Raw genomic sequence first — 65,125 nt, 5'->3', positions numbered from 1 at the left:
GTGGTGGCCTCGTCACTCCGCCACCGTAGAGACGGCTGTCTAATAAACGGGTCGTCTGTGGTGGCCTCGTCACTCTGCCACCGTAGAGACGGCTGTCTAATAAACGGGTCGTCTGTGGTGGCCTCGTCAATCTGCCGCCGTAGAGACGGCTGTCTAATAAACGGGTCGTCTGTGGTGGCCTCGTCACTCCGCCGCCGTAGAGACGGCTGTCTAATAAACGGGTCGTCTGTGGTGGCCTCGTCACTCCGCCACCGTAGAGACGTCTGTCTAATAAACGGGTCGTCTGTGGTGGCCTCGTCACTCCGCCACCGTAGAGACGGCTGTCTAATAAACGGGTCGTCTGTGGTGGCCTCGTCACTCCGCCACCGTAGAGACGGCAGTCTAATAAACGGGTCGTCTGTGGTGGCCTCGTCACTCCGCCACCGTAGAGACGGCTGTCTAATAAACGGGTCGTCTGTGGTGGCCTCGTCACTCCGCCACCGTAGAGACGGCAGTCTAATAAACGGGTCGTCTGTGGTGGCCTCGTCACTCCGCCACCGTAGAGACGGCTGTCTAATAAACGGGTCGTCTGTGGTGGCCTCGTCAATCTGCCGCCGTAGAGAGGGCTGTCTAATGAACGGGTCGTCCGTGGTGGCCTCGTCACTCCGCCGCCGTAGAGACGGCTGTCTAATGAACGGGTCGTCTGTGGTGGCCTCGTCACTCCGCCACCGTAGAGACGGCTGTCTAATAAACGGGTCGTCTGTGGTGGCCTCGTCACTCCGCCACCGTAGAGACGGCTGTCTAATGAACGGGTCGTCTGTGGTGGCCTCGTCACTCCGCCACCGTAGAGACGGCAGTCTAATAAACGGGTCGTCTGTGGTGGCCTCGTCACTCCGCCACCGTAGAGACGTCTGTCTAATAAACGGGTCGTCCGTGGTGGCCTCGTCAATCTGCCGCCGTAGAGACGGCTGTCTAATAAACGGGTCGTCTGTGGTGGCCTCGTCACTCCGCCACCGTAGAGACGGGAGTCTAATGAACGGGTCGTCTGTGGTTGCCTCGTCACTCCGCCACCGTAGAGATGGCAGTCTAATAAACGGGTCGTCTGTGGTGGCCTCGTCACTCCGCCACCGTAGAGACGTCTGTCTAATAAACGGGTCGTCCGTGGTGGCCTCGTCAATCTGCCGCCGTAGAGACGGCTGTCTAATAAACGGGTCGTCTGTGGTGGCCTCGTCACTCCGCCACCGTAGAGACGGGAGTCTAATGAACGGGTCGTCTGTGGTGGTTTGTTTCAATCAGGTGGATTTTTGTCAAGTTAGTGATGTAATAATTTCTACACAATATTTCCTTTTTGTAGAAGATTCAACAGGGAATTCTAGACCGGACTGGAAACTCACCGCTCTGCCTATTCCGGTCTGATCGCAGTCTATATTATAATACAACACCTCTTAACTCTCGCTTGTCTCTCCTCCTCCTCCGCCCTCATTCAGAGTTACCTGAAAGAGATTCTGCGTGACATCGGCATCTACAACGTGAAGGGAACTCACAAGAACACGTGGGAGCTGAAGCCAGAGTACCGACACTACCAGGGAGGAGAGGAGGAGAAGGAGACTGACGACTAGCCTGGTCTGGAGCCCCACCACTAGGAGACTGACGACTAGGGTGGTCTGGAGCCCCACCACTAGCCTGGTCGGGAGCCCCACCACTAGGAGACTGACGACTAGCCTGGTCTGGAGCCCCACCACTAGGAGACTGACGACTAGCCTGGTCTGGAACCCCACCACTAGGAGACTGACGACTAGCCTGGTCTGGAGCCCCACCACTAGGAGACTGACGACTAGCCTGGTCTGGAGCCCCACCACTAGGAGACTGACGACTAGCCTGGTCTGGGAGCCCCACCACTAGGAGACTGACGACTAGCCTGGTCTGGGAGCCCCACCACTAGGAGACTGACGACTAGCCTGGTCTGGGAGCCCCACCACTAGGAGACTGACGACTAGCCTGGTCTGGAGCCCCACCACTAGGAGACTGACGACTAGCCTGGTCTGGAGCCCCACCACTAGGAGACTGACGACTAGCCTGGTCTGGGAGCCCCACCACTAGGAGACTGACGACTAGCCTGGTCTGGGAGCCCCACCACTAGGAGACTGACGACTAGCCTGGTCTGGGAGCCCCACCACTAGGAGACTGACGACTAGCCTGGTCTGGGAGCCCCACCACTAGGAGACTGACGACTAGCCTGGTCTGGAGCCCCACCACTAGGAGACTGACGACTAGCCTGGTCTGGGAGCCCCACCACTAGGAGACTGACGACTAGCCTGGTCTGGAGCCCCACCACTAGGAGACTGACGACTAGCCTGGTCTGGGACCTCCCTAGAAAGCTCACCAGTAGATTGGAGTGTCGTTTAGTTTTTTTTATAGACTTCAAAAATGTTTTTTATAATGATGCAGAGAAGTTGTCAAGCTACTGATGTGTTTAGTTGGCCAGTTAGTACCGGATCACTGGCCCTATACTACATGTCGGTGAAGTCCCAAGTGGCACCCTATTCCCTATATAGTGCACTACTTTACACCAGGACCCTGGTCAAATTTAGTGCACTACTTTAAACCAGGACCCTGGTCAAATTTAGTGCACTACTTTAAACCAAGACCCTGGTCAAATTTAGTGCACTACTTTAAACCAAGACCCTGGTCAAATTTAGTGCACTATTTAGAGAATAGGGTGCCACTTTTTGAAGGATTCCTACTATTCTGAGCAGTGAGGTGCTTTAGGTTCATCTCACCTGGGATTCCTACTATGAGTCGGTTTGACTGACGTCTATTCCTGTGTTTGTGATCTGACCGTTACTTTCAATCAGGGATCGTTCAGCCTACAGACACACGGCTTGTAACACGGCAACCACGGGTCAATAGCTACAAGTTGTTTTTAAAATGGGATTTAATGACTGTTGGAATAAACTTTTTTTGTAAAAATGTACGTCTGCTTTCTTTTAGAAATGAGGTGTTACCCTCGTTCGAGCACACCCCTACTAAAACTCTTAGGTTACCCCAGTCAGATCACACCCCTACTAACACCTAGGTTACCCCAGTCAGATAACACCCCTACTAAAACACCTAGGTTACCCCAGTCAGATCACACCCCTACTAACACCTAGGTTACCCCAGTCAGATCACACCGCTACTAAAACACCTAGGTTACCCCAGTCAGATCACACCGCTACTAAAACTCCTAGGTTACCCCAGTCAGATCACACCCCTACTAAAACTCCTAGGTTACCCCAGTCAGATAACACCCCTACTAAAACACCTAGGTTACCCCAGTCAGATCACACCCCTACTAAAACTCCTAGGTTACCCCAGTCAGATCACACCCCTACTAAAACTCCTAGGTTACCCCAGTCAGAACACACCCCTACTAAAACTCCTAGGTTACCCCAGTCAGATAACACCCCTACTAAAACTCCTAGGTTACCCCAGTCAGATAACACCCCTACTAAAACACCTAGGTTACCCCAGTCAGATAACACCCCTACTAAAACACCTAGGTTACCCCAGTCAGATAACACCCCTACTAAAACACCTAGGTTACCCCAGTCAGATCACACCGCTACTAAAACACCTAGGTTACCCCAGTCAGATCACACCCCTACTAAAACACCTAGGTTACCCCAGTCAGATAACACCCCTACTAAAACACCTAGGTTACCCCAGTCAGATCACACCGCTACTAAAACACCTAGGTTACCCCAGTCAGATCACACCGCTACTAAAACTCCTAGGTTACCCCAGTCAGATCACACCGCTACTAAAACACCTAGGTTACCCCAGTCAGAACACACCCCTACTAAAACTCTTAGGTTACCCCAGTCAGATCACACCCCTACTAAAACTCCTAGGTTACCCCAGTCAGAACACACCTACTAAAACACCTAGGTTACCCCAGTCAGATAACACCCCTACTAAAACTCTTAGGTTACCCTAGTCAGATAACACCCCTACTAAAACTCTTAGGTTACCCTAGTCAGATAACACCCCTACTAAAACACCTAGGTTACCCCAGTCAGATCACACCGCTACTAAAACACCTAGGTTACCCCAGTCAGATAACACCCCTACTAAAACTCTTAGGTTACCCTAGTCAGATAACACCCCTACTAAAACACTTAGGTTACCCCAGTCAGAACACACCTACTAAAACACCTAGGTTACCCCAGTCAGATAACACACCTACTAAAACACCTAGGTTACCCCAGTCAGAACACACCCCTACTAAAACACCTAGGTTACCCCAGTCAGATCACACCGCTACTAAAACACCTAGGTTACCCCAGTCAGATAACACCCCTACTAAAACACCTAGGTTACCCCAGTCAGATAACACCCCTACTAAAACACCTAGGTTACCCCAGTCAGATAACACCCCTACTAAAACACCTAGGTTACCCCAGTCAGATCACACCGCTACTAAAACTGAGGTTACCCCAGTCAGATCACACCCCTACTAAAACTGAGGTTACCCCAGTCAGATAACACCGCTACTAAAACTCCTAGGTTACCCCAGTCAGATCACACCGCTACTAAAACACTTAGGTTACCCCAGTCAGATAACACCCCTACTAAAACACCTAGGTTACCCTAGTCAGAACACACCTACTAAAACACCTAGGTTACCCCAGTCAGATCACACCCCTACTAAAACTCCTAGGTTACCCCAGTCAGATCACACCGCTACTAAAACTCCTAGGTTACCCCAGTCAGATCACACCGCTACTAAAACACCTAGGTTACCCCAGTCAGATCACACCCCTACTAAAACTCCTAGGTTACCCCAGTCAGATCACACCGCTACTAAAACACCTAGGTTACCCCAGTCAGATCACACCCCTACTAAAACTCCTAGGTTACCCCAGTCAGATCACACCTACTAAAACACCTAGGTTACCCCAGTCAGAACACACCTACTAAAACACCTAGGTTACCCCAGTCAGAACACACCTACTAAAACTCCTAGGTTACCCCAGTCAGATAACACCCCTACTAAAACACCTAGGTTACCCCAGTCAGAACACACCCCTACTAAAACACCTAGGTTACCCCAGTCAGAACACACCCCTACTAAAACTCCTAGGTTACCCCAGTCAGATCACACCCCTACTAAAACACCTAGGTTACCCCAGTCAGATCACACCCCTACTAACACCTAGGTTACCCCAGTCAGATCACACCGCTACTAAAACACCTAGGTTACCCCAGTCAGATCACACCGCTACTAAAACACCTAGGTTACCCCAGTCAGAACACACCTACTAAAACTCCTAGGTTACCCCAGTCAGATAACACCCCTACTAAAACACCTAGGTTACCCCAGTCAGATAACACCCCTACTAAAACACCTAGGTTACCCCAGTCAGATCACACCCCTACTAAAACACCTAGGTTACCCCAGTCAGATCACACCCCTACTAAAACTCCTAGGTTACCCCAGTCAGATAACACCCCTACTAAAACTCTTAGGTTACCCCAGTCAGATCACACCCCTACTAACACCTAGGTTACCCCAGTCAGATCACACCCCTACTAAAACTCCTAGGTTACCCCAGTCAGATCACACCGCTACTAAAACACCTAGGTTACCCCAGTCAGATCACACCCCTACTAAAACTCCTAGGTTACCCCAGTCAGATCACACCGCTACTAAAACTCCTAGGTTACCCCAGTCACAACACACCCCTACTAAAACACTTAGGTTACACCTAGGTTACCCTAGTCAGATGACAAATCCATGTGCAGTAGGATACCTGTGGAATGACTTGGTGTGGGCAGTAGGATACCTGTGGAATGACTTGGTGTGCAGTAGGATACCTGTGGAATGACTTGGTGTGCAGTAGGATACCTGTGGAATGACTTGGTGTGGGCAGTAGGATACCTGTGGAATGACTTGGGGTGTGCAGTAGGATACCTGTGGAATGACTTTGTGTGCAGTAGGATACCTGTGGAATGACTTGGTGTGCAGTAGGATACCTGTGGAATGACTTGGTGTGCAGTAGGATACCTGTGGAATGACTTGGGGTGTGCAGTAGGATACCTGTGGAATGACTTGGGGTGTGCAGTAGGATACCTGTGGAATGACTTGGGGTGTGCAGTAGGATACCTGTGGAATGACTTGGGGTGTGCAGTAGGATACCTGTGGAATGACTTGGGGTGTGCAGTAGGATACCTGTGGAATGACTTGGGGTGTGCAGTAGGATACCTGTGGAATGACTTGGGGTGTGCAGTAGGATACCTGTGGAATGACTTGGGGTGTGCAGTAGGATACCTGTGGAATGACTTGGGGTGTGCAGTAGGATACCTGTGGAATGACTTGGGGTGTGCAGTAGGATACCTGTGGAATGACTTGGGGTGTGCAGTAGGATACCTGTGGAATGACTTGGGGTGTGCAGTAGGATACCTGTGGAATGACTTGGGGTGTGCAGTAGGATACCTGTGGAATGACTTGGGGTGTGCAGTAGGATACCTGTGGAATGACTTGGGGTGTGCAGTAGGATACCTGTGGAATGACTTGGTGTGCAGTAGGATACCTGTGGAATGACTTGGTGTGCAGTAGGATACCTGTGGAATGACCTGGTGTGCAGTAGGATACCTGTGGAATGACTTGGGGTGTGCAGTAGGATACCTGTGGAATGACTTGGGGTGTGCAGTAGGATACCTGTGGAATGACTTGGGGTGTGCAGTAGGATACCTGTGGAATGACTTGCTGTGTGTGCAGTAGGATACCTGTGGAATGACTTGCTGTGTGTGCAGTAGGATACCTGTGGAATGACTTGCTGTGTGTGCAGTAGGATACCTGTGGAATGACTTGGTGTGCAGTAGGATACCTGTGGAATGACTTGGTGTGCAGTAGGATACCTGTGGAATGACTTGGTGTGCAGTAGGATACCTGTGGAATGACTTGGTGTGCAGTAGGATACCTGTGGAATGACTTGGTGTGCAGTAGGATACCTGTGGAATGACTTGGTGTGCAGTAGGATACCTGTGGAATGACTTGCTGTGTGTGCAGTAGGATACCTGTGGAATGACTTGGTGTGTGTGCAGTAGGATACCTGTGGAATGACTTGCTGTGTGTGCAGTAGGATACCTGTGGAATGACTTGCTGTGTGTGCAGTAGGATACCTGTGGAATGACTTGCTGTGTGTGCAGTAGGATACCTGTGAAATGACTTGGTGTGTGCAGTAGGATACCTGTGGAATGACTTGCTGTGTGTGCAGTAGGATACCTGTGGAATGACTTGGGGTGTGTGCAGTAGGATACCTGTGGAATGACTTGCTGTGTGTGCAGTAGGATACCTGTGGAATGACTTGGGGTGTGTGCAGTAGGATACCTGTGGAATGACTTGCTGTGTGCAGTAGGATACCTGTGGAATGACTTGCTGTGTGTGCAGTAGGATACCTGTGGAATGACTTGGGGTGTGTGCAGTAGGATACCTGTGGAATGACTTGCTGTGTGTGCAGTAGGATACCTGTGGAATGACTTGGGGTGTGGGCAGTAGGATACCTGTGGAATGACTTGGTGTGTGCAGTAGGATACCTGTGGAATGACTTGGGCAGTAGGATACCTGTGGAATGACTTGGTGTGCAGTAGGATACCTGTGGAATGACTTGGTGTGCAGTAGGATACCTGTGGAATGACTTGGTGTGCAGTAGGATACCTGTGGAATGACTTGGTGTGCAGTAGGATACCTGTGGAATGACTTGGGGTGTGCAGTAGGATACCTGTGGAATGACTTGGGGTGTGCAGTAGGATACCTGTGGAATGACTTGGGGTGTGCAGTAGGATACCTGTGGAATGACTTGGGGTGTGCAGTAGGATACCTGTGGAATGACTTGGGGTGTGCAGTAGGATACCTGTGGAATGACTTGGGGTGTGCAGTAGGATACCTGTGGAATGACTTGGGGTGTGCAGTAGGATACCTGTGGAATGACTTGGGGTGTGCAGTAGGATACCTGTGGAATGACTTGGGGTGTGCAGTAGGATACCTGTGGAATGACTTGGGGTGTGCAGTAGGATACCTGTGGAATGACTTGGGGTGTGCAGTAGGATACCTGTGGAATGACTTGGGGTGTGCAGTAGGATACCTGTGGAATGACTTGGTGTGCAGTAGGATACCTGTGGAATGACTTGGTGTGCAGTAGGATACCTGTGGAATGACTTGGTGTGCAGTAGAATACCTGTGGAATGACTTGGTGTGCAGTAGGATACCTGTGGAATGACTTGGGGTGTGCAGTAGGATACCTGTGGAATGACTTGGGGTGTGCAGTAGGATACCTGTGGAATGACTTGGGGTGTGCAGTAGGATACCTGTGGAATGACTTGCTGTGTGTGCAGTAGGATACCTGTGGAATGACTTGCTGTGTGTGCAGTAGGATACCTGTGGAATGACTTGCTGTGTGTGCAGTAGGATACCTGTGGAATGACTTGCTGTGTGTGCAGTAGGATACCTGTGGAATGACTTGCTGTGTGTGCAGTAGGATACCTGTGGAATGACTTGCTGTGTGTGCAGTAGGATACCTGTGGAATGACTTGCTGTGTGTGCAGTAGGATACCTGTGGAATGACTTGGTGTGCAGTAGGATACCTGTGGAATGACTTGGTGTGCAGTAGGATACCTGTGGAATGACTTGGTGTGCAGTAGGATACCTGTGGAATGACTTGGTGTGCAGTAGGATACCTGTGGAATGACTTGGTGTGCAGTAGGATACCTGTGGAATGACTTGGTGTGCAGTAGGATACCTGTGGAATGACTTGGTGTGCAGTAGGATACCTGTGGAATGACTTGCTGTGTGTGCAGTAGGATACCTGTGGAATGACTTGGTGTGTGTGCAGTAGGATACCTGTGGAATGACTTGCTGTGTGTGCAGTAGGATACCTGTGGAATGACTTGCTGTGTGTGCAGTAGGATACCTGTGGAATGACTTGCTGTGTGTGCAGTAGGATACCTGTGAAATGACTTGGTGTGTGCAGTAGGATACCTGTGGAATGACTTGCTGTGTGTGCAGTAGGATACCTGTGGAATGACTTGGGGTGTGTGCAGTAGGATACCTGTGGAATGACTTGCTGTGTGTGCAGTAGGATACCTGTGGAATGACTTGGGGTGTGTGCAGTAGGATACCTGTGGAATGACTTGCTGTGTGCAGTAGGATACCTGTGGAATGACTTGCTGTGTGTGCAGTAGGATACCTGTGGAATGACTTGGGGTGTGTGCAGTAGGATACCTGTGGAATGACTTGCTGTGTGTGCAGTAGGATACCTGTGGAATGACTTGGGGTGTGGGCAGTAGGATACCTGTGGAATGACTTGGTGTGTGCAGTAGGATACCTGTGGAATGACTTGGGCAGTAGGATACCTGTGGAATGACTTGGGGTGTGGGCAGTAGGATACCTGTGGAATGACTTGGTGTGCAGTAGGATACCTGTGGAATGACTTGGTGTGCAGTAGGATACCTGTGGAATGACTTGGTGTGCAGTAGGATACCTGTGGAATGACTTGGTGTGCAGTAGGATACCTGTGGAATGACTTGGGGTGTGCAGTAGGATACCTGTGGAATGACTTGGGGTGTGCAGTAGGATACCTGTGGAATGACTTGCTGTGTGTGCAGTAGGATACCTGTGGAATGACTTGGGGTGTGTAGTAGGATACCTGTGGAATGACTTGGTGTGTGCAGTAGGATACCTGTGGAATGACTTGGGGTGTGCAGTAGGATACCTGTGGAATGACTTGGTGTGTGCAGTAGGATACCTGTGGAATGACTTGGTGTGTGCAGTAGGATACCTGTGGAATGACTTGGTGTGTGCAGTAGGATACCTGTGGAATGACTTGGTGTGTGCAGTAGGATACCTGTGGAATGACTTGGGGTGTGCAGTAGGATACCTGTGGAATGACTTGGTGTGTGCAGTAGGATAACTGAACGGTTCCTGATAGAAAATCCACCAATAGAACACAGGTCATCTGTATGAAGTGTCTCAGTAGGAGCGCTGACCCAGGAACAGATCCCACCTATCCGTGGAAATCTGAAACTGATCCGAGACCAGCCGTCCTACTGAGACGTTGGTAAATACAGCCCCCGGATGGGATTCCTTCATGTCAGATGTTTTAAAAACTATAGATTTATGTCTGGTTGAACCCTGCCCAGAGGGAATGGCCGTGTTTGAGAGCATCAAAACTGATGTATCCTGGGTAAATCGGGACTGACCGATGTACAAATAATATCGAGCAGTTATATACACACGATGCAAGGTGATCAGTCAGTTGACTCACCTTTAAAGTCAGCCGCCATGCCGAACGAACCCAATGTTAATCAACACAGTATGGACCCAACGGACCCCATCAGAACAGGGTTTCCTGACCCGCTGCTCAGGGACCAGAGCCCATCAGAACAGGGTTTCCTGACCCGCTGCTCAGGGACCAGACCCCATCAGAACAGGGTTTCCTGACCCGCTGCTCAGGGACCAGACCCCATCAGAACAGGGTTTCCTGACCCGCTGCTCAGGGACCAGACCCCATCAGAACAGGGTTTCCTGACCCGCTGCTCAGGGACCAGACCCCATCAGAACAGGGTTTCCTGACCCGCTGCTCAGGGACCAGACCCCATCAGAACAGGGTTTCCTGACCCGCTGCTCAGGGACCAGACCCCATCAGAACAGGGTTTCCTGACCCGCTGCTCAGGGACCAGACCCCATCAGAACAGGGTTTCCTGACCCGCTGCTCAGGGACCAAAACCCAACGTTAATCTGGGGAGGTACTGTATCAAGAGTGAACGTAGACGGCACAGAGGACGGATGTATTTCGGCCAATAGGCCCATTTATTTCACAACATAGTGTCAATGAGTCCTTTACAATGGTGTGTGAGAGAGCAAGGTGGGAGCTTAATGTCGCCGGACATCTGATGGGAAGTCGCCACACGCACACAGCAGCCAAGCCGGTTCAATCCATCCATCCATGGTGGTGAGAGGGAGGGGGGGGGGGGGGGGGTCCCGACCCGACGACCGGCCGTTTAGAAACAGAGGCCCGGCGTCTCCCTCGGAGGCCAGATGCGGGGGACGAAGAGAAGGTGGTGGTTGGTTAAAACTTGATTACAGAAAGACACGTCTGTCCCAGGTGTTGGGGCGGGATACTGGCAGGGTCAGTCTGTCCATGATCAGGGCGGAGGTCGCTACGGTAACAAGCAGGCGGGGTCGGGGTCAGTCTGTCCATGATCAGGGCGGTTGTAGCTATGGTAACAAGCAGACACGCTCCCTCCCGATCCAGGCACTTCTGTTAGACGTCCAGATGGTTTACTACAGAGGAGACAGAAGGAGAGACTATTACCCACGTGGAGATGGATAGAGGACACAGGAGAGACTATTACCCACGTGGAGATGGATAGAGGAGACCATTACCCACGTGGAGATGGATAGAGGAGACCATTACCCACGTGGAGATGGATAGAGGAGACCATTACCCACGTGGAGATGGATAGAGGAGACCATTACCCACGTGGAGATGAATAGAGGAGACCATTACCCACGTGGAGATGGATAGAGGAGACCATTACCCACGTGGAGATGAATAGAGGAGACCATTACCCACGTGGAGATGGATAGAGGAGACCATTACCCACGTGGAGATGGATAGAGGAGACCATTACCCACGTGGAGATGGATAGAGGAGACCATTACCCACGTGGAGATGGATAGAGGAGACCATTACCCACGTGGAGATGAATAGAGGAGACCATTACCCACGTGGAGATGGATAGAGGAGACCATTACCCACGTGGAGATGGATAGAGGAGACCATTACCCACGTGGAGATGGATAGAGGAGACCATTACCCACGTGGAGATGGATAGAGGAGACCATTACCCACGTGGAGATGGATAGAGGAGACCATTACCCACGTGGAGATGGATAGAGGAGACCATTACCCACGTGGAGATGAATAGAGGAGACCATTACCCACGTGGAGATGGATAGAGGAGACCATTACCCACGTGGAGATGGATAGAGGAGACCATTACCCACGTGGAGATGAATAGAGGAGACCATTACCCACGTGGAGATGAATAGAGGAGACCATTACCCACGTGGAGATGAATAGAGGAGACCATTACCCACGTGGAGATGAATAGAGGAGACCATTACCCACGTGGAGATGGATAGAGGAGACCATTACCCACGTGGAGATGGATAGAGGAGACCATTACCCACGTGGAGATGGATAGAGGAGACCATTACCCACGTGGAGATGGATAGAGGAGACCATTACCCACGTGGAGATGAATAGAGGAGACCATTACCCACGTGGAGATGGATAGAGGAGACCATTACCCACGTGGAGATGGATAGAGGAGACCATTACCCACGTGGAGATGGATAGAGGAGACCATTACCCACGTGGAGATGGATAGAGGAGACCATTACCCACGTGGAGATGGATAGAGGAGACCATTACCCACGTGGAGATGGATAGAGGAGACCATTACCCACGTGGAGATGAATAGAGGAGACCATTACCCACGTGGAGATGAATAGAGGAGACCATTACCCACGTGGAGATGGATAGAGGAGACCATTACCCACGTGGAGATGGATAGAGGAGACAGGAGAGACTATTACCCACGTGGAGATGGATAGAGGAGACCATTACCCATGTGGAGATGGATAGGAGAGACTATTAGGTGTGTCTGATTGGTCCCGAGTCAAAAGTAGTCAACTAGAAAGTGAATAGGGGCCATTTGGGACAAAACCCCTAATCAACGTGCGGCTCCTGCCTCTGTCGGGGCCGGTACCGCCTCTGTCGGGGCCAAACACCTTTGTGTGTTCCTCTTCTCTATCCGTACAGCCACTCAGTCAGGCAGTCGGGGAAAGTCAAGGGAAGATTTCATTTAGCATCCAATTGCAAACCCAGAAGTCACGGTGGAGAACTTCAGGTCTATCAGATGAATGCGTGGGCTTAGTAGTCAGAGAGTGGTGTGACTGGTATCTTAAATAGCACCCTATTCCCTATATAGTGCACTACTTTAGACCAGGGCCCTATAGAACCCTATTCCCTACATAGTGCAGTACTTTAGACCAGAGCCCATAGTTACATGTTCTATGGCTGTTTCTAGTGCTGATGGGACCATGTTCCTCTAAAGTGGTTGTAGCTGAGACCCGTGATCCCCTCCCTTAAAGCTAAGGGTAAAGGCACCATTCAACCACCCGTGACCCCTCCCTTAAAGCTAAGGGTAAAGGCACCATTCAACCACCCGTGACCCCTCCCTTAAAGCTAAGGGTAAAGGCACCATTCAACCACCCGTGATCCCCCTCCCTTAAAGCTACGGGTAAAGGCACCATTCAACCACCCGTGACCCCCCCTCCCTTAAAGCTGAGGGTAAAGGCACCATTCAACCACCCGTGATCCCCCTCCCTTAAAGCTACGGGTAAAGGAACCATTCAACCACCCGTGATCCCCTCCCTTAAAGCTACGGGTAAAGGCACCATTCAACCACCCGTGATCCCCTCCCTTAAAGCTACGGGTAAAGGCACCATTCAACCACCCTTGATCCCCTCCCTTAAAGCTGAGGGTAAAGGCACCATTCAACCACCCGTGATCCCCTCCCTTAAAGCTGAGGGTAAAGGCATCATTCAACCACCCGTGATCCCCTCCCTTAAAGCTACGGGTACAGGCATCATTCAACCACCCGTGATCCCCTCCCTTAAAGCTACGGGTACAGGCATCATTCAACCACCCGTGATCCCCTCCCTTAAAGCTACGGGTAAAGGCACCATTCAACCACCCGTGATCCCCTCCCTTAAAGCTGAGGGTAAAGGCATCATTCAACCACCCGTGACCCCCCCTCCCTTAAAGCTACGGGTAAAGGCACCATTCAACCACCCGTGATCCCCTCCCTTAAAGCTGAGGGTAAAGGCACCATTCAACCACCCGTGATCCCCTCCCTTAAAGCTACGGGTAAAGGCATCATTCAACCACCCGTGATCCCCTCCCTTAAAGCTACGGGTAAAGGCATCATTCAACCACCCGTGATCCCCTCCCTTAAAGCTACGGGTAAAGGCACCATTCAACCACCCGTGACCCCCTCCCTTAAAGCTGAGGGTAAAGGCACCATTCAACCACCCGTGATCCCCCTCCCTTAACGCTGAGGGTACAGGCACCATTCAACCACCCGTGATCCCCCTCCCTTAACGCTGAGGGTACAGGCACCATTCAACCACCCGTGATCCCCTCCCTTAAAGCTACGGGTACAGGCACCATTCAACCACCCGTGACCCCCTCCCTTAAAGCTACGGGTACAGGCACCATTCAACCACCCGTGACCCCCCTCCCTTAACGCTGAGGGTAAAGGCACCATTCAACCACCCGTGATCCTCTGTGTTCCTGACGCAGTAATAGTGGATGTACATGCCACACCCTGTGCATTCTTCCCCTCTGACTGACGTGGCTGTGCCCGTGGGTGTTGGCGTTTCATTGTCACGAGGCATTTTAAACTCCCAACCCCACTCACTAGGCAGGCAGAGCCAGAGTGTTTTAATGGGGGATATGTAACGTCACAGAGAGTTCAGATAGAAATGGGTTGCGGGGGACTTATCTGGCGTGTAGAACCCAGGGATTTGTCTGTTCTAGTCATTCTATTTCTATCTGCAACGATCAGAATGTTTTTGAATCACTTTGTCCCAAATGGCACACCAGTGGTCTAAAGTAGTGCACTATATAGGGAATAGGGTTCTATAGGGCTCTGGTCTAAAGTAGTGCACTATATAGGGAATAGGGTTCTATAGGGCTCTGGTCTAAAGTAGTGCACTATGTAGGGAATAGGGTTCTATAGGGCTCTGGTCTAAAGTAGTGCACTACATATGGAATAGGGTGCTACTTATGTCATTTCAGTGGTAACTACACCCCCTATAGAGAACTACAGTATATCGTCATGGTAACTACATCCCCTATAGAGAACCAGACAGTCCTCCATCGTCATGGTAACTACATCCCCTATAGAGAACCAGACAGTCCTCCATCGTCATGGTAACTACATCCCCTATAGAGAACCAGACAGTCCTCCATCGTCATGGTAACTACATCCCCTATAGAGAACCAGACAGTCCTCCATCGTCATGGTGGTAACTACATCCCCTATAGAGAACCAGACAGTCCTCCATCGTCATGGTAACTACATCCCCTATAGAGAACCAGACAGTCCTCCATCGTCATGGTGGTAACTACATCCCCTATAGAGAACCAGACAGTCCTCCATCGTCATGGTAACTACATCCCCTATAGAGAACCAGACAGTCCTCCATCGTCATGGTAACTACATCCCCTATAGAGAACCAGACAGTCCTCCATCGTCATGGTGGTAACTACATCCCCTATAGAGAACCAGACAGTCCTCCATCGTCATGGTAACTACATCCCCTATAGAGAACCAGACAGTCCTCCATCGTCATGGTAACTACATCCCCTATAGAGAACCAGACAGTCCCCCATCGTCATGGTGGTAACTACATCCCCTATAGAGAACCAGACAGTCCTCCATCGTCATGGTAACTACATCCCCTATAGAGAACCAGACAGTCCCCCATCGTCATGGTGGTAACTACATCCCCTATAGAGAACCAGACAGTCCTCCATCGTCATGGTAACTACATCCCCTATAGAGAACCAGACAGTCCTCCATCGTCATGGTGGTAACTACATCCCCTATAGAGAACTAGACAGCCCTCCATCGTCATGGTAACTACATCCCCTATAGAGAACCAGACAGTCCTCCATCGTCATGGTAACTACATCCCCTATAGAGAACCAGACAGCCCTCCATCGTCATGGTAACTACATCCCCTATAGAGAACCAGACAGTCCTCCATCGTCATGGTGGTAACTACATCCCCTATAGAGAACCAGACAGTCCTCCATCGTCATGGTAACTACATCCCCTATAGAGAACCAGACAGTCCCCCATCGTCATGGTGGTAACTACATCCCCTATAGAGAACCAGACAGCCCTCCATCGTCATGGTAACTACATCCCCTATAGAGAACCAGACAGTCCCCCATCGTCATGGTGGTAACTACATCCCCTATAGAGAACCAGACAGTCCTCCATCGTCATGGTAACTACATCCCCTATAGAGAACCAGACAGTCCCCCATCGTCATGGTGGTAACTACATCCCCTATAGAGAACCACAGTCCTCCATCGTCATGGTAACTACATCCCCTATAGAGAACCAGACAGTCCCCCATCGTCATGGTGGTAACTACATCCCCTATAGAGAACCAGACAGTCCTCCATCGTCATGGTAACTACATCCCCTATAGAGAACCAGACAGTCCTCCATCGTCATGGTAACTACATCCCCTATAGAGAACCAGACAGTCCTCCATCGTCATGGTAACTACATCCCCTATAGAGAACCAGACAGTCCTCCATCGTCATGGTAACTACATCCCCTATAGAGAACCAGACAGTCCTCCATCGTCATGGTAACTACATCCCCTATAGAGAACCAGACAGTCCTCCATCGTCATGGTGGTAACTACATCCCCTAGAGAACTAGACAGTCCTCCATCGTCATGGTAACTTACGTATTTCTCGATCTCGATGCCGTCTTTGAAGAAAACGAAGAACGGTGTGACTCCGTCCTCGCGGTAGTCTAGCAGGCCGATGGCGCCGTCACAGTTCATGGACTCACCGGTGAAAAACTGGAAGGAGAAGCGCGGGGCAACGTGTTTCAAGACGACATACAAGGGAGACACTGTTCATTCATAGGTTCACACAAATGAGGAAGACGAGCGGCCTTCTTTTGGAACAAACCACACACACACACAAACACACACCGTCCTTCTATTCCAAAAGTCAAAGTGTAAGCCGGTGACTTGACAACGTACTCAGGTTAAAATTACAGATGTTAGTTTCATAGGTCACAGCCTCTAAAGGTGTCCTAAGATTGTCATCACTGTACGTTCCAGCGGCCATTTTAACTCGCCCTCATTCATCCAATATAAAAACGGGAGTGTGTTCATAACATACACGTCCCAAATGCCCCCCCCCCCCATTTCCCCTTTATAGTGCACTAAATATGGACCTTGGACAGGGGAAAAGGGATACATTTGGGACTCGGCCATGCGATCAGGGGGGAGGTTTCTCTCACCTGGTATTTATCGAGGTTACCCAGGATCATCTTAACAGCTGCTGGAGCTCCAGCCACGAAGGCCTGGACCCTCTTAGAATTCTGCTCCTCCAGCTTTGCCTTGACTCTGGGGGGGGGGGGGGGACAGACATGTTACATTCACAACATTCCCCAACGGGCTTCCTGATACTCCCAGGAAACAGAACCCTGCTTGTGCACTTGTTCATTTCATTACCCATATTTTATCTGGGTCAAGTTGACTGAGAACACATTCTCATTGACAGCAACGACCCGGGGAACGGTTACAGGAGAGACTGGAAATGAACCATATAGACCCCCTGTGGTTTAACACCCATTTAGACTGGACTGATCCATATCGACCCCCGTGGGTTTAACAGGTATTTACACCCATTTAGACTGGACTGATCCATATCGACTCCCCGTGATTTAACAGGTATTTACACCCATTTAGACTGGACTGATCCATATCAACTCCCCGCGATTTAACAGGTATTTACACCCATTTAGACTGGACTGATCCATATCGACTCCCCGTGATTTAACAGGTATTTACACCCATTTAGACTGGACTGATCCATATCGACTCCCCGTGATTTAACAGGTATTTACACCCATTTAGACTGGACTGATCCATATCAACTCCCCGTGGTTTAACAGGTATTTACACCCATTTAGACTGGACTGATCCATATCGACCCCCTGTGGGTTTAACAGGTATTTACACCCATTTGAGACCCATAATGGAACACCTTCCCTATTCAATCCGAGATGTCCTAGCAGGCCGTGTAGAAAGTGCAAGAGACATTTAATGCCACTAGTATCACAGTTACCAAAACCCCCCTGGGTGTCACCAGAGAGAAGTTGCCCAGGTAGTCAATGTGCATTTTATTGGCCTGACAGTTGAGTCTTATTTACGGTTTGAATATCACTCTCGCCCTGTTACTGACGTTGGGCCAGTAACTGAAAGGTTGCCGGATCGAATCCCAGAGTTGACATGGTAAATTAAAGTGTCTTTCTGCCCCTGAACAAGGTAGTTAACCCGATAGGCCGTCGTTGTAAATAAGAAGTGTAAAAACAGATTATATGACCAAGGACACTTACGCCTTCATATAGCCCTTGATGTAGCTCTGGTAGGCCTTCTTGTTGTAGGCTGAGGTCTCCTGCAGTTTGCTGTTGAGCACAATGTCAACTCCGCTGACTGTGGCTGCTTCACTGCCCTCATCTCCGCCCTCTGCAGAGGCGTTGGCACCGATCAAAGCACCGTCGACGTCCTCCGATCTTGAAGTGAGCTGGAAGGGGGGGGGGAGATTCTGGTTAGGCTAGCAGGCTAACGTTACAACGGTATCAACACGTCATCATAGTTACCTAGCAGGTCCGTTTAACAAGCCGAAATTGCCAAACGTGTTTCATAACCCTCCTGTATTTTTTTTAAGTTAGTGAAATAAATGGAATAGCTAGCCAAGATGCTAACAGCTAAGGAAGATAACTGTATTGAAACGGTAAAGTAACTTAGTGGACGTTAGTTTAACGTACCTTTCCCTGTACCTCGTACAGCATACCGTCGCAGATCTCCGTGATTTTGTAAACCTCGGTGAATAGCTCATCTCCTGAAATACATCATTATTAGCCAACGCATACCCAAACTTGGAGTTGAAACGGTAGATAACTATTGTGTGAGTTAGTAGGCTAACTAAAAAAATCAGCTGTTTACAATAGAAACAGGGCAGTTAGTATAGCTTGTTACCTAGCTAGCCAGTTAATGCTAGCTAGTTAGCCAAATGCCGGTAGGCCTCGCTAACTAGCAGGGAAATGCTAACTCTTCGGTAAACCTAAACAGTCTACCGGTTTACTCCGTTATACAGTACATATAAAATATAAATTGGATAGATCACGGTACAGAATACCACGGGGACTACGACGAAGTTTAAAAAGTAATTTCCACCACATCGTTGGCACAAAAGGCCATAGAACTTCCGGTAGGCCCCAATAAACACACTACAAATGCAGACCAACAACAAAAAAAGTGATATTTATGAAAAAATAATAAATAAGTACTGATAATAAAAACGTTAGTTTACCGGTGATGATATCCTTGTAGATTATCATTTTTGTTGGATTGTAGATGTGACGTTCAAGGGAAGATGGTTTTGGATCCCTACCCGTCTCAGGACTCGTATGGAAAAGGACAGAAAACAGCGGTTCCCCAACTTAGATAGCAGCGGTACTAGTGACGTCACGCCGAACGGTCTGCAAATATGGGTCACAGTCGCCCCCTTGAGGACATGTTGCGCGGTGCCGCTTCTCCGGGTGCGTTCCAGCCTGCACTTCTTATTTAGTCTCAGGTTTTAAGCAGTCGAGGAGTCGGGCGGGTTGACGTTGTGTTGGCCACCCCTTTTTTATATATTTTATATATTATATATTTATTATATATATATATATATATATATATATATATATATATATATATATAAATTTCACCTTTATTTAACCACGTAGGCCAGTTGAGAACAAGTTCTAATTTACAACTGCGACCTGGTCAAGATAAAAACAACAACAGAGAGTTACACATGGAATAAACAAACATAACACAATATAAAAATCTACCCTGCAGTACTCTCCCAGTCAAGTTTTGTTGTGCTGCCGGGAAGCGTCGCCACCCCATTTTTTTTTCCAATTTGAGAAAGTTTTACCAGCTCAGTGCTATTTCTGAAATTTGTATTCGGATACATTTTAAATTAATTATATTTAAGGCCAGGCACCACAGGATAATAGGGATTTTTTTCTTTACTCTCATCAGACTGAAACTTTACCAGTTGAAAGTATACATAAATACAAGATATTTAAACATTAAAATATGCAAATTAGGCAAACAGTCCTTAAATGTGCGCGAATTTGCATATTATGAGAATCTGTTTTTCATCACATTGCTTCAAGGCAGAATTTTTTTGTTTTGTTTTATTGTGATAAGACACTCAATGGTCAGACTTCTACAGATCAGTTTATCAAAATATTGTAATTTCATGGAATTATTTAAAAACACTATTCACATGTATGACGGATGCATATTTTGCATATATTTAACACATAAAACGACACTTAAAATCAAAACGAAACAAGATATATAAAAAAAAAGCCTCTGTAAAAGTCTGACTATAAGACCTAAGAACCTTTGTGTGGAGAAATGGGAATGTACGTACTTTGAAGACTGAGAAAAAATGAATTGGCGCACCGGGAACATGTCATTTTGAGAAAATGGCCGATAAAAATAGTGCAATTAAAATATGCTTTCCATTAATATGACCATTTATGTCACATTAATTATGTACCTCGATCGGTGGATCAGGCACATTTTTTCTTTCATTCACTGATTTTCTTCGCATCGCTTATTTTTATTCACATACTGTCGTTATATTCTTCGAGGTTTTCTCATTTTGTCTCTCTTTACTTAGATTCTTCGCGGGGAAAATGATCAACAAGGAAGTGCAGTGCGCGGGACATGAGGCATTTTAACCAATCAGGTTCCCGGAAAGAGCCTTTAAATGCCAGTAACCAATCGGATGTCAGAAAATGACTAATATTTCAGCACGAAGTACGACGTCTACAAAAGGATATAGCCATATATGGACGAGCTAACAATGTGGTCCGGAAAACGAGCGTTTTGAATGATTGATGATTCAACATGGAGAGTTTTAAAAATAGCTGATGAAGTTCTACATGAAACATGAAATCAAGAACGACATTTACGGAAGATGTAGTTAGTTGACGGAGTTGGAATAAAATGATACAAAATAAACTATTTATATACATTATTGCCGATATATTTGTACATTTTATGAAAGTATGGAAGTTATAGTTGCAAAATATCCCAAAGTCTGAAAATTGACAGATGGAAGCAAAATCACATTTTTTTTGCCTGTGGTGCCTGGCCTTAATAACCACTAAAATTCCATGAAAAATGACAAATAGAATGACAAATAGAATGACAAATAGAATGACAAATAGAAAACCTATGTATATCAGCCTAGAGGTACTCTTAGAAAATAAGGTGCCATCTAGAACCTCAGTTGTACCCCATAGTAGAACCCTTTGAAGAACCCTATTTGACTCCAGGTAGAATAGAACCCTTTTGGTTCCAGGTAGAACCCCTTTTGATTCCACGTAGAACCCTTTCCACAGAGGGTTCTACATGGAATCCAAAAGGGTTCTACCTGGAACCAAAACGTGTTCTACCCGGAGCCAAAAATGTTTGTCCTATGGGGAGTGTCGGTAAACGGTGGTTTCTTCCCAGTGTTCTCTCTGGCCGTGGCGAGAATGATGAAGAACTGTCGGCTACGTTCGTGTTGCGCTGCGGACGCCTGTCAGAGGCTTGACCACTTGGGCCAATCAGAACGTTGGAAAAATTAAAATAATCACCAGCAGTTCCCATCCAGCATTATAAACAACATGTCATTAACCACAAGCTTTAAAAGGCACGTCCGCAGCGGAACAGACCAGAGTGGCCATTGCAAAGCCCAAGGAGCCTGACCCTCTCTGGAAGTTGCTGTAGGGATATGTAGCCTCTACTGGCTATTGGTTGAGACGCAGTGTCCAGTCTAGCTTGATATGTTAGGGTGGACAAGTGGACAATGTGACTTGTCCCAAGTTAAAGGTTATAATGCATTCAGGTTATAGTTTATTGAGATAAATGAATACACCAACACCAAAAGATTGATTTTTATGGCAGTTTTACAATGAATTTCCTGCTATTCTACTTCAGTCATGACTTATATTCACTACTTGGTCTATTGATTTGATAGCAGGTTAAATCTATGCAAATAAATTCTATGAATTGATAGTTCACCTCTGTATTTTGTCACTCCCTGATCTGTTTCACCTGTCTTGTGTTTGTCTCCACCGCGCCCACCAGGTGTCTCCCATTTTTCTCCGTTATCTCCTGTGTATTTATACCTGTGTTTTCTGTTTGTCTGTTTCCTGTTTGTCTTGTCAGGTCATACCAGTGTGTTTCCTGTTTGTCTTGTCAGGTCTTACCAGTGTGTTTCCTGTTTGTCTTGTCAGGTCATACCAGTGTGTTTCCTGTTTGTCTTGTCAGGTCATGCCAGTGTTTCCTGTTTGTCTTGTCAGGTCATACCAGTGTTTCCTGTTTGTCTTGTCAGGTCATACATATACTTGTGTTTGTCTCCACCGCGCCCACCAGGTGTCGCCCATCTTCTCCATTACATCCTGTGTGTTTAAACCTATGATAGAGTTATCAGAAGGTCAGGGGTTACAGCTGTATAAACCTATGATAGAGTTATCAGAAGGTCAGGGGTTACACCTGCATAAACCTATGATAGAGTTATCAGAAGGTCAGGGGTTACAGCTGTATAAACCTATGATAGAGTTATCAGAAGGTCAGGGGTTACACCTGCATAAACCTATGATAGAGTTATCAGAAGGTCAGGGGTTACAGCTGTATAAACCTGTGATAGCGTTATCAGAAGGTCAGGGGTTACAGCTGTATAAACCTATGATAGAGTTATCAGAAGGTCAGGGGTTACAGCTGTATAAACCTGTGATAGCGTTATCAGAAGGTCAGAGGTTACAGCTGTATAAACCTACGATAGACTTGTAGGAATAGTATTTTTTGTTATTGACTATTTCTAAAGATTTTATTAAATATTTGATTTCAAGTAAAAAATATATTGCATTTAGGGGACAGATTTCAAACACTGTAAAATTTACCCGAGAGAATGAAGACATGAACCACTAATTCAATAGTTATGTTTTCATTTAAATAATAACATATTACATCTTTCATTGTAAATTCATGGGTCTTATTAATGAAATTAAAAATGTAATTACTTTTTTTCTCTCAAAATGATGTCAGTCACAATCATAAAAAAAAAACGTGTACAATAGTTTCCACTTTATCACAAAAAAATAAATATGTCCTTTAAGTTCATACATTTAGACAAGTTATTACAAGGGTATATATTGCGCAAGATTTTTAAAGAGAATACATTTTACTTTATTTTATATACAAAATTTGTGAGGAAGCAACCGAGCGTTCTTTCATTCGATTTCAGTAATATGTGCGTTCCAGAAGTTTCCCTGTAGGAGAGAAAAAGTTCCCTTATTAAGAAGGTGTAATTACATTTCTTATCCAGCAGGAGGCGACCTTCTAACATAAAGTGTGCATCGATCTTGAAAATGGTCTCCAAAACACGAATGAGATTTCATTAATTGAGTAACGCCAGAAGGTATTGCGATCTTTTATAATGTATTGGGAAGTTATATGTAAAGCAGACCGCTGCACCGTTCAGGAGCACTGAAAAAATCTACCGCAAATATAATATTTCTATCAAACCACTTAGGGAAGAATAAGAAATAGTTTTTAACAATAATATCTTTGTTTTTTCCACAGAAGTGTTTTGTATGGGGGATAAGTTATGGACATAACATCGTTTCCAGGCTAAAAGGTTTGTTAGTGAAATTTGGCCGCCTCTCCTTCCAGTTCTCTGCTGCCAATGACTGGAACGAACGACAAAAATCTCTGAAACTGGAAACACTTATCTCCCTCACTAGCTTTAAGCACCAGCTGTCAGAGCAACTCACAGATTACTGCACCTGTACATAGCCCATCTATAATTTAGCCCAAACAACTACCTCTTTCCCTACTGTATTTATTTATTTATTTTGCTCCTTTGCACCCCATTATTTCTGTCTCTACTTTGCACATTCTTCCACTGCAAATCAACCATTCCAGTGTTTTACTTGCTATATTGTATTTACTTGTATTTACTAGTTAACAACTGGTTAACTAGTTGAACTAGTAACCTAGGTAGTGAATAACAGGTTAACTAGTTGAACTAGTAAGCTAGGTAGTGAATAACAGGTTAACTAGTTGAACTAGTAAGATAGGTAGTGAATAACTGGTTAACTAGTTGAACTAGTAAGGTAGGTAGTGCATAACTGGTTAAGTAGTTGAACTAGTAACCTGGGTAGTGAATAACTGGTTAACTAGTTTAACTAGTAAGCTAGGTAGTGAATGACTGGTTAACTAGTTAAACTAGTAAACTAGGTAGTGAATAACTGGTTAACTAGTTGAACTAGTAAGCTAGGTAGTGAATAACTGGTTAACTAGTTGAACTAGTAAGCTAGGTAGTGAATAACTGGTTAACTAGTTGAACTAGTAAGATAGGTAGTGTGGATTAGAAACAGGTATAACATAGAGCTCCAGTCAGTTTTAGAACGGGTAACTAGAAACAGGTTTTACATAGAGCTCCAGTCAGTTTTAGAACGGGTAACTAGAAACAGGTTTAACATAGAGCTCCAGTCAGTTTTAGAACGGGTAACTAGAAACAGGTTTAACATAGAGCTCCAGTCAGTTTTAGAACGGGTAACTAGAAACAGGTTTAACATAGAGCTCCAGTCAGTTTTAGAACGGGTAACTAGAAACAGGTTTTACATAGAGCTCCAGTCAGTTTTAGAACGGGTAACTAGAAACAGGTTTAACATAGAGCTCCAGTCAGTTTTAGAACGGGTAACTAGAAACAGGCTGGTGCTAAATAAATAAAAACCTATAATCATAATTTTTGGGACAAATCCCTCGCTCAACGCTAAACCTCGTTTAGATCTAGTATTGAATAATGTGGCTTTTGAGCAAGTTGAGGAGACTAAACTGCTGGGTGTAAAAAAATAAAATAATATGAATGTATGTACTTGTAAGTCGCTCTGGATAAGAGCGTCTGCTAAATGACTTGAATGTAAATGTAAATGTAACCCTAGATAGCAAGCTGTCATGGCCAAAACATATAGACTCAATGGTTGATAAGATGGGAAGAGGTCTGTCCATGTTAGGCCGTTGCTCTGCCTTCTTGACGTCTCAGTCGACCAGACAGGTCCTACAGGCCATAGTTTTGTCACTCCTGGACTACAGGCCCAGCTGTGTGGTTATGTGCGGCAAAGAAGGACATCGGTAAATGGCAGTTGGTCCAGAAACAAAGCAGCACGTATCACACTTAGATGTACATGGAGGGTAAGTGTCAGTAACCTCACACTCAACGTCAACAAAACAAAGGAGATGATTGTGGACTTCAGGAAACAGCAGAGGGAGCACCCCCCTATCCACATCGACGGGACAGTAGTGGAGAAGGTGGAAAGTTTTAAGTTCCTCGGTGTACACATCACGGACAAACTGAATTGGTCCACCCACACAGACAGCGTTGTGAAGAAGGCGCAGCAGCGCCTCTTCAACCTCAGGAGGCTGAAGAAATTCGGCTTGTCACCAAAAGCACTCACAAACTTCTACAGATGCACAATCGAGAGCATCCTGTCGGGCTGTATCACCGCCTGGTACGGCAACTGCTCCGCCCACAACCGTAAGGCTCTCCAGAGGGTAGTGAGGTCTGCACAACGCCTCACCGGGGGCAAACTACCTGCCCTCCATGACACCTACACCACCCGATGTCACAGGAAGGCCATAAAGATCATCAAGGACAACAACCACCCGAGCCACTGCCTGTTCACCCCGCTATCATCCAGAAGGCGAGGTCAGTACAGGTGCATCAATGCAGGGACCGAGAGACTGAAAAACAGCTTCTATCTCAAGGCCATCAGACTGTTAAACAGTCACCATTAACATTGAGTGGCCGCTGCCAACATACTGACTCAACTCCAGCCACTTTAATAATGGGAATTGATGGAAATTATGTAAAAATGTACCACTAGCCACTTTAAACAATGCCACTTAATATAATGTTTACATACCCTACATTACTCATCTCATATGTATATGTATATACTGTACTCTATATCATCTACTGCATCTTGCCATCTTTATGTAATACATGTATCACTAGCCACTTTAAACTATGCCACTTCATGTTTACATACCCTACAGTACTCATCTCATAGGTATATACCGTACTCTATACCATCTACTGCATCTTGCCTATGCCGTTCTGTACCATCACTCATTCATATATCTTTATGTACATATTCTTTATCCCTTTACACTTGTGTGTGTATAAGGTAGTAGTTGTGGAATTGTTAGGTTAGATTACTTGTTGGTTATTACTGCATTGTCGGAACTAGAAGCACAAGCATTTCGCTACACTCGCATTAACATCTGCTAACCATGTGTATGTGACAAATAAAATTTGATTTGATTTGATCAGTAACAGACATGTCTGTCTCTCCTGGCTCAAAGTAGAGGAGAGATGGACTGCATCACTATGGGTCTTTGTGTGTGAGGTGTTGATGTGTTGAAGGTATCGAACTGTCTGTTCAAGCAGTTGGCACGCAGTTAGGACACTCATCGGTACAACACAAGACATGCAACCAGAGATCTCTTCACAGTCCCCAGGTCCAGAACAGAGGCTGGGAAACACACTGTATTAAATAGAGCCATGACTACATGGACCTCTCTGCCACTCCAGGTAACTCAAGCAAGCAATACAACCAGTTAAAAAAACACATAAAATAACACCTTACTGCACAAAGGTGACTGTGTAGAGACACCGCCATTTTATATATCTTGTATTGTAATTTGCACTGTACTATGTATTAGACCTATATATCGTGTGTATGTACTGATATGGAGGCTATGTGTGACATTTTAAATGTATGTATTTGACTAATAATGTTATGTACTATGTATTATGTCATGTTTCATGTGGACCCCAGGAAGAGTAGCTGATGCTTTCGCAGCGGCTATTTGTGATCCTAATAAATACCAACTACGCCAAGTTACAAATGTGACTTGTCCGTTCTTATTCTCGCGATATCCGTCAACGAGAATACACGGGAGTAAATATTCTCCATTTATTTGCAATGAGGGAAGGCCTGCATTGCCTGAACATTCAAACTAGTTGAGGGAATAGTTTAACAGTGAACAAATTGTCTTACCCCTTTGTATTGCAAGAATTTAAAAAGCAAGAAACACACTCAAGACAATCTAGCTAGCTACAACAAGTCGTTGGGCCTTTTGTGTTGAATAGTCATGCAGGTTTGAGAGAGAAGGCGGTAACTAACAGCTAACGTTAGCTTGTTGACTTCTTGTCTTTGGACTTACAGTATCTTGTCATTAAGAGACATTCCCGAGGGAGAATTAACCCTGGCTACTGAGTGGAACAGAAGTTGACCGGTGTCTGAAAATGATCATTGAAAACCTAGATTCCTTGAAAACGTGGCTTTTCAAAACCCTCGAACCCATGTAAGTAGCTAACTTAGATGGCTAACCGTTTAGCAACATTAGCTTGCCAGCATCAGATGCAACAACATGACTGAAGACAAGGCTAGCATCGTTTGGATGCTAACTGACTAGCTCGTTAATGTTTCTATCGTGTGACTAGATATTTCAAAACAAATTAGCAGTTTATAGTTGATAAATTGTGTGAAATCTTGTCATCGATTGGTCTTCTTAGTATGGTAAGGATATATTCTAGCTAATTTGTTGTTGTATAGCAAGAGTTGGCATGGCTAACTGTGTGTTTGTGTTGACACTGTCCCTGTTATAGTTGTGATGCGGATCCTTCTGCCCTCGCTAAATACGTCGTTGCCTTGGTGAAGAAAGACAAAAGTGAGACGGAACTCAAAGCCCTATGTATCGACCAGTTGGACGTATTTCTACAGAAAGGTAACGTTACTTATTTAAAACACATTTTTATAGTTGTGACAATAAGTGGTGGTGACGTTGCCGTCATCTGCCTCTTAAGTCAAGAAAAGCAGAGGTACTTTTTTTCACAGACTGTGACTGGGGATGCATCCTATTCTCTTTTTATAGTGCATTACATTGGTTAAAAGTAGTGCACTAAATTGGTCATAGTGTTCCATTTGGAACTATACACACAGTGACTGATACTCATTGGTTACCTAATATGCAATGTGTCGGTGTCAGCCCCACTATTCATGCCCCCTTGTCCTCCTCCCCTTCATCAACCACCCCTCGTTCCCTGTCCTGTCTTCTCCCCAGAGACGCAGACCTTTGTCGATAGACTGTTTGAAGCTGTCAACACCAAAAGCTACTACCTACCTCAGCAGCAGGACCATCAGCCAGGCCCCGCGGCCAAAGCGGCGGTACACCTGACCAGGACGGACAAAGACGACCAGAGGAAAGATGAGGTGACTGGCCCGAGTCATGTTTAAAGGCACTGACACTTAAAGGGCATGTTTACTTTAACAGTGATCCTACAGGAAACAGCTGTGGTAGAGTTTAGTGCCTCCACACAACTGGCATGGAAGGTTACACACCACAGTCTGACAGTAGACATCTATTGTCCAATCGTATTCTTTGTAAACAGCAAGTGGGATATTTGTAAACAGGATGAGATCAATGCAGTTTATCTACTGCTACTTTCAGGATCTTAGAGTTCAAACTTGTGTTTTCCAGCCAAGTCGTGAGGAGGACTGGGGCAAGAAGTTCTCCAGGAGAGTGAACTACAGCCCCCCGTCCAGCTCCCGCTACAGCAGAGACAGCAGGTCAGTGTGAACTACAGCAGAGACAGCAGGTCAGTGTGAACTACAGCAGAGACGGCAGGTCAGTGTGAACTACAGCAGAGACAGCAGGTCAGTGTGAACTACAGCAGGTCAGTGTGAACTACAGCAGGTCAGTGTGAACTACAGCAGAGACGGCAGGTCAGTGTGAACTACAGCGGAGACAGCAGGTCAGTGTGAACTACAGCGGAGACGGCAGGTCAGTGTGAACTACAGCAGAGACAGCAGGTCAGTGTGAACTACAGCAGAGACGGCAGGTCAGTGTGAACTACAGCAGAGACAGCAGGTCAGTGTGAACTACAGCAGGTCAGTGTGAACTACGGCAGGTCAGTGTGAACTACAGCAGGTCAGTGTGAACTACAGCAGGTCAGTGTGAACTACAGCAGAGACAGCAGGTCAGTGTGAACTACAGCAGGTCAGTGTGAACTACGGCAGGTCAGTGTGAACTACAGCAGAGACGGCAGGTCAGTGTGAACTACAGCAGAGACGGCAGGTCAGTGTGAACTACAGCAGAGACAGCAGGTCAGTGTGAACTACAGCAGAGACAGCAGGTCAGTGTGAACTACAGCCCCCCATTGACAACAGGTGAGGGACATAGTTCCCTTTTAAATTGCTCTACTGGACCTGGTCAATAGTAGTACACTATCTATATTATATAGGGTGCTATATGAGACGGATCCTTAAATGTTCCTGTCTACCGGTCTCTGTCCTCCACTACTGTTCACTGGGATGTTGGCTAAGTGACTTCTCTCTCTCCACCCTTCTCTCTCTCTCTCCACCCTTCTCTCTCTCTCTCCACCCTTCTCTCTCTCTCTCCACCCTTCTCTCTCTCTCTCTCTCCACCCTTCTCTCTCTCTCTCCACCCTTCTCTCTCTCTCTCCACCCTTCTCTCTCTCTCTCCACCCTTCTCTCTCTCTCTCCACCCTTCTCTCTCTCTCTCCACCCTTCTCTCTCTTCCCCTTCTCTGTCATTTGTCAGACGAGGGGATGGCCGTAAAAGGGAGGACCGTACCAGGAAGCGAAACGATTACGACCGCATCCCCCCGAGACGGGACTCGTACCGGGACCGTTACAACCGGAGGAGGGGTCGTAGCGGTAGCTACAGCCGCAGTAGGAGCAGGAGCAAGGACCGGGCCAGGGACCGGGAGAGAGACCGAGACCGCGGTAGCAGGAGTCACAGCAGGAGCAAGGACCGGGCCAGGGACCGGGAGAGAGACAGAGACCGCGGTAGCAGGAGTCACAGCAGGAGCCACTCCAAGAGCAGAGGTGAGAGGGAGACAGAACAACGCTGGTTGTGTGCAGGTTTTTGTTCCTGCCCAGCACACCTGATTCAAATAATCAAGGTTTACACATAAGACTATAATTTGTTGATTTATATTGTAAGTCAGTATGTCCGGCTGTTAGACTAGTTTTGGGGTGGAACAAAAGCATGCACATCCAACAGCTCTACACCTGCTCTAGATATCATGACTGTTTCCTGTTTCCTGCCACTAATCCTTCTGATCACAGAGCGGGATGCTGGGAAGTCAAAGTATGAGCCCGACCGAGGAGACCGGGGGACGGAGGTTGGAGCTGGCGAAGGCCTCCTGCCGATCCCCACGGCAACCACCACGTTCCCCGTGCCGACCCTCAGCAGCACCATCACGGTGATCGCCCCTCAGGGTAACCACAGCAACAGCATCACCTCGGTGACGGACAGCTGGTCGGACTTCCACCCGGATCAGTCACTGGACCGGCCTCTTCCGCCACCGCCCTTCAACCGGGGTCCGCCCCCTCAGCAAAGGAAACGTTGCCGTGACTACGACGGTAAGCAGGAAGGAAGTTGACGTGCCTGAGATGTTAGTTTTTTAAAAGTTTTTACAGCGAGACGTGTCTTTTAGTGTCCCGGGATCAGTATGACTGACAGATGTGCAGGACGAGGAGGATGTTTGGAGGGATGTTTTGTATTCTTTCTGTCTGTCTGTTCCTGGAAAAGGCCTTCTGTATCTAACTGTCTATTTGTGCTTCTTCACAATGGGTTGTTGTGCATGTGTGGAGATATAACAGCTGGTGTCTAACAGATGGTATCTAACTGTCCTTTAGCTGTGTTACTATATATTATTGTTGTCTTCCAGAGAAGGACTTCTGTATGTATGGAGATATAACAGATTGGTATCTAACTATCCTCTATCTGTTTAATGTACAGTACCAGTCAAAAGTTTTGACACACCTGCTCGTTCAAGGGTTTTTCTTAAATTTTTACTATTTTCTACATTGTAGAATAGTAGTGAAGACATCAAAACTATGAAATAACACATTATAGAATCATGTAGTAACCAAAAAAAGTGTTTAACAAACCAAACCTATATATTTGACATTTTTCAAAGTAGCCACCCTTTGCCTTGATGACAGCTTTGCACACTCTTGGCATTCTCTCAACCAGCTTCGTCTGGAATGGTTTTCCAACAGTCTTGAAGGAGTTCCCACATATGCTGAGCACTTGTTGGTTGCTTTTCATTCACTCTGCGGTCCAACTCATCCCAAACCATCTAAAATTGGGTTGAGGTCGTGTGATTGTGGAGGCCAGGTCATCTGATGCAGCACTCCATCACTCTCCTTCTTGGTCAAATAGCCCTTACACAGCCTGGAGGTGTGTTGGGTCATTGTCCTGTTGAAAAACAAACGATAGTCCCACTAAGCGCAAACCAGATGGGAGTGGTTTAGTAGTAGTTTCTTTGCAGCAATTCGACCATGAAGGCCTGATTCACACAGTCTCCCTCTGAACAGTTGATGTTGAGATGTGTCTGTTACTTGAACTCTGTGAAGCATTTATTTGGGCTCCAATTTCTGAGGCTGGTAACTCTAATGAACTTATCCTTTGCAGCAGAGGTAACTCTGGGACTTCCTTTCCTGTGGCTGGTAACTCTAATGAACTTATCCTCTGCAGCAGAGGGAACTCTGTGTCTTCCATTCCTGTGACGGTCCTCATGAGAGCCAGTTTCATCATAGTGCTTGATGGTTTTTGCGACGGCACTTGAAGAAACTTTAAAAGTTCTTGAAATTTTCCTGATTGACTGACCTTCATGTCTTAAAGTATTGATGGACTGTCGTTTCTCTTTGCTTATTTGAGCTGTTCTTGCCATAATATGGACTTGGTCTTTCACCAAATAAGGCAATGTTCTGTATACCACCCCTACCTTGTCACAACACACCTGATTGGCTCAAATGCATTAAGAAGGAAAGAAATTCCACAAATGTACTTTAGACAAGGCACACCTGTTAACCTTTTCTCAATAGGGGGGGCGCTGTTTTCACTTTGTAAAAAATCGTTCCCAAATTAAACTGCCTCGTACTCAATTCTTGCTCGTACAATATGCATATTATTATTACTATTGGATAGAAAACACTCTCTAGTTTCTAAAACCGTTTGAATTATATCTGTGAGTAAAACAACTCATTTTGCAGCAAACTTCCTGTCAGGAAGTGAGAAATCTGAAATCGGGGGCTCTGTTCCAGGGTCAGCCTATTAATTTGCATGGAATCTATGGGTCTACATGCACTGCATACGCCTTCCACTAGATGTCAGTAGGCAGTGAGAGTTGGAATGGGGTGTATAGCTCTATCTGAGGCCGAACAAGACCTCTTGGAACGGTGGGTCTAGTCTTTTCACCGTTCAGCTTGGCGCGAGAGGGACCTCAGGATTGCGTTCTGAAAAGCTTTCGTTTTAGACGTTAGATATATCCGGCTCTGATTTTATTTGATATATGTGTTAAAAACATCATAAACTAGTTATATTAAACCGACTTATATCAGTTTATTGCGATTTTCTTTTATGCGTTATGGTGAGTTGGACACTTCTGTGCCGCATGGCCCGCCGTTAGCTAAAACGACAGATGAAGACGACATTCTACAACCGAACAACGATTATTTTGGACAAAGGACACCTTGTACAAGATTCTGATGGAAGCTCATCAAATAGTAGGAACCATTTATGATGTTATTTCGTATTTCTGTCAAATGTTTAGACGTATATTCCGCCCCGATTTTGGGCGCTGTCTCGCTATAACGTAAGCTGTATGTCGTACTGAAGTTATTTTTAAAAATCTAACACAGCGGTTGCATTAAGAACTAGTGTATCTTTCATTTGCTGTCCAACCTGTATTTTTAGTAAAGTTTATGATTAGTTATTTGATTAGATGATGTGTGTCAGAAATATATCCGGATAATTTTGTGCATTTTGGCTACGTATTCACATTGTTCAACCACGATTTGTGCCGCTAAATATGCACATTTTCGAACAAACCATATATGTATTGTGTAATATGATGTTATAGGACTGTCATCTGATGAAGTTTGAGAAGGTTAGTGAAAAAATTTATATTTTGCTGGTTTATTCGCTATCGCTAACGTTGCCTTGAATGAATGCGGTTGTGTGGTAGGCTATTGTAGTAAGCTAATATAACGCTATATTTTGTTTTCGCTGTAAAACACTTAAAAAAATCTGAAATATTGGCTGGATTCACAAGATGTTTGTCTTTCATTTGCTGTACGCTGTGTATTTTTCATAAATGTTTTATGATGAGTATTTAGGAATTTCACGTTGGTCTCTGTAGTTATTCTAGCTGCTTTGGTTAGATTTGTGATGGTGGCTGCAATGTAAAACTATGATTTATACCTGAAATATGAAAATTTTTCTAACAAAACATATGCTATACAATAAATATATTATCAGACTGTCATCTGATGAAGTTGTTTCTTGGTTAGTGACTATTTATATCTTTATTTGGTCGAATTTGTGATAGCTACCTATGCAGTAAAAAAATGGTGGGAAAAAAAAGTTGTGTCTTTTGCTATGGTGGTTAGCTAATAAAATACATATTGTGTTTTCCCTGTAAAACATTTAAAAAATCGGAAATGATGGCTGGATTCACAAGATGTGTATCTTTCATCTGGTGTCTTGGACTTGTGAATTCATGATATTTAGATGCTAGTATTTACTTGTGGCGCTATGCTAGGCTATGCTAGTCAGCTTTTTTACTGATGAGGGTGCTCCCGGATCCGGGATGAGTACCAAGTAGATTAATTGAAATGCATTCCAGGTGACTACCTCATGAAGCTGGTTGAGAGAATGCCAAGTGTGCAAAGCTGTCGTCAAGGCAAAGGGTGGCTACTGTGAAGAATATAAAATCTAAAATATATTTAGATTTGTTTAACACTATTGTTGGTTACTACATGATTCCATATGTGTTATTTCATAGTTTTAAAGTCTTCACTATTATTCTACAATGTAGAAAATAGTAAAAAATAAAGAAAAACCTTTGAGTTGGTGTGTCCAAACATTTGACTGGTCCTGTATATTATTGATGTGTTCCAGAGAAGGGCTTCTGTATGCGCGGAGACATCTGCCCGTTCGACCACGGCATCGATCCAGTGGTGGTGGAGGACGTTAATCTACCAAACATGTTCCAAGCCCCTCCCCCTATCCCGGGGGTCGCCCAGCCCCCGCCCGGCCTACCGCCCCCCCCAGGACCTCCCCCTCTCATGACCCCACCGCCCGTCAACCTCCGTCCCCCCGTGCCCATGCCATCCAGCCTGCCACCCAGCCTGCCACCAGGTAGGAATTCAGTAGATCCATCTTGTCATAACGAGTCCGTGACTAAAGACACGTTTGTTGGCATTCCAAATGGAACCCTCTTCCCTATAGGGTGAGCTCCTATTGACCATAGCCAATAGGGTGTTAGTTGGCATTCCAAATGGAACCCTCTTCCCTATAGGGTGAGCTCCTATTGACCATAGCCAATAGGGTGTTAGTTGGCATTCCAAATGGAACCCTCTTCCCTATAGGGTGAGCTCCTATTGACCATAGCCAATAGGGTGTTAGTTGGCATTCCAAATGGAACCCTCTTCCCTATAGGGTGAGCTGCTATTGACCATAGCCAATAGGGTGTTAGTTGGCATTCCAAATGGAACCCTCTTCCCTATAGGGTGAGCTCCTATTGACCATAGCCAATAGGGTGTTAGTTGGCATTCCAAATGGAACCCTCTTCCCTATAGGGTGAGCTCCTATTGACCATAGCCAATAGGGTGTTAGTTGGCATTCCAAATGGAACCCTCTTCCCTATAGGGTGAGCTCCTATTGACCATAGCCAATAGGGTGTTAGTTGGCATTCCAAATGGAACCCTCTTCCCTATAGGGTGAGCTCCTATTGACCATAGCCAATAGGGTGTTAGTTGGCATTCCAAATGGAACCCTCTTCCCTATAGGGTGAGCTGCTATTGACCATAGCCAATAGGGTGTTAGTTGGCATTCCAAATGGAACCCTCTTCCCTATAGGGTGAGCTGCTATTGACCATAGCCAATAGGGTGTTAGTTGGCATTCCAAATGGAACCCTCTTCCCTATAGGGTGAGCTCCTATTGACCATAGCCAATAGGGTGTTAGTTGGCATTCCAAATGGAACCCTCTTCCCTATAGGGTGAGCTGCTATTGACCATAGCCAATAGGGTGTTAGCATTCCTTTTTTAAAGATCTCCCTAGAGACTATAATTCACTGGAGTGTGTTGATGTCGTTCTAGAATGTTGTGATAATGGCAGCCATCTTGGTCAGGAACCATTCTGGTGTTTTATTTAATTCTGTGTCCCCCCCCCCCCCCCCAGGTCCCTCTCTCCAGGCATCAGGGATGGACGCTCCTCCTAACTCCATCACCAGCTCTGTTCCCACTGTTGTAACCACAGGGACACGACCCTTCACCCCCCAGCCTCCACCTCCTCTCTTCTCACCAGGTAGGGATGAGACGGAGCTGTGTGTGTGTGTGTGTGTGTGTGTGTGTGTGTGTGTGTGTGTGTGTGTGTGTGTGTTGACAACCAGAGGGGTTGTCTCTAAGTATCAAATCCTAGGTGCAATCTCCTGCCGTTGTGCCCTTGAGCAAAAGCATTTAGTCCTCTTAAAACTTCTTATGGCTGCAGTCCCGATATCGGGACCGATATGACAACAGCCAGACATTCACGTGTCTTATATCATTTTAAAGGTAATCTTGTTGTTAATCCCACCAAAGTGTCCGATTACAAATAGGCTTTTCAGCGAAAGCACCACAAACGATTATGTTAGGTCACCACAAAACCACAGAAAAATTCAGCCATTTTTCCAGCCAAAGTGGAGTCACAAAAAGCACAAATAGAGATAAAATTAATCACTAACCTTTGATGATCTTCATCAGATGACACTCATAGGACTTCATGTTACACAATACATATATGTCTTGTTCGATAAAGTTCATATTTATATCCAAAAACCTCAGTTTACGTTGGCGCCATGTTCAGAAAGGCCTCCAAAATATCCGGAGAAATTGCAGAGAGCCACGTCAAATAACATAAATACTCATCATAAACTTTGATGAAAGATACATGTTTTACATAGAATTAAAGATACACTTGTTCTTAATGCAACCGCTGTGTCAGATTTCAAAAAACTTTACGGCAAAAGCACAATATTCAATAATCTGAGAACAGCGTTCAGCCACAAAAGGAAGCCATACAGTTACCCGCCAAATTGTGCAGTCAACAAAACTCATAAAAAACATTATAAATCTTACCTTTGCTGATCCTCGTCAGAATGGACTCCCACTTCCACAATAAATGTTAGTTTTGTTCGGTAATGTCCATCATTTATGTCCAAATAGCTATTTTTGTTTGCGTGTTTGGTAAACAAATCCAACGTTAGGAAGCGCGTTCACTAAAAGCAGACGAAATGTCCAAAAGTTCCGTAACAGTCAGTAAAAACATGTCAAACAATGTATTAAATCAATCTTTAGAATGTTTTTAACATAAATCTTGAATAACGTTCCAACCGGAGAATTACATTGACTTCAGATGTGCAATGGAACAGAGCTCCCTCTCATGTGAACGCGCATGGTCAAAGCAGACCTGACTAATTCCCCTCTCATTCGGCCCCCCTTCACAGTAGAGGCATCAGACAAGGTTCTACAGACTGTTGACATCTAGTGGAAGCCATAGGAAGTAGCAAACTCATCCGTATCTCGCTGTAATTTCAATAGGATCTTGGTTGAAAATCGTCCAGCCTCAGAGTTCCCACTTCCTGTTTGGATTTTTTCTCAGGTTTTTGCCTGCCATATGAGTTCTGTTATACTCACAGACATAATTCAAACAGTTTTAGAAACATTAGAGTGTTTTCTATCCAATACTAATAATAATATGCAAATATTAGCAATTATGACTGAGGAGCAGGCTGTTTACTCTGGGCACCTCTGTGCACCTTTCATCCAAGCTACTCAATACTGCCCCTGCAGCCATAAGAAGTTAACTATAGGCCACATTGTACCGTTGTTATCTACCTATCCAACCTCTGTATCCGTGTGTCTTTCAGAGGGGAAGGGGAAATGTTTTGTCTCTCTGTTAAGTCTGTGTTGTGGTCTCTCTCCCAGACCAGTATGACTCTGACATGTATAACCCTGAAGACCCCAGCCTCACCAACACATCCAGGCCTGTATATCGCCACAGAGTCAACGCCCAAAGACCCAACCTCATAGGACTGACGATGGGGGACGACCTGCCTCACAGAGGTACAACACCTAAACACAACCAGTCTGGATGGGGATTCAGAGGGAAGGTGGGACTGCAATGTGTTGTTATAGGAGGAGGAAGAGAGGGAGGGAGGAAGAGAGGGAGGGAGGAAGAGAGGGAGGGAGGAAGAGAGGGAGGGAGGAAGAGAGGGAGGGAGGGAGGAGATGGAGAGGGAGGGAGGAGAGAGGGAGAGGGAGGGAGGAGAGGGAGAAGAGGGATTGGCTCAAACGCATTAAGAAGGAAAGAAATTCCAGAAAGGCACAAATGTTAATTGAAATGCATTCCAGGTGACTACCTCATGAAGCTGGTTGAGAGAATGCCAAGTGTGCAAAGCTGTCAAGGCAAAGGGTGGCTACTTTGAAGAATCTCAAATATAAAATATAGGGAAGAGAGAAGAGAAATGAGGTTCTCTAACCTGACTGGTCAAAGTGTAAACTGTGGATGTTGTTATATTAGTTACTTAGAGGAGAGAGAGAGGGGAGGGGAGGAAGAGAGCGAGGGAGGGGGAGGGGAGGATGGGGGAGGGGAGGATGAGAGAGGAGGGGGAGGGGAGGATGAGAGAGGAGGGGGAGGGGAGGATGAGAGAGGAGGGGGAGGGGAGGATGAGAGAGGAGGGGGAGGGGAGGATGAGAGAGGAGGGGGAGGGGAGGATGAGAGAGGAGGGGGAGGGGAGGATGAGAGAGGAGGGGGAGGATGAGAGAGGAGGGGGAGGATGAGAGAGGAGGGGGAGGATGAGAGAGGAGGGGGAGGGGAGGATGAGGGGGGAGGGGAGGATGAGGGGGGAGGGGAGGATGAGAGAGGAGGGGGAGGATGAGAGAGGAGGGGGAGGATGAGAGAGGAGGGGGAGGATGAGAGAGGAGGGGGAGGATGAGAGAGGAGGGGGAGGATGAGAGAGGAGGGGGAGGATGGGAGGATGAGGGGGGAGGGGAGGATGGGGGGGAGGGGAGGATGGAGGGGGGAGGGGGGGGAGGGGGGGGAGGGGGGAGGATGGGGGGGAGGGGAGGATGGGGGGAGGGGGAGGGGAGGAAGAGAGAGAGGGAGGGAGGGGAGGGAGTGAGAGAGGGAGGGAGGGGAGGGAGAGAGAGGGAGGGAGGGGAGGGAGAGAGGGAGGAGAGGGAGGGGAGGGAGAGAGAGAGGGAGGGAGGGAGGGAGAGAGAGAGAGAGGGAGGGAGGGAGGGGAGAGAGAGAGAGAGAGAGAGAGAGGGAGGGGAGAGAGAGAGAGAGGGAGGGGAGAGAGAGAGAGGGAGGGGAGAGAGAGAGAGAGGGAGGGGAGAGATAGAGGGAGGGGAGGGAGAGAGAGAGGGAGGAGAGAGAGAGAGAGAGGGAGGAGAGAGAGAGAGAGAGAGGGAGGAGAGAGAGAGAGGGAGGAGAGAGAGAGAGGGAGGGGAGGAAGAGAGAGGGAGGGGAGGAAGAGAGAGAGAGAGAGAGAGGGGAGGAAGAGAGAGAGAGAGAGAGAGGGGAGGAAGAGAGAGAGAGAGAGAGAGGGAGGGAGGGGAGGAAGAGAGAGAGAGAGAGAGGGAGGGAGGGGAGGAAGAGAGAGAGAGAGAGAGGGAGGGAGGGGAGGAAGAGAGAGAGAGAGAGAGAGAGGGAGGGGAGGAAGAGAGAGAGAGAGAGAGAGAGGGAGGGGAGGAAGAGAGAGAGAGAGAGGGAGGGGAGGAAGAGAGAGAGAGAGAGGGAGGGGAGGAAGAGCGAGAGAGGGGGAGGGGAGGAAGAGCGAGAGAGGGGGAGGGGAGGAAGAGAGAGAGAGAGAGGGAGGGGAGGAAGAGAGAGAGAGAGAGAGGGAGGGAGGGGAGGAAGAGAGAGAGAGAGAGGGAGGGGAGGAAGAGAGAGAGAGAGAGGGGAGGAAGAGAGAGAGAGAAAGAGAGAGGGAGGGGAGGAAGAGAGAGAGAGGGGGAGGGGAGGAAGAGAGAGAGAGGGAGGGAGGGGAGGAAGAGAGAGAGAGGGAGGGAGGGGAGGAAGAGAGAGAGAGGGAGGGAGGGGAGGAAGAGAGAGAGAGGGAGGGAGGGGAGGAAGAGAGAGAGCGAGAGGGAGGGGAGGAAGAGAGAGAGAGAGAGAGAGAGAGAGGGAGGGAGGGGAGGAAGAGAGAGAGAGAGGGAGGGAGGGGAGGAAGAGAGAGAGAGAGAGGGGGAGGAAGAGAGAGGAAGAGAGAGGGAGGGGAGGAAGAGAGAGAGAGAGAGAGAGAGGGAGGGGAGGAAGAGAGAGAGAGAGAGGGAGGGGAGGAAGAGAGAGAGAGAGAGGGAGGGAAGAGAGAGGGAGAGAGGGAGGGGAGGAAGAGAGAGAGAGAGAGGGAGGGGAGGAAGAGAGAGAGAGAGAGAGAGGGAGGGAGGGGAGGAAGAGAGAGAGAGAGAGGGAGGGGAGGAAGAGAGAGAGAGAAAGAGAGAGGGAGGGGAGGAAGAGAGAGAGAGAAAGAGAGAGGGAGGGGAGGAAGAGAGAGAGAGGGGGAGGGGAGGAAGAGAGAGAGAGGGGGAGGGGATGAAGAGAGAGAGAGGGGAGGGAGAAGAGGGAGAGGTTCTCTAACCTGACTGGTCAAGGCCTTGTCTGATCTAGCCAATCCCGTCACATCGTTGTTTAATGAATTCCCAGATCAGATGCCCAACAGCAACAGAATGAGGATCGTTCTGGACTCGGCCTCTAGGAAGAGATCTGATGTCTCACACCACGTAGCGATGCCCCTCAAGAAACCCTGGGCCGACAAGTAAGCACACACACACACACACACACACACACACACACACACACACACACACACACACACACACACACACACACCCTGATTCGTTATATACCTGGGGGTTCATACAGAGCATTACACCATCATAGACCACAACAGGTAATATACCTGGGGGTTCATACAGAACATTACACCATCATAGACCACAACAGGTAATATACCTGGGGGTTCATACAGAACATTACACCATCATAGACCACAACAGGTAATATACCTGGGGGTTCATACAGAACATTACACCATCATAGACCACAACAGGTAATATACCTGGGGGTTCATACAGAACATTACACCATCATAGACCACAACAGGTAATATACCTGGGGGTTCATACAGAACATTACACCATCATAGACCACAACAGTAGGAGGACAACAGTTTCAAGTCCCATTTTGATTTTCAGTTCGTATACCATGTCAATAACCGTTTTACACAAAGAACCTTGTAAACAACAAGCAGTACAGGAGCTGTTCCTGTGTAAACAATAAGCAGTACAGGAGCTGTTTCCTGTGTAAACAACAAGCAGTCCAGGAGCTGTTTCCTGTATAAACAACAAGCAGTACAGTAGCTGTTTCCTGTGTAAACAACAAGCAGTACAGGAGCTGTTTCCTGTGTAAACAATAAGCAGTACAGGAGCTGTTTCCTGTGTAAACAACAAGCAGTACAGGAGCTGTTTCCTGTGTAAACAACAAGCAGTACAGGAGCTGTTTCCTGTGTAAACAACAAGCAGTACAGGAGCTGTTTCCTGTGTAAACAACAAGCAGTACAGTAGCTGTTCCTGTATAAACAACAAGCAGTACAGGAGCTGTTCCTTTGTAAACAACAAGCAGTACAGGAGCTGTTTCCTGTGTAAACAACAAGCAGTACAGGAGCTGTTCCTGTATAAACAACAAGCAGTACAGGAGCTGTTCCTGTGTAAACAACAAGCAGTACAGGAGCTGTTCCTGTGTAAACAACAAGCAGTACAGGAGCTGTTTCCTGTATAAACAACAAGCAGTACAGGAGCTGTTTCCTGTGTGAACAACAAGCAGTACAGGAGCTGTTTACTGTATAAACAACAAGCAGTACAGGAGCTGTTTCCTGTATAAACAACAAGCAGTACAGGAGCTGTTTCCTGTGTAAACAACAAGCAGTACAGGAGCTGTTCCTGTGTAAACAACAAGCAGTACAGGAGCTGTTTCCTGTATAAACAACAAGCAGTACAGGAGCTGTTTCCTGTGTAAACAACAAGCAGTACAGGAGCTGTTCCTGTATAAACAACAAGCAGTACAGGAGCTGTTCCTGTGTAAACAACAAGCAGTACAGTAGCTGTTTCCTGTGTAAACAACAAGCAGTACAGGAGCTGTTTCCTGTATAAACAACAAGCAGTACAGGAGCTGTTTCCTGTGTAAACAACAAGCAGTACAGGAGCTGTTTCCTGTATAAACAATAAGCAGTACAGGAGCTGTTTCCTGTATAAACAACAAGCAGTACAGGAGCTGTTCCTGTGTAAACAACAAGCAGTACAGTAGCTGTTTCCTGTATAAACAACAAGCAGTACAGGAGCTGTTTCCTGTGTAAACAACAAGCAGTACAGGAGCTGTTTCCTGTATAAACAACAAGCAGTACAGGAGCTGTTTCCTGTGTAAACAACAAGCAGTACAGGAGCTGTTTCCTGTATAAACAACAAGCAGTACAGGAGCTGTTTCCTGTGTAAACAACAAGCAGTACAGGAGCTGTTTCCTGTGTAAACAACAAGCAGTACAGGAGCTGTTTCCTGTGTAAACAACAAGCAGTACAGGAGCTGTTTCCTGCGTAAACAACAAGCAGTACAGGAGCTGTTCCTGCGTAAACAACAAGCAGTACAGTAGCTGTTCCTGTGTAAACAACAAGCAGTACAGGAGCTGTTTCCTGCGTAAACAACAAGCAGTACAGGAGCTGTTTCCTGTATAAACAACAAGCAGTACAGGAGCTGTTTCCTGTGTAAACAACAAGCAGTACAGGAGCTGTTCCTGCGTAAACAACAAGCAGTACAGGAGCTGTTCCTGCGTAAACAACAAGCAGTACAGGAGCTGTTTCCTGTATAAACAACAAGCAGTACAGTAGCTGTTTCCTGTATAAACAACAAGCAGTACAGTAGCTGTTCCTGTATAAACAACAAGCAGTACAGGAGCTGTTCCTTTGTAAACAACAAGCAGTACAGGAGCTGTTTCCTGTGTAAACAACAAGCAGTACAGGAGCTGTTTCCTGTATAAACAACAAGCAGTACAGTAGCTGTTCCTGTATAAACAACAAGCAGTACAGGAGCTGTTTCCTGTATAAACAACAAGCAGTACAGGAGCTGTTTCCTGTATAAACAACAAGCAGTACAGGAGCTGTTTCCTGTATAAACAACAAGCAGTACAGGAGCTGTTCCTGTATAAACAACAAGCAGTACAGGAGCTGTTCCTGTGTAAACAACAAGCAGTACAGGAGCTGTTCCTGTATAAACAACAAGCAGTACAGGAGCTGTTTCCTGTATAAACAACAAGCAGTACAGGAGCTGTTTCCTGTATAAACAACAAGCAGTACAGTAGCTGTTTCCTGTATAAACAATAAGCAGTACAGGAGCTGTTTCCTGCGTAAACAACAAGCAGTACAGGAGCTGTTTCCTGTGTAAACAACAAGCAGTCCAGTAGCTGTTTCCTGTGTAAACAACAAGCAGTACAGGAGCTGTTTCCTGTATAAACAACAAGCAGTACAGGAGCTGTTTCCTGTATAAACAACAAGCAGTACAGGAGCTGTTTCCTGTATAAACAACAAGCAGTACAGGAGCTGTTTCCTGTGTGAACAACAAGCAGTACAGGAGCTGTTTCCTGTGTAAACAACAAGCAGTACAGGAGCTGTTTCCTGTATAAACAACAAGCAGTACAGGAGCTGTTTCCTGTATAAACAACAAGCAGTACAGGAGCTGTTTCCTGTATAAACAACAAGCAGTACAGGAGCTGTTTCCTGTGTGAACAACAAGCAGTACAGGAGCTGTTTCCTGTGTAAACAACAAGCAGTACAGGAGCTGTTTCCTGTGTAAACAACAAGCAGTACAGGAGCTGTTTCCTGTATAAACAACAAGCAGTACAGGAGCTGTTTCCTGTGTAAACAACAAGCAGTACAGGAGCTGTTTCCTGTGTAAACAACAAGCAGTACAGGAGCTGTTTCCTGTATAAACAATAAGCAGTACAGGAGCTGTTTCCTGTGTAAACAACAAGCAGTACAGTAGCTGTTCCTGTATAAACAACAAGCAGTACAGGAGCTGTTCCTGTATAAACAACAAGCAGTACAGGAGCTGTTTCCTGTATAAACAACAAGCAGTACAGGAGCTGTTTCCTGTATAAACAACAAGCAGTACAGGAGCTGTTTCCTTTGTTCTCCATGTGTTCTGTCAGACCCAACTTCAACCAGCAGAACCTCCAGGGTGGGTTCCACAACAAGAACCCTCTTCGCCAGAACCAGAAGGCGTCGTTCGGGTCTAACACCAAGCTGGCGGTCCGTCAGATCCCCCAGGGACTCAACAACATCTCCAAGCTCAACGAACACTTCAGCAAGTTCGGCACTATCGTCAACCTGCAGGTTAGAGTGATTGGCTAACGATACCTTTCTGCTTTAAGCTTTTTTAGCATTATTGGCACACTACTTTCTATTTAGTGCACTACTTCTTAGTGAGGTGAGGGTTAACATAACCCTATCTTCCGTGCTTCCTCTCTTGCTCCTTCCTCCCTCCCCCTGCTCACCCTCCTTCCTGTCTTCCTTCCTCTCCTCTCTCTCTCCTCTCTCTGTCTGTGTCTCTCTCCTCTCTCTTTCTCTCCTCTCTCTCCTCTCTCTCTCCTTTCTCTGTCTGTGTCTCCCTCTCTCTCTCCTCCTCACTCTCTCCTCTCTCTCCTTTCTCTGTCTGTGTCTCTCCTCCTCGCTCTGTCTCCTCTCTCTCTCCTCTCTCTCCTCCTCGCTCTGTCTCCTCTCTCCTCTCTCTGTCTGTGTCTCTCTCTATCGCTCTCTCTCCTCTCTCCTGTCTCTGTCTCTGTCTCTCTCCTCTCTCCTGTCTCTGTCTCTGTCTCTCCTCTCTATCTCTCTCTCCTCTTTCTCTGTCTATCTCCCTCCTCTCTCTCTCCTCCTCACTCTCTCCTCTCTCTCCTTTCTCTGTCTGTGTCTCTCCTCCTCGCTCTGTCTCCTCTCTCTCTCCTATCTCGGTGTCTATCTCTCTCTCCTCTCTCTCTCCTCTCTCTCTCCTCACTCTCTCCTCTCTCTCCTTTCTCTGTCTGTGTCTCTCTCTATCGCTCTCTCTCCTCTCTCCTGTCTCCTGTCCCTGTCTCTCTCCTCTCTCTGTCTCTCTCCCCCCTCTAGGTAACCTATGGTAATGACCCGGAGGGGGCCCTGATCCAGTTTGACAGTCATGAGGAGGCTAAGCGTGCTCTGCAGAGTCCTGAGGCCGTTCTCAACAACCGCTTTATTCGAGTCCTCTGGCACTGTGAGGACGGGATGGGACCGCAGGGAATGGGACCGCAGGGAATGGGACCGCAGGGAACGGGGCCGCAGGGACAGCAACACCATCAACCACAGTCACTCATGGTAAGTCTACATCCCAAATATGGCAGCCTATTCCCTTTTAAAAGTGCACTATTTTTCTACCAGAGCCCAATGGACCCCGGTCAAAAGTGGTGCACTTGGATTTAGGAAGCACCTTTCAGCCATTTTGTCCAATGGTCATTCATTTATTAGTGGCCTCAGATGCAGAGTTATTCCTGCTGGTCGGGGCGTACTGCAACACAGTTGGTCTTCTGTTATGTCGTTGCCCTGGCCTGTTGTCGTTGCCCTGGCCTGTTGTCGTTGCCCTGGCCTGTTGTCGTTGACCTGGCCTGTTGTCGTTGACCTGGCCTGTTGTCGTTGACCTGGCCTGTTGTCGTTGACCTGGCCTGTTGTCGTTGACCTGGTCTGTTGTCGTTGACCTGGCCTGTTGTCGTTGACCTGGCCTGTTGTCGTTGACCTGGCCTGTTGTCGTTGCCCTGGCCTGTTGTCGTTGCCCTGGCCTGTTGTCGTTGACCTGGCCTGTTGTCGTTGACCTGGCCTGTTGTCGTTGACCTGGCCTGTTGTCGTTGACCTGGCCTGTTGTCGTTGACCTGGTCTGTTGTCGTTGACCTGGCCTGTTGTCGTCGACCTGGCCTGTTGTCGTCGACCTAGCCTGTTGTCGTTGACCTGGCCTGTTGTCGTTGACCTGGCCTGTTGTCGTTGACCTGGCCTGTTGTCGTTGACCTGGCCTGTTGTCGTTGACCTGGCCTGTTGCCGTTGACCTGGCCTGTTGCCGTTGACCTGGCCTGTTGCCGTTGACCTGGCCTGTTGCCGTTGACCTGGCCTGTTGCCGTTGACCTGGTCTGTTGCCGTTGACCTGGTCTGTTGCCGTTGACCTGGTCTGTTGTCGTTGACCTGGCCTGTTGCCGTTGACCTGGCCTGTTGCCGTTGACCTGGCCTGTTGCCGTTGACCTGGCCTGTTGCCGTTGACCTGGCCTGTTGCCGTTGACCTGGTCTGTTGCCGTTGACCTGGTCTGTTGCCGTTGACCTGGTCTGTTGTCGTTGACCTGGCCTGTTGTCGTTGACCTGGCCTGTTGTCGTTGACCTGGCCTGTTGTCGTTGACCTGGCCTGTTGTCGTTGACCTGGCCTGTTGTCGTTGACCTGGCCTGTTGTCGTTGACCTGGCCTGTTGCCGTTGACCTGGCCTGTTGCCGTTGTTGGCCATGTTTGTTTATTGTTGTTGTTGTTGTGTACTACAGCAGGTGCAGCAGCCAGCCACTAGTCTGAAACAGTCAGTCAAAGACCGTTTGGGCCCTCTGCCTGCTGACAGCTCAGAGCCCAACCAAGACTCCAGTGTTGCCTCTCAGAACGCCTTTAAATCCAACCTATCAGTGAAGGAGAGGCTGGGCTTCACCTCGAAACCAGGAAGTACACCTAGTGGACCGGCAGGAAAGGTGAGAATAAAAGTCCACTGTTTCAACAAATCTAAATATAGTTTTTGACTTGAGTTTCCCTTCTACTATAAGTCCCCAGTAATAATAACATGGACCTCCTCCAGGTGTTCTCCTATATAAGTCCCCAGTAATAATAACATGGACCTCCTCCAGGTGTTCTCCTATATAAGTCCCCAGTAATAATAACATGGACCTCCTCCAGGTGTTCTCCTATATACGTCCCCAGTAATAATAACATGGACCTCCTCCAGGTGTTCTCCTATATAAGTCCCCAGTAATAATAACATGGACCTCCTCCAGGTGTTCTCCTATATAAGTCCCCAGTAATAATAACATGGACCTCCTCCAGGTGTTCTCCTATATACGTCCCCAGTAATAATAACATGGACCTCCTCCAGGTGTTCTCCTATATAAGTCCCCAGTAATAATAACATGGACCTCCTCCAGGTGTTCTCCTATATAAGTCCCCAGTAATAATAACATGGACCTCCTCTCCTCCAGGTGTTCTCCTATATAAGTCCCCAGTAATAATAACATGGACCTCCTCCAGGTGTTCTCCTATATAAGTCCCCAGTAATAACAACATGGACCTCCTCCAGGTGTTCTCCTATATAAGTCCCCAGTAATAATAACATGGACCTCCTCCAGGTGTTCTCCTATATAAGTCCCCAGTAATAATAACATGGACCTCCTCCAGGTGTTCTCCTATATAAGTCCCCAGTAATAATAACATGGACCTCCTCCAGGTGTTCTCCTATATAAGTCCTCAGTAATAATAACATGGACCTCCTCCAGGTGTTCTCCTATATAAGTCCCCAGTAATAATAACATGGACCTCCTCCAGGTGTTCTCCTATATAAGTCCCCAGTAATAATAACATGGACCTCCTCCAGGTGTTCTCCTATATAAGTCCCCAGTAATAATAACATGGACCTCCTCCAGGTGTTCTCCTATATAAGTCCCCAGTAATAATAACATGGACCTCCTCCAGGTGTTCTCCTATATAAGTCCCCAGTAATAATAACATGGACCTCCTCCAGGTGTTCTCCTATATAAGTCCCCAGTAATAATAACATGGACCTCCTCCAGGTGTTCTCCTATTTAAGTCCCCAGTAATAATAACATGGACCTCCTCTCCTCCAGGTGTTCTCCTATATAAGTCCCCAGTAATAATAACATGGACCTCCTCCAGGTGTTCTCCTATATAAGTCCCCAGTAATAATAACATGGACCTCCTCCAGGTGTTCTCCTATATAAGTCCCCAGTAATAATAACATGGACCTCCTCTCCTCCAGGTGTTCTCCTATATAAGTCCCCAGTAATAATAACATGGACCTCCTCCAGGTGTTCTCCTATATAAGTCCCCAGTAATAATAACATGGACCTCCTCTCCTCCAGGTGTTCTCCACCTCTACGGGGCTGACTAAGACGGTGTACAACATGGCTGCTCTGAAAGCAGCCCAGAAGACTGCTCTGTTCGCTGGGGTCGCTGCTACAGAGGAGGCTATGAAGAATAAACAGGTAAGGATGGAGGGAGGAGAGGGAGGAGAGGAGGGAGGGATGGAGGAGAGGAGGGATGGATGGAGGAGAGAGTGGGAGGGAGGGATGGATGGAGGAGAGGGAGGGATGGAGGAGAGGGAGGGATGGAGGAGAGGGAGGGATGGAGGAGAGGGAGGGATGGAGGAGAGGGAGGGATGGAGGAGAGGGAGGGAGGGATGGAGGAGAGGGAGGGAGGTCGAGGTAGGAGAGGGAGGGGGAGAGGAAGGGAGGGATGGATGGAGGAGAGGGTGGGATGGATGGAGGAGAGGGAGGGATGGTTGGAGGAGAGGGAGGGATGGTTGGAGGAGAGGGAGGGATGGATGGATGGGAGGGAGGGATGGATGGGAGGGAGGGATGGAGGAGAGGGAGGGATGGAGGAGAGGGAGGGATGGAGGAGAGGGAGGGATGGAGGGGAGGGAGGGATGGAGGAGAGGGAGGGAGGGATGGAGGAGAGGGAGGGAGGGATGGAGGAGAGGGATGGAGGGATGGAGGAGAGGGAGGGAGGGATGGAGGAGAGGGAGGGAGGGATGGAGGAGAGGGAGGGAGGGATGGAGGAGAGGGATGGAGGAGAGGGAGGGAGGGATGGATGGAGGAGAGGCAGGGATGGATGGAGGAGAGGGAGGGATGGTGGTATGGAGGAGAGGGAGGGAGGAGAGGGATGGAGGGAGGAGAGGGATGGAGGGAGGAGAGGGATGGAGGGAGGAGAGGGATGGATGGAGGAGAGGGATGGATGGAGGAGAGGGAGGAGAGGGATGGAAGGAGGAGAGGAGGGAGGAATGGAGGAGAGGAGGGATGGATGGAGGAGAGAGTGGGAGGGAGGGAGGGATGGAGGAGAGGGAGGGATGGAGGAGAGGGAGGGATGGAGGAGAGGGAGGGAGGGATGGATGGAGGAGAGGGAGGAGAGGGATGGAGGAGAGGGAGGGATGGAGGAGAGGGAGGGATGGAGGAGAGGGAGGGATGGAGGGGAGGGAGGGATGGAGGAGAGGGAGGGAGGGATGGAGGAGAGGGAGGGAGGGATGGAGGAGAGGGAGGGAGGGATGGAGGAGAGGGAGGGAGGGATGGAGGAGAGGGAGGGAGGGATGGATGGAGGAGAGGGTGGGATGGATGGAGGAGAGGGAGGGATGGTTGGAGGAGAGGGAGGGATGGTTGGAGGAGAGGGAGGGATGGTTGGAGGAGAGGGAGGGATGGTTGGGAGGGATGGATGGAGGAGAGGGAGGGATGGAGGAGAGGGAGGGATGGAGGAGAGGGAGGGATGGAGGAGAGGGAGGGAGGGAGGAGAGGGAGGGATGGAGGGGAGGGAGGGATGGAGGAGAGGGAGGGAGGGAGGGAGGAGAGGGATGGAGGGAGGAGAGGGATGGATGGATGGGAGGGATGGATGGAGGAGAGGGAGGAGAGGGATGGAAGGAGGAGAGGGATGGATGGATGGGAGGGATGGATGGAGGAGAGGGAGGGATGGATGGAGGAGAGGGAGGGAGGGATGGAGGAGAGGGAGGGAGGGATGGAGGAGAGGGAGGGAGGGATGGAGGAGGAGAGGGAGGGTGGCAGGAGGATAGGGTGGGTGGGAGGAGGAGGAGGAGAGGGAGGGAGGAGGAGAGGGTTGGACTAAGGAGGAATAGGTGGATGGATGGAGGAGAGGGAGGGATGGATGGAGGAGAGAGATGGAGGGGGGTGAGGGATGGATGGATGGAGGAGAGGGAGGGAGGGATGGATGGAGGAGAGGGAGGGATGGATGGAGGAGAGAGATGGAGGGGGGTGAGGGATGGATGGATGGAGGAGAGGGAGGGAGGGATGGATGGAGGAGAGGGAGGGAGGGATGAAGGGATGGAGGAGAGGGAGGGATGAAGGGATGGATGGATGGAGGAGAGGGAGGGAGGGATGGAGGAGAGGGAGGGAGGGAGGGATGGATGGAGGAGAGGGATGGATGGATGGATGGAGGAGAGGGAGGGATGGATGGATGGAGGAGAGGGATGGAGGAGAGGGAGGGATGGATGGAGGAGAGGGAGGGATGGATGGAGGAGAGGGAGGGATGGAGGAGGAGAGGGAGGGTGGCAGGAGGAGGAGAGGGTTGGACTAAGGAGGAATAGGTGGATGGATGGAGGAGAAGGTGGGTGGGTGACAGGAGGAGGAGAAGGTGGGTGGCAGGAGAAGAAGGTGGGTGGGTGGTAGGAGGAGAAGGTGGATGGGTGGCAGGAGGAGGGGAGGGTGGGACTAAGGAGGAAGAGATGGATGGAGGAGAAGGTGGGAGGCTGGAAGGGGAAGGTGGGAGGGAGGGATGGAGGAGAGGGAGGGAGGGATGAAGGGATGGATGGATGGAGGAGAGGGATGGATGGATGGATGGAGGAGAGGGAGGGAGGGAGGGATGGAGGAGAGGGAGGGAGGGATGGAGGAGAGGGAGGGAGGGATGGAGGAGAGGGATGGATGGAGGAGAGGGATGGATGGAGGAGAGGGAGGGATGGAGGAGAAGGTGGGGGGCTAGAAGGAGGAGAAGGTGGGGGGCTGGAAGGGGGGAAATAAGGGTTAGGGAAGAGGTGTCATGTTCTTTCATCTCTAATCCTGTAAGGAGACTTCTGGGAAAAGAGTCTGAACGTAACAGTTGGCTCTATGTAGCTTTTCCAGACGCTCAGAGCACTTTACCGTGGTTGTGGACGAGGTGAATTACCACTTTAATATCCCCCTGACAGGAAGCCCTGCGGCTCCAACAGGAAATGAGGAAAAAGAAGCAGGAAATCCTGGAGAAACACATCGAGACTCAGAAGGTGAGTTTTTTTTCCTCCATAGAGAATGATAGAGATCTCTAGTGGCCAACAGGAGGTTTTAAACATGGGTAGCTCCATTAAGGGCTTCCAACTATCATGGGCAGCGCCATTAAGGGCCTCCACCACGCTTCTGCCATTTTAAAGTAGTCAACGACGTGGGGTTTTCCTATGGGTTGTAGCCCTGCCCATGTTGTCACCAACGCTGGAAACGGCACATATATAGAAAGATGAGTCCTCTATCTATCTCTATGGTTTTACCTCACCAGTGGCTCAATTAATCTATCCTTGATTCCTCTCTCCTTGATTCCTCTCTCCTTTCCTTCTCAAAACCCATTGAAGAAGAAGGTCTGAGGTAGAGGAGATGAGGTGGCCATGTTAAATGAATCCCTCTCTAGTCCCTAGAAGGTTGCTAGTATCATGTTGTTTTTTCATCCTCTCTCTCTCGTACTTCCACGATCCAGCTGTTGATCTGTAAACTGGAGACGAACAAGACGATGAAGGCAGAAGACAAGGCAGTGATCATGACGACGCTGGGAACACTCACCAAGAGTATTACTAAACTACAGCAAGAGATTAAAGGGATCTCTAACCCGTCTGGAGTACGGGGGGCGCCCAAGAGCAAGGCTCAGGTACACACACACACACACACTATAACTCCAATCATCGTGATTTATTTAAACACTAATGTGTAATTTAACCAATATAACAAACCCAACTTTCTGAAGAGGCGATAACGGCAGGGGAAATGCCTCCTGTCTGTGTTTGTGTCGAGGCCTCAACATCCAGAGGAGGTTTGGGAAACTCTCTGTGCCAGTCCATCATCCCCGTCTTGGACCAGTATAAAAATATATATATATATATATATATATATATATATATATATATTCTAAATGATGCTATTTTTAATCTAGCCTATATAATTGATATTAAAAAACAGCCTATAGATAATCTGTCAGGTAGAGAGAGAGAGAGGAGGGGGGGGGGGGGCAGCTCTCAAACAGCCTATAGATAATCTGTCAGGTGGGGGTGGGCAGGTCTCAAACAGCCTATAGATAATCTGTCAGGTGGGGGGGAGGGGGGGGCAGCTCTCAAACAGCCTATAGATAATCTGTCAGGTGGGGAGGAGGGGGGGGGGCAGCTCTCAAACAGCTTATAGATAATCTGTCAGGTGGGGAGGAGGGGGGGGCAGCTCTCAAACAGCCTATAGATAATCTGTCAGGTGGGGAGGAGGGGGGGGGCAGCTCTCAAACAGCTTATAGATAATCTGTCAGGTAGAGAGAGGGGGGGGGGGGGGCAGGTCTCAAACATAGGCTGCTCTGGATCCTGGTTAGGACAGGTAGGCTGCTCTGGATCCTGGTTAGGACAGGTAGGCTGCTCTGGATCCTGGTTAGGACAGGTAGGCTGCTCTGGATCCTGGTTAGGACAGGTAGGCTGCTCTGGATCCTGGTTAGGACAGGTAGGCCGCTCTGGATCCTGGTTAGGACAGGTAGGCTGCTCTGGATCCTGGTTAGGACAGGTAGGCCGCTCTGGATCCTGGTTAGGACAGGTAGGCTGCTCTGGATCCTGGTTAGGACAGGTAGGCTGCTCTGGATCCTGGTTAGGACAGGTAGGCTCCTCCGGATCCTGGTTAGGACAGGTAGGCTCCTCTGGATCCTGGTTAGGACAGGTAGGCTGCTCTGGATCCTGGTTAGGACAGGTAGGCTGCTCTGGATCCTGGTTAGGACAGGTAGACTGCTCTGGATCCTGGTTAGGACAGGTAGGCTGCTCTGGATCCTGGTTAGGACAGGTAGGCCGCTCTGGATCCTGGTTAGGACAGGTAGGCTGCTCTGGATCCTGGTTAGGACAGGTAGGCCGCTCTGGATCCTGGTTAGGACAGGTAGGCCGCTCTGGATCCTGGTTAGGACAGGTAGGCCGCTCTGGATCCTGGTTAGGACAGGTAGGCCGCTCTGGATCCTGGTTAGGACAGGTAGGCTGCTCTGGATCCTGGTTAGGACAGGTAGGCCGCTCTGGATCCTGGTTAGGACAGGTAGGCCGCTCTGGATCCTGGTTAGGACAGGTTGGCTCCTCTGGATCCTGGTTAGGACAGGTAGTATGCCAACCCATTTAGAAGAGGAGTCTGAAATGTTTTCTCTTGTCTGCGTCTCTCTCTCTCTGTCTCTCTGTCTCTCTGTCTGCCTGTCTGTCTCTGTCTGTCTGTCTCTGTCTGTCTGTCTCTCTGCCTGTCTCTCTGTCTGTCTGTCTCTCTGTCTCTCTGCCTGTCTCTTTGCCTGTCTCTCTGCCTGTCTGTCTGTCTGTCTGTCTGTAGGCTCAGAAGGAGTTGCTGGACACAGAACTGGACCTCTATAAGAAGATCCAGTCTGGAGAAGATATCGTTCAGCTGAAGATCAGATACAAACAACTACAGTTAGAGGTACCGTTCAGATACAACTACAGTTAGAGGAACCGTTCAGATACAACTACAGTTAGAGGAACCGTTCAGATACAACTACAGTTAGAGGTACCGTTCAGATACAACTACAGTTAGAGGAACCGTTCAGATACAACTACAGTTAGAGGAACCGATCAGATACAACTACAGTTAGAGGAACCGTTCAGATACAACTACAGTTAGAGGAACCGTTCAGATACAACTACAGTTAGAGGTACCGTTCAGATACAACTACAGTTAGAGGAACCGTTCAGATACAACTACAGTTAGAGGAACCGTTCAGATGGAGATCAGATACAACTACAGTTAGAGGAACCGTTCAGATACAACTACAGTTAGAGGAACCGTTCAGATGGAGATCAGATACAACTACAGTTATAGGTACCGTTCAGATACAACTACAGTTAGAGGAACCGTTCAGATACAACTACAGTTAGAGGAACCGTTCAGCTACAACTACAGTTAGAGGTACCGTTCAGATACAACTACAGTTAGAGGAACCGTTCAGATACAACTACAGTTAGAGGAACCGTTCAGATACAACTACAGTTAGAGGAACCGTTCAGATACAACTACAGTTAGAGGAACCGTTCAGATACAACTACAGTTAGAGGAACCGTTCAGATACAACTACAGTTAGAGGTACCGTTCAGATACAACTACAGTTAGAGGTACCGTTCAGATACAACTACAGTTAGAGGAACCGTTCAGATACAACTACAGTTAGAGGTACCGTTCAGATACAACTACAGTTAGAGGAACCGTTCAGATACAACTACAGTTAGAGGAACCGTTCAGATACAACTACAGTTAGAGGAACCGTTCAGATACAACTACAGTTAGAGGAACCGTTCAGATACAACTACAGTTAGAGGTACCGTTCAGATACAACTACAGTTAGAGGAACCGTTCAGCTGGAGTTCAGATACAACTACAGTTAGAGGAACCGTTCAGATACAACTACAGTTAGAGGAACCGTTCAGATACAACTACAGTTAGAGGAACCGTTCAGATACAACTACAGTTAGAGGAACCGTTCAGATACAACTACAGTTAGAGGTACCGTTCAGATACAACTACAGTTAGAGGAACCGTTCAGATACAACTACAGTTAGAGGTACCGTTCAGATACAACTACAGTTAGAGGAACCGTTCAGATACAACTACAGTTAGAGGAACCATTCAGATGGAGATCAGATACAACTACAGTTAGAGGAACCGTTCAGATACAACTACAGTTAGAGGTACCGTTCAGATACAACTACAGTTAGAGGAACCGTTCAGCTGGAGATCAGATACAACTACAGTTAGAGGAACCGTTCAGATACAACTACAGTTAGAGGAACCGTTCAGATACAACTACAGTTAGAGGAACCGTTCAGATACAACTACAGTTAGAGGAACCGTTCAGATACAACTACAGTTAGAGGAACCGTTCAGACACAACTACAGTTAGAGGTACCGTTCAGATACAACTACAGTTAGAGGAACCGTTCAGCTGGAGATCAGATACAACTACAGTTAGAGGAACCGTTCAGATACAACTACAGTTAGAGGAACCGTTCAGATGGAGATCAGATACAACTACAGTTAGAGGAACCGTTCAGCTACAACTACAGTTAGAGGAACCGTTCAGATACAACTACAGTTAGAGGAACCGTTCAGATACAACTACAGTTAGAGGTACCGTTCAGATACAACTACAGTTAGAGGAACCGTTCAGATACAACTACAGTTAGAGGAACCGTTCAGATACAACTACAGTTAGAGGAACCGTTCAGATACAACTACAGTTAGAGGAACCGTTCAGATACAACTACAGTTAGAGGTACCGTTCAGATACAACTACAGTTAGAGGAACCGTTCAGATACAACTACAGTTAGAGGAACCGTTCAGATACAACTACAGTTAGAGGAACCGTTCAGATGGAGATCAGATACAACTACAGTTAGAGGAACCGTTCAGCTGGAGATCAGATACAACTACAGTTAGAGGAACCGTTCAGATACAACTACAGTTAGAGGAACCGTTCAGATGGAGATCAGATACAACTACAGTTAGAGGAACCGTTCAGATACAACTACAGTTAGAGGTACCGTTCAGATACAACTACAGTTAGAGGAACCGTTCAGATACAACTACAGTTAGAGGAACCGTTCAGATACAACTACAGTTAGAGGAACCGTTCAGATGGAGTTCAGATACAACTACAGTTAGAGGAACCGTTCAGATACAACTACAGTTAGAGGAACCGTTCAGATACAACTACAGTTAGAGGAACCGTTCAGATGGAGTTCAGATACAACTACAGTTAGAGGAACCGTTCAGATACAACTACAGTTAGAGGTACCGTTCAGATACAACTACAGTTAGAGGAACCGTTCAGATACAACTACAGTTAGAGGAACCGTTCAGATACAACTACAGTTAGAGGAACCGTTCAGATACAACTACAGTTATAGGTACCGTTCAGATACAACTACAGTTAGAGGAACCGTTCAGATACAACTACAGTTAGAGGAACCGTTCAGATACAACTACAGTTAGAGGAACCGTTCAGATACAACTACAGTTAGAGGAACCGTTCAGATACAACTACAGTTAGAGGAACCGTTCAGATACAACTACAGTTAGAGGAACCGTTCAGATGGAGTTCAGATACAACTACAGTTAGAGGTACCGTTCAGATACAACTACAGTTAGAGGTACCGTTCAGATACAACTACAGTTAGAGGAACCGTTCAGATACAACTACAGTTATAGGTACCGTTCAGATACAACTACAGTTAGAGGAACCGTTCAGATACAACTACAGTTAGAGGAACCGTTCAGATACAACTACAGTTAGAGGAACCGTTCAGATACAACTACAGTTAGAGGTACCGTTCAGATACAACTACAGTTAGAGGTACCGTTCAGATACAACTACAGTTAGAGGAACCGTTCAGCTGGAGATCAGATACAACTACAGTTAGAGGAACCGTTCAGATACAACTACAGTTAGAGGTACCGTTCAGCTGGAGATCAGATACAACTACAGTTAGAGGTACCGTTCAGATACAACTACAGTTAGAGGAACCGTTCAGATACAACTACAGTTAGAGGAACCGTTCAGATACAACTACAGTTAGAGGTACCGTTCAGATACAACTACAGTTAGAGGAACCGTTCAGACACAACTACAGTTAGAGGAACCGTTCAGCTGGAGATCAGATACAACTACAGTTAGAGGTACCGTTCAGATACAACTACAGTTAGAGGAACCGTTCAGCTGGAGATCAGATACAACTACAGTTAGAGGAACCGTTCAGCTGGAGATCAGATACAACTACAGTTAGAGGAACCGTTCAGATACAACTACAGTTAGAGGAACCGTTCAGATACAACTACAGTTAGAGGAACCGTTCAGATGGAGATCAGATACAACTACAGTTAGAGGAACCGTTCAGATACAACTACAGTTAGAGGAACCGTTCAGATACAACTACAGTTAGAGGTACCGTTCAGATACAACTACAGTTAGAGGTACCGTTCAGATACAACTACAGTTAGAGGTACCGTTCAGATACAACTACAGTTAGAGGAACCGTTCAGATACAACTACAGTTAGAGGAACCGTTCAGATACAACTACAGTTAGAGGAACCGTTCAGATACAACTACAGTTAGAGGAACCGTTCAGATACAACTACAGTTAGAGGAACCGTTCAGATACAACTACAGTTAGAGGAACCGTTCAGATACAACTACAGTTAGAGGAACCGTTCAGATACAACTACAGTTAGAGGAACCGTTCAGATACAACTACAGTTAGAGGAACCGTTCAGATACAACTACAGTTAGAGGAACCGTTCAGACACAACTACAGTTAGAGGTACCGTTCAGATACAACTACAGTTAGAGGAACCGTTCAGCTGGAGATCAGATAGACAGTTATAGTGAGTTGAAGGCTTCAACTGAAGGTCAGATTTGAGGCCTACCTCTATAACTGTAGTTGTCTGTCTGATTGATTCATCTATTTCTGATTTCTTCACCCATTTTATATACTGTCTGTTGTGTCTCTGTTCAACCACCAGGGGGTGCTGTCACTCTGTCAGATGTGTTTCTGCTGCATGGCTGTGTTTCATCTTTATATATGGTCTCTTCTAGATTGCTTCGTGTGTTGAGATAACATTGATCATCCTGTCGTTGTCCCCCTTCCTCTCCAGGCAGCTAAGAGGGGGATCCTGGCTCCAGGGCGGGGCAGAGGGTCCCATGCTAGAGGCCGTGGGGGCCTGAGGAGCAGGGGTAGGGGTAGGGGTGGCCGGGGTAGGGGTCTCCCTGTCCACTCTACGGTAGACCACAGACCTAAAGCCCTGGAGATCTCTGGCTTTACTGAGACCGACCTCCAGGATCTGCTGCCACACTTTGCTGTGAGTTGAGCTTCTTCAGCTAGTTTTAATGAACCCTGTCTGGTTTTAAACTAGTTTTATTCAACCCTGTCTGGTTTAAACTAGTTTTATTCAACCCTGTCTGGTTTAAACTAGTTTTATTCAACCCTGTCTGGTTTAAACTAGTTTTAATGAACCCTGTCTGGTTTAAACTAGTTTTAATGAACCCTGTCTGGTTTAAACTAGTTTTAATGAACCCTGTCTGGTTTTAAACTAGTTTTAATGAACCCTGTCTGGTTTAAACTAGTTTTAATGAACCCTGTCTGGTTTAAACTAGTTTTAATGAACCCTGTCTGGTTTAAACTAGTTTTAATGAACCCTGTCTGGTTTAAACTAGTTTTAATGAACCCTGTCTGGTTTAAACCAGTTTTAATGAACCCTGTCTGGTTTAAACTAGTTTTAATGAACCCTGTCTGGTTTTAAACTCGTTTTAATGAACCCTGTCTGGTTTTAAACTAGTTTTATTGAACCCTGTCTGGTTTTAAACTCGTTTTAATGAACCCTGTCTGGTTTTAAACTTGTTTTATTGAACCCTGTCTGGTTTTAAACTTGTTTTATTGAACCCTGTCTGGTTTTAAACTTGTTTTAATGAACCCTGTCGGGTTTAAACTAGTTTTAGTGAACCCGGTCTGGTTTAAACTAGTTTTAGTGAACCCGGTCTGGTTTATATGAATTACATTTTGACAGTTTGTTGGAGGTCTTTATGTGATGTTTTTGGGGAAAATAGAAAATAACTGTTGAATTGTTGAAAACAAAATGGTTGTCAGCAGTGCTCTGATGTCCGTCCCAGATCAGACTCTGGGACTAAGAGACCAGTGTGTTTTTACCTTCCTCCATCTTTCATCTTATTCCGTCTTGTTGTTTGCCCTTTTCTTCTCAAGCAATTTGGCGAGTTGGAGGATTGCCAGATAGATGAGGCATCCTGTCTGGCTGTCATCACCTACAGGAGCCGACCAGAGGCTGAACAGGTAAAGGGTTAAACACCATTCAACCCAGGGCTGGAACGCTGGACGTTTTGAACCCCAGGGCTGGACGTTTTGAACCCCAGGGCTGGACGTTTTGAACCCCAGGGCTGGACGTTTCGAACCCCGGCGCTGGACGTTTCGAACCCCGGCGCTGGACGTTTCGAACCCCGGCGCTGGACGTTTCGAACCCCGGCGCTGGACGTTTCGAACCCCGGCGCTGGACGTTTCGAACCCCGGCGCTGGACGTTTCGAACCCCGGCGCTGGACGTTTCGAACCCCGGCGCTGGACGTTTCGAACCCCGGCGCTGGACGTTTCGAACCCCGGCGCTGGACGTTTCGAACCCCGGCGCTGGACGTTTCGAACCCCGGCGCTGGACGTTTCGAACCCCGGCGCTGGGCGTTTCGAACCCAGCGCCTCAACGCTGGCCAGTCATTCTCCACCTCGTTCTCATATGTCTTCCCCTCTCTCCCTTCCTCTTCTCCTTTTCCCCGGTGTTCCCCTCTCTCCCTTCTCCCTCCCGTAGGCGGCGCTGCACGGTGTTCGTCTGAACAGCTGCGATCTGCGTCTGTCCTGGCACAAGCCTGCCGTCTTCCTGACCTCCCAGGAGCCTGATGAGCAGGAGGCAGATCATGACGAGGTGAAGGAGATGTGATTTCGCCAGTTATGGACTACAATATGTTACTAATGGTTCTGAAAGGGTGTTTGCAGGATGATTGTGTGGGGCTCAGCGCTTCACAGCTAAGGCTTTCTCCGAGGCCACGTGAATCCGATGAAAATGAGACGATGGGAGGCAAAAAAAGAAAAACATGTACAGTATTTTTTTTGGTCTCTTTATTAGCCTGAGGCCTCAGGATCTTCCGCCGCTCTGTCGTACGCTACGTTCTTCAGTCTGAGACTGCCGTCGTTGAGGTCCTTTTGTGGTGACGAGGGACAGGAGAAGTCGTACCGGACTTAAGTCCTCAGTCGATTATGGATCGTCTCTAACCGATCAGAGTATCCAAAGCCAAAATGAAAGACTTTTCAAACCACAGCTTTACCCAACGTGTTGTTCTGGCTGTGTCTCAAACCCCATTCGTTTCTGGACCAATCAGACAGTGCCCAATGTGTTGGCTTTCCAGCGAAGGCTTGTGGAGGTACTCCGTTTCAGACTCAGTGAGGATGAAGAGGGTAGCATAACGGTACTCCGTTTCAGACTCAGTGAGGATGACGAGGGTAGCAGGTAGCATAACGGTACTCCGTTTCAGACTCAGTGAGGATGACGAGGGTAGCAGGTAGCATAACGGTACTCCGTTTCAGACTCAGTGAGGATGAAGAGGGTAGCAGGTAGCATAACGGTACTCCGTTTCAGACTCAGTGAGGATGAAGAGGGTAGCAGGTAGCATAACGGTACTCCGTTTCAGACTCAGTGAGGATGAAGAGGGTAGCAGGTAGCATAACGGTACTCCGTTTCAGACTCATTGAGGATGAAGAGGGTAGCAGGTAGCATAACGGTACTCCGTTTCAGACTCATTGAGGATGAAGAGGGTAGCAGGTAGCATAACGGTACTCCGTTTCAGACTCATTGAGGATGAAGAGGGTAGCAGGTAGCATAACGGTACTCCGTTTCAGACTCAGTGAGGATGAAGAGGGTAGCAGGTAGCATAACGGTACTCCGTTTCAGACTCAGTGAGGATGAAGAGGGTAGCATAACGGTACTCCGTTTCAGACTCAGTGAGGATGAAGAGGGTAGCAGGTAGCATAACGGTACTCCGTTTCAGACTCAGTGAGGATGAAGAGGGTAGCAGGTAGCATAACGGTACTCCGTTTCAGACTCAGTGAGGATGAAGAGGGTAGCATAACGGTACTCCGTTTCAGACTCAGTGAGGATGAAGAGGGTAGCAGGTAGCATAACGGTACTCCGTTTCAGACTCATTGAGGATGAAGAGGGTAGCAGGTAGCATAACGGTACTCCGTTTCAGACTCAGTGAGGATGACGAGGGTAGCAGGTAGCGTAACGGTTGAGATCGTTTGATCGTTTGATCGTTTGATCAACCCGAAAGGTTGCTGGGTCGAATCCCCGAGACGACACTAGGTGAATAATCTCTGTGCCCTTGAGCAAGGCACTTACCCCTAATTTCTCCTGTAAGTCTCTCTGGATAAGAGTGTCTGCTGAATGACTCCAAATGTAAAGAAACTACCGTGCTGTGGGCGTAACATTTGGCCAGATCAAAGAGTTTAGGATAGCCAGAGATCTTTCTACCTTTTTTGTCATTCATTATAAAAGTGTTTGTCTCACCCCCCATCTTGTCCCTTTTTTTGTAGTTCCAGGAAGAGTCGCTGATTGATGATGCGTTGCTCCAGGACGACGACGAGGAGGATGACGACAACGAACCCCGCCCCTGGCGCAGATGAAGACGGCACCTGATTGGACAAATGTTACCGCAATTTTTATTTTTTATTTTTTTGCTTTGCAGTTTCTGATTGGCTGTTTGTTTGTTTTTTTAAACTACTAGACGTATTTCACAATAGGTCAGAACCTAAACAGCTAATTCATTCTGTTGTGGCGATTCAGAAGATTACTAGACAAAGTCACGTGGGAGTTTTATGTAAATATAGTGTTTTGTTCTTCCCTACTTTTGTAAAAGTAGTTTAACAGGAAGATTGGTAACAGTTTTATTTTTTGTTTATCGGGTTGAAATGAAATGATACTAGATTACTTTAGAAAAAAATGTGGGCGTTGACTTGCTCAGATAAAAACGATGACATAAAGAGCCCATGTTGAAACACTGTGCGATGTTTAAAACGATGAGAAATCGCAGAATGGTGATTTTACTAAATGACTGAAGAGTTTGACTGTGTGATATTAGGTGGCTTCTTGTGTAAATATTTTCCGTCTGGATTTTAATGATTTGTATGACAGCTTTGCTTCGGGATTCTTTCTTGGGATTTATTTTGAAATGTCAAAAAAATAAAAAAATAAAGACTTCAAATGGTCAAAAAAAAAATCTGCTGCAAAAAAAAAAAATCCAGGAAAAAGCCTGCAGCTGTGATGGCATTGATGAAACAAAACCAGCTGAAAAAACATCCCACAGAAAGAGCTGACAAAATAAAGACCATTAAAAAAATAAAAAATTGTTTCACAAAAAGAGCAAATTTCCATATGGTTTTCCATTTACCATTAAAAAAAAATCGGAAGGCAAGAACTATTTTCCATGTCCACACTTGGTGAGGCTCGGTGTCAGAAAGATGGTCTGGTGTCTCCGTAATGGTAAGTTCTGGTTATCTCTTGGTGTGGTATCTCCGTAACGGTAAGTTCTGTTTATCTCTTGGTATCGTTTCTCCGTAATGATAAGTTCTGTTTATCTCTTGGTATGGTTTCTCCGTAATGATAAGTTCTGGTTATCTCTTGGTATGGTATCTCTGTAACGGTGAGCTGTATGGTTATCTCTTGGTATGGTATCTCTAACGGTGGTTATCTCTTGGTATGGTGAGCAGTGTGGTTCTCTTGGTCTGGTTTCTCCGTAATGGTGAGCTGTGTGGTTATCTCTTGGTATGGTATCTCTGTAACGGTGGTTATCTCTTGGTATGGTTTCTTCGTAATGGTGAGCTGTGTGGTTATCTCTTGGTATAGTATCTCCGTAACGGTAAGCTGTATGGTTATCTCTTGGTATGGTATCTCAGTAATGGTGAGCTGTGTGGTTATCTCTTGGTATGGTGAGCAGTGTGGTTCTCTTGGTCTGGTTTCTCCGTAATGGTGAGCTGTGTGGTTATCTCTTGGTATAGTATCTCCGTAACGGTGAGCTGTGTGGTTATCTCTTGGTATGGTGAGCAGTGTGGTTCTCTTGGTCTGGTATCTTCTTAACGGTAAGCTATATGGTTATCTCTTGGTCTGGTATCTCTGTAACGGTAAGCTGTGTGGTATCTCCTTAATGGTGAGCTGTGTGGTTATCTCTTGGACTGGTATCTCCGTAACGGTAAGCTGTGTGGTTATCTCTTGGTATAGTATCTCCGTAACGGTAAGCTGTGTGGTATCTCCTTAATGGTGAGCTGTGTGGTTATCTCTTGGTATAGTATCTCCGTAACGGTAAGCTGTGTGGTTATCTCTTGGTATAGTATCTCCGTAACGGTAAGCTGTGTGGTATCTCCGTAACGGTGAGCTGTGTGGTTATCTCTTGGTATAGTATCTCCGTAACGGTAAGCTGTGTGGTATCTCCGTAACGGTAAGCTGTGTGGTATCTCCGTAACGGTGAGCTGTATGGTTATCTCTTGGACTGGTATCTCCGTAACGGTAAGCTGTGTGGTATCTCCGTAACGGTAAGCTGTGTGGGTATCTCCGTAACGGTGAGCTGTATGGTTATCTCTTGGACTGGTATCTCCGTAACGGTAAGCTGTGTGGGTATCTCCGTAACGGTAAGCTGTGTGGGTATCTCCGTAACGGTGAGCTGTATGGTTATCTCTTGGTCTGATATCTCCATAACGGTGAGCTGTGTGGTTATCTCTTGGTATAGTATCTCCGTAACGGTAAGCTGTATGGTTATCTCTTGGTATAGTATCTCCGTAACGGTAAGCTGTATGGTTATCTCTTGGTATAGTATCTCCGTAACGGTAAGCTGTATGGTTATCTCTTGGTCTGGTATCTCCGTAACGGTAAGCTGTATGGTTATCTCTTGGTATAGTATCTCCGTAACGGTGAGCTGTATGGTTATCTCTTGGTATAGTATCTCCGTAACGGTGAGCTGTGTGGTTATCTCTTGGTCTGGTATCTCCGTAACGGTAAGCTGTGTGGTATCTCCGTAACGGTGAGCTGTGTGGTTATCTCTTGGTCTGGTATCTCCGTAACGGTGAGCTGTATGGTTATCTCTTGGTCTGGTATCTCCGTAACGGTGAGCTGTATGGTTATCTCTTGGTCTGGAATCTCCGTAACGGTGAGCTGTATGGTTATCTCTTGGTCTGGTATCTCTGTAACGGTGAGCTGTATGGTATCTCTGTAACGGTGAGCTGTATGGTATCTCTGTAACGGTGAGCTGTATGGTTATCTCTTGGTCTGGTATCTCCGTAACGTCTCTTGCTGACACAAGGTTACTACGTCTCCATCTGCTTTTCTGAGTCTGCATCCCAAATGGCACCCTACCCCCTATATAGTGCACCCTATTCCCTATATAGTGCACCCTATTCCCTATATAGTGCACCCTATTCCCTATATAGTGCACCCTATTCCCTATATAGTGCACCCTATTCCCTATATAGTGCACCCTATTCCCTATATAGTGCACCCTATTCCCTATATAGTGCACCCTATTCCCTATATGGTACACCCTACCCCCTATATAGTGCACCCTATTCCCTATATAGTGCACCCTATTCCCTATATGGTACACCCTACTCCCTATATAGTGCACCCTATTCCCTATATAGTGCACCCTATTCCCTATATAGTGCACCCTATTCCCTATATAGTGCACCCTATTCCCTATATGGTACACCCTATTCCCTATATAGTGCACCCTATTCCCTATATAGTGCACCCTATTCCCTATATAGTGCACCCTATTCCCTATATAGTGCACCCTATTCCCTATATAGTGCACCCTATTCCCTATATAGTGCACCCTATTCCCTATATGGTACACCCTACTCCCTATATAGTGCACCCTATTCCCTATATGGTACACCCTACCCCCTATATAGTGCACCCTACTCCCTATATGGTACACCCTACTCCCTATATAGTGCACCCCATTCCCTATATGGTACACCCTACTCCCTATATGGTACACCCTACCCCCTATATAGTGCACCCTATTCCCTATATGGTACACCCTACTCCCTATGTGGTACACCCTACCCCCTATATAGTGCACCCTATTCCCTATGTGGTACACCCTACCCCCTATATAGTGCACCCTATTCCCTATATGGTACACCCTACCCCCTATATAGTGCACCCCATTCCCTATATGGTACACCCTACCCCCTATATAGTGCACCCTATTCCCTATGTGGTACACCCTACCCCCTATATAGTGCACCCTATTCCCTATATGGTACACCCTACCCCCTGTATAGTGCACCCCATTCCCTATATGGTACACCCTACCCCCTATATAGTGCACTACTTGGGAGCTTTTCCTAGCCACCGTGCTTCTACACCTGCATTACTAGCTGTTTGGGGTTTTAGGCTGAGGGTTTCTGTACAGCGCTTTGAGATATCAGCTGATGTAAGAAGGGCTTTATAAATACATTTGATTTGATATGACTTGGGCTCTGGTCAACAACAGTACCCAATATTAGGGAATAGGATGCCAGTTGAGATGCTCGCTAGTCTCCGTCGACACCAATCAATCCCGATGTTAAATACAGCTCAGTAGTTGGATAGTCATGGTTCGCTTTGGAGGTAATTAGCCTTTTTGTGTTTTCACATTTTGTCTCTTAGATCTGGGACCAGAGGACAACGGGACGTGATGTCTCTTAGATTTGGGACAACAGGACGTGATGTCTCTTAGATCTGGGACAACAGGACGTGATGTCTCTTAGATCTGGGACCAGAGGACAACGGGACGTGATGTCTCTTAGATCTGGGACCAGAGGACAACGGGACGTGATGTCTCTTAGATCTGGGACCAGAGGACAACGGGACGTGATGTCTCTTAGATCTGGGACCAGAGGACAACGGGACGTGATCGGCAGGCAGAACACTTCCTCTCCTGATTAACAATGCATTTAGGATTTTACTTTTTGAAATGTTAATGACGTGATTTGGAATACATTTGTGGTGATTTGTAGTCAGTTATGTTTATATATAAAACATGAATACATGTTTACTTGGTCACTTCTCTGAGTAATGATGTGACCATTTCAATGGAGGTCCTGTAGCACTTATAATGTGTCTATATAACAGGTTGTTGCGGCTGTACGCCTGTCCTGGCACCTGTACACCAGCCTGTCCTGTCGCCTGTACACCTGCCTGTCCTGCCGCCTGTACTCCTGCCTGTCCTGCCGCCTGTACACCTGCCTGTCCTGCCGCCTGTACACCTGCCTGTCCTGCCGCCTGTACACCTGCCTGTCCTGCCGCCTGTACACCTGCCTGTCCTGCCGCCTGTACACCTGCCTGTCCTGGCGCCTGTACACCTGCCTGTCCTG

The 65,125-nt window shown here is 47.3% G+C and overlaps 2 protein-coding genes and 2 non-coding genes across 7 annotated transcripts; 1 reads left to right on the top strand and 3 right to left on the bottom strand.

Moving 5' to 3' along the window:
* Positions 1-10,808: 10,808 nt before the first annotated feature.
* LOC129842136 (translationally-controlled tumor protein homolog) lies at positions 10,809-19,351 on the bottom strand. Its single transcript, XM_055910543.1, has 6 exons — positions 19,233-19,351; positions 18,688-18,761; positions 18,256-18,443; positions 17,155-17,260; positions 16,589-16,705; positions 10,809-11,305 (listed from the first exon to the last, which is right to left on the bottom strand). Exons 1-6 carry the CDS (start codon positions 19,258-19,260, stop codon positions 11,303-11,305), a joined length of 516 nt encoding a protein of 171 aa, XP_055766518.1. The 5' UTR covers positions 19,261-19,351; the 3' UTR covers positions 10,809-11,302.
* LOC129842150 (small nucleolar RNA SNORA31) lies at positions 12,823-12,958 on the bottom strand. Its single transcript, XR_008757473.1, has one exon. It is a non-coding gene; the product is annotated as a small nucleolar RNA SNORA31 (small nucleolar RNA).
* On the bottom strand, positions 16,887-16,965 carry LOC129842149 (small nucleolar RNA SNORD58). The gene has a single exon (XR_008757472.1). It is a non-coding gene; the product is annotated as a small nucleolar RNA SNORD58 (small nucleolar RNA).
* Positions 19,352-26,924: 7,573 nt separating the features above from the next.
* LOC129842134 (RNA-binding protein 26-like) lies at positions 26,925-61,117 on the top strand. 4 transcript variants are annotated; one of them, XM_055910538.1, is made up of 21 exons: positions 26,925-27,349; positions 27,654-27,772; positions 28,034-28,257; positions 28,526-28,614; positions 29,608-29,894; positions 30,138-30,434; positions 33,982-34,221; positions 35,265-35,390; positions 37,049-37,186; positions 39,771-39,882; positions 43,320-43,503; positions 44,272-44,496; positions 45,696-45,887; positions 47,286-47,408; positions 50,108-50,182; positions 50,644-50,811; positions 52,488-52,592; positions 56,819-57,022; positions 57,922-58,008; positions 58,530-58,643; positions 60,308-61,117. In XM_055910538.1, exons 1-21 carry the CDS (start codon positions 27,291-27,293, stop codon positions 60,395-60,397), a joined length of 3,258 nt encoding a protein of 1,085 aa, XP_055766513.1. In that variant the 5' UTR covers positions 26,925-27,290; the 3' UTR covers positions 60,398-61,117. The 4 variants fall into 4 exon arrangements, with proteins under 4 accessions (XP_055766513.1, XP_055766512.1, XP_055766516.1 ...); XM_055910537.1 differs by having other exon boundaries at positions 45,693-45,887; XM_055910541.1 differs by having other exon boundaries at positions 26,926-27,349; positions 28,109-28,257.
* Positions 61,118-65,125: the final 4,008 nt, after the last annotated feature.

Source organism: Salvelinus fontinalis, unplaced genomic scaffold (assembly GCF_029448725.1).
Source record: "Salvelinus fontinalis isolate EN_2023a unplaced genomic scaffold, ASM2944872v1 scaffold_0017, whole genome shotgun sequence".
Classification (NCBI taxonomy): domain Eukaryota; kingdom Metazoa; phylum Chordata; class Actinopteri; order Salmoniformes; family Salmonidae; genus Salvelinus; species Salvelinus fontinalis.
The sequence above is the reverse complement of the archived record's forward strand: the minus strand, read 5'-3'. Positions and strand labels throughout refer to the sequence as shown.

Bases quoted from the DNA above. Each gene is read 5' to 3' on its own strand.
- LOC129842136 (XM_055910543.1), bottom strand. From the start codon at position 19,260: ATGATAATCTACAAGGATATCATCACCG. The intron at 18,762-19,232 runs GTAAACTAACGT...GATGTATTTCAG, and splicing joins CTACAAGGATATCATCACCG to GAGATGAGCTATTCACCGAG. The intron at 16,706-17,154 runs GTGAGAGAAACC...TTCTCCTTCCAG, and splicing joins GTAACCTCGATAAATACCAG to TTTTTCACCGGTGAGTCCAT.
- LOC129842134 (XM_055910537.1), top strand. From the start codon at position 27,291: ATGATCATTGAAAACCTAGATTCCTTGAAAACGTGGCTTTTCAAAACC. The intron at 35,391-37,048 runs GTAGGGATGAGA...TCTCTCTCCCAG, and splicing joins ACCTCCTCTCTTCTCACCAG to ACCAGTATGACTCTGACATG. The intron at 37,187-39,770 runs GTACAACACCTA...ATGAATTCCCAG, and splicing joins GGACGACCTGCCTCACAGAG to ATCAGATGCCCAACAGCAAC.